A 72,089-nucleotide genomic window follows, 5' to 3' on the forward strand; every position below is an offset into this window, starting at 1 on the left:
CTAAGTGGACCGTATGGACCAAATTGGACCTAATAGACCTAATTGGACCGACTTGGCCATATTGGACCGAATTGGCCATATTGGACCGAATAGGCCTAGGTTGACCGTATGGACCAAATTGGACCGAATAGATCGAAGTGAACTAAATGGACCGAATGGACCAAACAGTACTGAATGGACCAAAGTAGATCAAATGGGCTGAATGGGATGGAATGGACCAAATAGACCGAATTGGACTGAATTGACCAAAGTAGACCGAATGGACCTAATTGAATTGAAGTGTGTTGAAGTAGACCAAATTGGACCAAATTGACCAAAGTGGGCTGAAGTAGATTGAATCGGACCGAAATGATGAACTGGACCGAATGCTAATATGATATTAGCATAGCCAAGATTGTGTTTTGATATAAATTCAAATTCTTACTTCCAAAATAATCAAGTATTAACTCAAACAAATCAAACCAAAACTATAAGAGAGAAAATATGCTACTTTTAATGGGAAATTAAAAAATACAACACCAAAACGTATGAACCTAAAATAGAGTTTTAAAAATCACAATGATTCATCAATATATAGAAGAGTTGTAAGAAAGAATAAAAAAAAATGAAGAGAGAGAGAGAGAGAGAGAGAGAGAGAGAGAGAGAAACCATGTTTCAAGAGAGAATGTGAGAGAATAATAAGAAATTTATAGAAAAAATATGAGAAGAAAAAAAGAAAAAAAATAATAAACACCAAATTATCCAAGTCATGTTATGTTATGTAATAAAATAGCTGTTGTGAAATTTTAAAGTACTCGCAAGTGTACGAACCGTACTGAAATATAGTTTGACAAGAACGAGGTCGAACCCACAGGGACTTGAATGAATGTAGGAAAATTAATCAAATCTTAACCAAATTAAACCTAATCTAGTTTAATAAAAATTGGTTGTTTGCAATTAAATATACTAAGCAAATAATTAAAATTAAGCAAATGGTTAAACTAAGCAAAAGATATAAAGCAATAAAAAGATGTAAACGATCAAGGGAAAGAAATTAAAGTTTTGGAATCCGCCTTGTAAGTCATATCAGCATATATTTATGATCATTAATTTTTTCCAACTCACTGCATGATAATCTAGAAATCAATCTTGCTATCATGGAAAATGTTCTCATTAAAATCCTTATTTAAAAAATCAAAAGCATGTTCTTCTTCGCTTCTTAAGTATAGATCAAATCATCAATTGTATCCGTAGCCAAATAAATCACAAGATATATACAATTCTAAAAATCAAATCATAAATTGTATTCATTGACAGACAAATCACAAGCGATATCCAATTTTATAATCAATAATTAATAAATCAAGCATTCAACTAATTAAGATAAATCCTAAATCATAAGAAAAACATGATTGAACTCATATCTAGAATCTTATCTTAGTCAATTGATATGAAGCAAGAACAATTTAAATCATTAAAGAACAACTATTGTGGGAAAAATTAAATCACATAAATATTACTGATAATGCTTAACAAGGTTTCATCCTCAATCCTAATTATAAATTTAGTTACTCATAGTAATTGAAAGAAAACATAAAAATAAAATACTAAGCATTAAACTAGACAAATAAATAAAACTAACTGTCATGGAAGAAAACCAAAGAGATAGCCATAGCCACAGCTCTCTATATGTTTAGCCCTCAGCTCTCCTCTTAAACAAACTAACCTAAAGCATTATATAAGAGAAATCACTCCAAATACAATTCGGACTAGCCTTCCTTTCTATTGCGTTATTTTGCTCATTTATAATCACATAACAAATGCGGCTGACCTAAGGCTTTTCTTTACAAAGACCAAAACCGAAGTGGCCTAATAGAACTTCCTTGTTTGATTCTTGTATGTCGATGAAGTTATAGGGAATTGTTGGATTGGAGAAAGCCCACAAACATGCAAACTTCTTGTCTTTACTTTTCCTTATCTGAAACTTCACGCCTTCCAGCCTTGCAAATTACAATTCTCTACAAGTTGGCTTCTTGAATCAATTGGCCCCACCTTGTCGTTTCAACGTAGTCAATTACACTTCACTTGCTTTGCTTCTTCCTCATTTTTCTTGTCTTCCACTAATTCTTGTAAACATGCAAAGCTTTTATAACCTATAAAAAAAAGATAGATTATAATTAGTCACTGTTAGGTTCTAAGTACTTAGGAACTAATGTATTAGAACTCTAATGTGTATTATTGGCAAACCATGATCAAAACAGGTGTTTATCTTGTTTTAGACTTGCTCAAAGTATGTCATTTATGTAAAGTTGGATCGAGTTAACTGCAGAAGTTATTGTGCAATTTTACCTGACTCGATTGATCGAGAATTAGACTCGACCGATTGAAAGTCGTGCAGATTATTTTTTCTGCAGAATTTTCAACTCAACCCTAAACTCATATGACGTGTAGGGTTTTATGTTTTGCCCTAGGTATAAAAGGCAAACCCTAGTCACGTTTTTTAGGTTGCTCATATTGCTGTTTGTGTGAATCTCTTGTGAGATCTGAGAGGTGCTTGCCTTCACACAAGCTTAGGATTATCAAGAAGGAGATTTCTTTGAGAGCTTGATGATCATTTAGTTGCTGCCATAAGAGCTTAAAGATACACAAGCGGGAGTGCGTGTACTTGCTGGAGAATTTAAGAAATAAGGAGTTCGTGGTCTCGGAGCTTGCAGGTGGTCGTGTCAGTAAGTTTCTACTGGTGGGTAGTAATAGGATGTTAGTGGTCTAAGTCGCTATTGTGCAAATTTCGATTCTTTCATAATGGATTTGGTTTTACCTTGAGGATAGCTAAGTTAAATCCTCCCTAGGTTTTTTACCGGTTTGGTTTTCCTGGGTCATCATATCTTTGTATTTTTATATTCTGCACTTTACATTGATATGATCATATAATTGTGTTAACCTAGATCTGGAATTTGGACTAAGTAACAACTTGGCTTGTTAACTAGGTTAATCCAATTGTGTTTAAAGGAGTCTAAATAACTCTACAAGTGGTATCAGAGCGGGTAGCTTTTGTGTGTAGATCTTTTGATCTTTGAGCTGATCCTTGACCCTTGTTGTCATGGAACACGGACACTCTCTTGTTATTTCTTCTCACTTTGATGGGAATAATTATGCTTATTGGAATGTTAGGATGAAAGCTTTCCTGAAATCCATCGATGAGAGAGTTTGGAACTCCGTTGAATACAGATGGGAGAAGCCCACTACTCCTGTAAGTGAGTGGCAAACTTCTTAGAAAGAAGCAGCTGCTTTCAATAGCAAAGTTATGAATGCTATCTTTAATGTTGTTTCTATGGAGGAATTTAAGAGAATCTCCAATGTTAAGGTTGCTCACACTGCTTAGAATATCCTCCCAGACTGTGCATGAAGGTACAAAGGTAGTTAAGATCAATAAGTTGCAACAATTAACAACTAAATTTGAAATATGGGTGAAATATGTCAGTTAAGATCAATAAGGCACAAAGGATGTCTGATGATGAATCTTTTGATAAATTCTATGCTAAACTAAATGACATTGTTAATTCTGCATACAACTTGGGTGAAATCTATGATTAACCTAAAATTGTTAGGAAGATTCTTAGATCTTTAACTGAAGATTTTAGACCCAAAATGACTGCCATCACTGAGAGCAAGGATGTGGACTCCATCCCTGTTGATGAACTTGTAGGATCTCTTTAGTCCTATGAGTTGGAACTACCCAAAACTAGCAAATCCAAATCAATAGGTCTTAAGTCTGTTGATGATGTTGATGTTGGTGGATTTGATGATGAGCTCTCTGCTACAGAGATTGCTTACCTTGCCAAGAACTTTAGGAATTTTCTTAGAAATAGTAACAAAAGGGCAAGTGGTAAAAACACTGATGAACCTAGAAATTTTAGGAAGAATGATCCCACTAAGGTTAACAAAATTGAAAAACCTAGAGAAAAAGTAGGTTAATTTTCTAATAATTCTATGGGTCCTCAATGTTTTAGATGTCAAGGGTATGGTCACATGAAATCTGAATGTCCAACATTCTTGAGGTCTAAGGGTAAGGCTATGGTTGTAACCCTTAGTGATGATGAAGTTTCTGATGATGAGTCTGGTTATGACAAGCATGGAAACTTCATTGCTTTCACTGCTACTGCTATAGTCAATGAAAGTATGACTGTTGAAGAGAACCCTTCTGATGGGAAACTCTCTGAGGATGCAGATCTTCAAGAAGTCTACAATAAACTTTTCAAAGTTGCTGCAAAGGATGCCATGAGTGTTGAATTAGGCTTAAAGAAAATTGCATCTCTTGAACTTGATAAGAAAATTTTACTTGTGAATTTGTTTGATGCTACTGAACTTTTGAATAATGTGAAGACTGAGAACATGCTTTTACTTGATAAAGTTAAATCTTTGGAACATGAACTATCTGTTGTTAGAGAATAAACAAATAGGTCTGCTAATTCCAAACTTGATCAGATGTTGAGTGTTCAAAAGTTTCCTTCCGACAAAACTGGTTTAGGTTTTGTAGAGAGCATCAATGTGTCTGCACCTAATTCCACAATCTTTGTTCCTTCATCTTCTTCTGAACGCCTTGTGAGTGAGGTTGTCAAACCCCCTATGCATGAGGTTGTCAAACCCATAGAAGTTTCTCCTCCCAAGAAGATTAGGGTTGATCTGAAAGAGTCTAAACCTAAGATGTCTACCCTTTCAAAGAACAAGTCAAATGATAAGTCTGCATGGGTTTATCATTTTTGTGGAAAGTCTGGGCACATTCATCCAAACTGTTACAAGCTTCAAGTTGCTAAGAGAGCAAACAAACCAAAAGTACATGTGCCGTAAGCACAAGATCCTATGGTACTTATTAGTGAGTTGGAAAAGGCTCTAAACCTTTATTCCAATTTTGGAGTTGGAAATCATTCTAATATGAATAAGAACTCCAATGCTCAAGGTGCATCTAAAAGGCTTTGGATGCAAAAGGCTCAAACTAAGTGAGTCTTTTTGACATGGTCCTTGTGCTTCATTGCTCTACTCTTTGTGACCATTTTTTTTTTGCATTTCTTGTTTTTTTTGTTCTCCTTGTTTTTTTCTAGGATTTGCATTGCATAACATTCATGCATTTCATTCTAGGATGTTTTTTTTTTCATCAAAAATAAAATAAAATAAAATAAAAAAGGAAAAAGAAAAGGGAAGCAAAATGTGTTTTGCATTTATTTTCTTGGTTTTGAAAACAAGGTTGGTCAATTTATTTTAACATAACATGTCTATGTACTTTGTTTAACTTGGATGAGTTTATTTCTTGCACTTTACTAGTTAAAGCTTTGTAGTGCATGTTGTGTGGGAAGATGTTTGTAGTTTTTGATTACTTTGTTGTGATCTTGATTGAATTTGTTACAATGGGCATTTTTTTGTAAAGGGCTTTTCTTTGTAAACTTTGAGTTGTTAGTTGTGTTTTGTCACAGATTACCAAATGGGGAGTTTGTTAGGTTCTAAGTACTTAGGAACTAATGTATTAGAACTCTAATGTGTATTGTTGGCAAACCATGATCAAAACATGTGTTTAGTCTTGTTTTAGACTTGCTCAAAGTATATTATTTATGTAAAGTCGGAATCGAGTTAACTGCAGAAGTTACTGTGCAATTCTGCCTGACTCGATCGATCAAGAATTAGACTCGACCAATCGAAAGTTGTGCAAATTGTTTTTTCTGCAGAATTTCCAACTTAGCCCTAAGCCCATATGATGTGTAGGGCTTTATGTTTTGCCTTAGATATAAAAGGCAAACCCTAGTCACGTTTTTGAGGTTGCTCATATTGCTGTTTGTGTGAATCTCTTGTGAGATCTGAGAGGTGCTTGCCTTTACACAAGCTTAGGATTATCAAGAGGGAGATTTCTTCGAGAGCTTGATGATCATTTAGTTGCTGCCATAAGAGCTTAAAGATACACAAGCGGGAGTGATTGTACTTTCTGGAGAATCCAAGAAAGAAGGAGTCTATGGTCTCGGAGTTTGCACATGGTCGTGTCAATAAGTTTTCTACTGGTGGGTAGCAATAAGATGTTAGTGGTCCAAGTCGCTATTGTACAAACTTCGATTCTTTCATAGTGGATTCGGTTTTACCTTGAAGATAGCTAGGTTAAATCCTCCCCAGGTTTTTTACCGGTTTGGTTTTCCTAGGTCATCATATCTTTGTGTTTTTATATTCCGCACTTTACATTGATATGATCATATGATTGTGTTAACCTAGATCTAAAATTTGGACTAAGTAATAACTTGGCTTGTTAACTAGGTTAATCCAATTGTGTTTTAAGGGGTCTAAATTGATAGACCGAAAACGTATTGACCCCTTGTGATGAATTAAGTTGATTAATTGGTCAAGTTATTAATTAATCAAATTAACATGCAAAGCGCGTGGTAGCACAAACAAATCACCAATTAAACTAAAGTATGCAGCGGAAAATAAATGACACGGTGATTTGTTTACGAATGGGGAAAACCTATACGGCAAAAATCCTACCGGGTGAATTTAAGGTCACCACTTCCGAAATTCCACTATTATCACAACAAACGATTACAAGTAAAGGAATCCCAAGTACCTTACCAACCTACAGTTGAACCCTTACCCCAATACCTAATTGGATTTGTTCTGTAGTGACAATTTCTCCTTTCGATGCACGGCTCCCAAGTACGTGACTAACCAATTGCGCGGATCCCAGTACGCAACTTCAATCACCAACTAGAGAAGATTGTTGGCTGTAAAGTTCTTCAATTCATTCACACGATGAAGATCAAGAAAATGCTTGGTTACAAAACCCTACGGTGCAAAGACACAGCAACTTCTTCACAAGAGAGATGAACTAGGGCAAGAACTTTGTCTCAAGTTACAATTTGCATGAATAAGGATTTCTCAATGCTTGTGCAACTTGCCACACTTTGACAGCCCTTAAAATAATCTTTTTATATGTCTAGGATTAGGAGAAAAGAAGACCCAAAGACACATCCACGGATTAGAATCAAAACAGAACTCAAAATCTATTTTTCTTAAATCTTGACAGCTAAAGGTGTCGAGGTGCTGTCGAGCAGCTGTCGAGCCTTAAGGCCAAAACAGCTTCTTAAAGCTCGATAGATGCAGCTGTCGAGCCAGCTGTCAAGCTTTAATAAAGAGCACTTCTAAGCTTGTTTCTTGGACAGGCTTGATGACTTCAACACTTGATCTTGAAACACAGTTTCTTGAAGTATAAAACTCATCCTAATTCTACCCAATTACAAGTAAAGTGCGTTTTGACAAAGGATTAGCCAATTACATAAATAATGAATGACATATGTTCTAAACAAGTGAAACACATATGTCCTAACATAAATAACTCTATAGTCACAAATTAATCTTAAAAATGAGGTAAAATATGCAATGCGGGTACTTATTATATAAATTTCATGCACATCAAATACCCCCAAACCTACATTTTGCTAGTCCTCGAGCAAAACAAATAAAGAGTAAAACAAAACAAAGAAATAAAAAACAAAGAAAAAGGAAATCCTAACTAATCCACTTTCACTAAAAATTTTGATTGCATTTAGCATATACAAAAAGCCTTTAAATCCCTAGCTTACACTAGTGGACGAGTTATAGTCTCGTGAGGGTTTTGCAGGAAATATACCCACAAAATTTTGAGAATGAATACTAAAAAAAACAAAACAATTTTTTTTTCAATTGCCTTTTGCAAAGAGGATTAGTTCAAGTTCAAAAACACTACAAATGCTAAAGAAAGTTCACATGCCATCAAAACTCAATGTGAGTGAAAAGTGGTAGCCAACCCAAACATACTCTTAGTTTTAGCATAAACTTGACTTAAATCTCTTTTTGAAAGTATGCTTCAACTCAAATCTTTTCGGTGTTATCACTAAACAAATGAAATCACTCTGAAATGGGGTGTAACACTCTTAACAGTATATGTGAGCGGAGTAATGTAAGAAAAATCAAATACCTCACATATAAATCACATGAAAAACACTTAATCAAGAAAGAATAAGTAGTCTCATGAAAGAATGCCAAAAATATTCATACCACACCCTTTTTCTTCTCAGTCATATCAATATTTGAACTATACAATCTTCAAGATCAAATAAGGACTTTATTAGAATGTAATGTAGGATAAAAACAAAGGGAATGAAATAAAAATGGGTGAAGGTAAATAATAAGAAGTGTTTTTAAGATAGTCGGAATGTCAACTCTTTTTGGAATTTCCATTCAACATTTTTTTTCAACTCTTCTTCTTCAAAGCAGTACTCCTTACTTACATTTCATGTCTCAAAATTTGATGAGAACCCTTTTTATTTTCTTCTTTTTGACACTTTCCCCTTTTTTTCTTTTTCTTGAATTCTTTTTTTTTTTCTTCTTTGAATTCTCACACAAACCACCACATTGAAACAAACCAATCGAATTCCATCTTGAAACACTATGGATAAGGGCTTTAAGAAAAAAAGGCTAATTAAAAGGCTTAACGGGGTGACTAGCGATAATGTATCCAGAAAGAAAAAGAAAAACACATATATGGCTCAAAGTAGACAATAATAGCCTAATCTCATCTCTCAAAGACTACTATAGTTCATTCAACATCAATGACTTCAAAAGATTCAAGTATGGCATAAAATTAAAATTTTTTTTTTTGGGCCAAAAGAAAGAACAATGGGACTACAACAAGGGAAATATGTTACACACTTCTAAATGAACTTTAAGATTAGAAAAATAAATAAATAACCCTCCAAAAATAATAATTGGCTCAAAACTCACAAGGGTTACAGTCTCCACATTGTTATCTTCAAGATATTCTAATCACTTTTATCCTTCAACAAGAAGCTGTGTTTGAGTGGCTACGTGCATGTGCAATGAATTGAGGATGAAAGCAATGAAATTCTTTAAGCAAGAGTAGTATAATGAACTTAAAACACAAACGTCAAGCTAGGCAAAAGTTTTTTTTTTTTCAACACAACAAAACAAAACAAAACAAAAAGATAGAAATCTATGTACATCCCCCCCAAAATTTAACCAAACATTGTCCTCAATGTTAAAAATGATACTCTTAAATATATGTTTTGAATGAAAAGAGCGAAAAATTGATATGCAACATGAGAACCAAGTAGAAACAAGTAAGGTAAGGAGAAGGAGGAGACGTACCTTGAAACTGATGGGACTGACGAAGTTGAATACAGACGAGTCCGCCTTCATAGACGAACCTGACCGACCGTCCGCGTTGTTGACGAGAACATTAAGGCCATTCAATGCTGCCAATAATATCCCGGACCGTTACAGGACCAGCTGGACGAACCAGCGGGACGCATTAAAACCCATTACTCCGCCAAAGACGTTACCAGTGGAGACATTAATACCCCAACGGCTATAATCTACAAAGGTATATAAAGTCCTCACAACACCAATACAAGGTAGACACAACATCACAACATATACTAAGTTATTTTTGATATTTTGACTGTTGCCTTCTTTCACACTGACTTTGGCATTGGAGGTGCTGTGGCAGGCACCACACCGGTGACCACTCAATAAGTTCTTGAATCCATAGGTTCGTCAGAGTACAACCAGGAACCGTCTGGACGAATCCCAAAGAAACCGACAAGATTCTGCTTCATCAGTTTGGCGCCGTTTGTGGGAATGATTTTCTCATACAACGAGAACGTGGTTCCTACCAGCTCCAGATGGAATCCAACTAAGACTCAGCGGCCTTGGCACAGCAAGTTCGAAATCTCGCGGCCACCGTCAAGGAACTCACCAGACAAAATCAGGAGATGAGACAGAGGTTACATCAGGAGGAGAACCGGTCAAAAGCTGTCCAAGAGGACGAGGGGGATAGCCACGGAAGAAGTGACCGACGGAGAACTGTTACCCCAGAGGAACAACATTCCGACATCCTCCAAGAGATGAGAAAGGAGATGGATGAATTAAGAAATGCCATCAAAGAGAAGACGGATCGAAGCCTAGATAAAATGGTCAGGGCGACGGACTCCCCTTTTACCATGGCGGTCTTAGAACGACCGGGCACTCGCAAGAAATTTCGCTGCTCCCCGCCGAGCCTTTGATTGTGCTCAAGGATCCCCAAGATCACCTTAATACCTTCAAGACGACCCTAGGCCTTCAACAACCCCCTAATGAGATCATGTGTCGTTCCTTCCCTACTACGCTGAAGGGAGCTGGACGAGAGTGGTTCACGAGATTGCCCACTTCATCCATCGACAACTTTGAGCAGTTAAGTAATGCTTTCCTGTGCCATTTTGTCGGGGGGCAATGCCCCAAGAGACCAGCGGATCACCTACTCACTATTAAGCAAGGAGAGAGGGAGCCCTTGCGGTCGTACGTAAAACGCTTCACTCAAGAGACCCTAGAGGTGGACGACGCGGACGACAAGGTCCAACTGACAACATTTAAAGTAGGGCTTAAGTCTAGAGAATTCATCGTCTCACTAGCAAAAAATCCGCCCCAGACAATGGCGGAGATGCTATTGAAAGCCCAAAAGTACATGAATGCTGAGGACGCGCTGGCGGCCATCATAGACGAGGAAAGGCCGAAGAAGGAAGGAAGGAAGGAAGAGGAACGCAGGGGACAAAAGAGGGAATGCCCTAGCCATCGAGGAGGTGACATTGACAAACGAAGGGACGAGAAAGCTCCACGACCGGTAAAATTCACACCTCTAATTATGCCTGTTGACAAAATTTTGACGTAGATCCAGGATCAACACCACCTAAAATGGCCGAGACCATTGTACTCGTCGCTAGACGTGCGCGACAAAAACAAATACTGCCAGTTCCACAAGGATCACGGCCATTACACGGAGGATTGCCGAGACCTGAAAGGACAAATAGAAGAGTTGATATGAAAAGGAAAGCTTCAGAAATACGTAAAAAAGGGGGACTCCGGCAGGTTTAGGGAGGGTGACAAGAGCCAATGCGAATCCTCGTCCAAAAATGAGATTTGCCCATCTCAACCACAACAGGATGTGATCGGGGAGATAAGCACAATCGCAGGGGGACCCTTCATGGGGGGATCATACAAGTCACTCAAGAAAGCATGCCAGAGGCAAGTAAACAGTGTCTACATGGAACCCCTATTGAAGCAAAGGCGGACGAACCAGGATATATTCTTCAGCGAAGAGGATGCAAGGGGAGTAAGGCAGCCCCACAACGACCCTCTGGTCATAGACCTAGAAACAGTAGAACTCGTCAAGGAGGAAACTGTAAAGGTGACGAGGATAGGAATGACCATGAGCCTCGAGATGAGAAATAAACTCGTCCACTTCCTTAAGGGAAATCTGGACGTATTTGCATGGAGTCACGAGGATATGCCCGGTATACCCCGCCAAGTAATCCAGCACGAGTTGGAAACAGACCCCGAGAAAAAGCCCGTCCAACAGAGATGACGGGTCTTTGCCCCCGAACGGAATCGAGCAATCACAGAAGAAGTTAACAGGTTGTTGCAGGCAGACTTCATCCGAGAGGTTTACTATCCCGAGTGGTTGGCCAATGTCGTGCTGGTGAAAAAAGCAAATGGAAAGTGGAGAATGTGCGTGGACTTTACGGACCTCAACAAGGCCTGCCCGAAGGATAGTTTTCCCCTGCCGAGGATAGATCAATTGGTAGATTCTACGGCTGGACATAAGTTACTAACATTCATGGATGCATTTTCAGGATACAACTAGATAAAAATGGCTGAGGAAGATCAGGAAAAAACTGCTTTTATCACAAGTCAAGGACTTTACTGCTATAAGGTAATGCCCTTCGGACTGAAGAACGCAGGAGCAACATACCAAAGACTGGTAAACAAGATGTTCAGCAAGCAAATTGGTAGAAACATGGAGGTGTATGTAGATGATATGCTCGTCAAGAGCAAAGAGGAATTGACGCACCTGGATGATCTAAGGGAGACGTTTGATACACTCCGAAAATATCAGATGAAGCTGAACCCCAGTAAGTGCGTGTTCGGGGTAGCCTCAGGGAAGTTCCTGGGGTTCATGGTGTCCCAAAGGGGAATAAAAGCAAATCCGGAGAAGGTACAAGCAATACTCAATATGGCGTCACCAAAGACCGTCAAGAAAGTCCAAAAGCTCACAGGGAGGATCGCTGCACTCAATAGGTTCGTCTCTAAAGCAACAGACAAATGCCTACCCTTCTTCAAGGCGTTGAAACAAGCTTTTTCCTGGACTGATGAATGCGAGGTAGCCTTCCAAGAGCTCAAATGTTACCTAGGCAATCCACCCCTCTTAAGTCCCTCGAAGGCAAGGGAAAACCTTTATTTATACCTGGCTGCATCGTCCACGGCCGTCAGTGCGGCATTGATCCGAGAGGAAGATAAGAAGCAGCTTCCAGTTTACTATGTCAGTCAAGCCTTCCAGGGAGCAGAAGCCAGGTATCCCAAGATTGAGAAGATCATTTTCGCCCTAATAGTAGCTTCGCAGAAGCTACGACCATACTTCGAAGCACATCCTATCCATGTAATGACGGACCAACCAATCAGAAAATCCATGAATAAACCTGAGGCGACGGGGAGAATGGTCCAGTGGGCAATCGAACTTAGTCAGTTTGACATCGAATACCACCCCAGAACAGCCATCAAGGCGCAAGCCCTAGCAGACTTTATTGCCGAGTTCACGCTTCCCGAAGATGACGACGGCAGTGACGAGCTAGAACGATGGACGATTCAGACTGACGGTTCTTCAGCCCAAAAGAGAGGGGGGGTAGGGGTCATCATAAACACCCCCGATGGAGAAAAACTCCGATATGGAGTCCAACTTAAGTTCCCAGCGACCAACAACGAGGCCGAGTACAAAGGGATACTGATGGGACTAAGGAATGGAAAAGCCCTTGGGATTAAGAACCTACTTATTCAGAGCGACTACAAATTGGCAATAGGGCAGATCAGGGATGAGTACGAGGCAAAAGAAGAGAGAATGCAAAAGTACCTCAAGATGACAAAATATTTGGCCCGCGAGTTCGATAAGTTGGACTTCACCCGAATCCCAAGAGACCAGAATATGGCGGCTGATGAGGTTGCGAAAATGGCCTCGTCCGAAGAAGAACCGACAAACGGGGAGTTACTCATGGAGATTCAGAAGCACCTCAGCATCGAAGAATTCCCAATATTTTCCATCCGGAGCACGAATAGTTGGATGGCACCGATCGTGTCATTTCTTCAAGATGGGCATCTCCCTCATGACGCCCTAAAAGCCAAGAAGATCAAAACGAGAGCGGCCAGATTTACGATCCTGAATGATACCTTATACAAAAGGGGCTTCTCCCTGCCCTATTTGAAGTGTGTCAACGAGGAGGAAGCCAAGTACATTCTCCGAGAAGTCCACGAGGGGATTTGTGGAGACCACGCTGGGCTTAGATCTCTGGTAAGCAAAATTATTCGAACAGGATATTTCTGGCCGACCATGCAGATGGACGCTACGGAGCTCGTCAGAAGGTGCAATAAGTGCCAGAGGTTCGGGAACGTCCAGAAGCTGCCAGCAGAAAAGATGACGATGATAACCTCCCCGTGGCCATTCGCACAGTGGGGGATTGATATCGTCGGCCCTCTACCTCAGGGAAAAGGACAGGTAAGGTTCTTGCTCGTTGCCATCGACTACTTCACAAAATGGGTCGAAGCAGAAGCAATAGGGACTATTACAGAGGCGAGGATCCGTAATTTCGTGTGGAAGAACATAATTTGCAGGTTCGGGATTCCACGAACGATTATCTCGGATAATGGTCGTCAGTTCAACAGCCAGGGATTTAGAGACTTTTGCTCGGGACTAGGTATCAGGAACCAGTTCTCGTCCCCTGGACATCCACAAGTGAACGGACAAACGGAAGTAACTAATCGAACACTGCTCAGAATCATCAAAGCCCGGCTAGACGAGGCTAAGGGCGCGTGGCCAGAAGAATTGCCCAATGTCTTGTGGGCCTACAGAACAACAGCAAGAACCCCAACGGGAGAAACGCCTTTCAGGCTCACTTATGGCACTGAGGCGGTAATCCCAGTCGAGGTGGGTATGGCCAGCACCAGGCGAGAAGCATTCTGCGAGGAGAACAATGACAACCAACTTCGGATCAATCTGGATTGCTTAGACGAGGCAAGAGACAAGGCCTCGAACATGGCGATGAAGTACCAACAGAAGATGACTGAATACTATAACAAAAGGGTCAAACTCAAGGTGACTACTGCAACTAAAAACCCCGCCCACGGGAAGCTCGATCCCACATAGGAGGGACCTTACAGAGTCGTGCACTACTCTCGGCAAGGTAGCTATCATTTGGAGACCCTAGACGGACAAAAGCTCCCGCGACCCTGGAACATAGAACACTTGAAGAAGTACCACCAACAGATGTAACCCAAGAATGTACTGATTCCTCAAAATTAATGAAATAATGGTTCAAATAATGTGCTCATACAGGTACCGTTAGTAGAAAATCCCGCAGACCCGCTACCGACAAAAAAAAATGCCTAAGTAATAAGATTCCGCATGGACGGATGTACATTACTAACAAAGGCAAAAACAAAAAAATGCCTAAGTAATAAGATTCCGCATGGACGGATGTACATTACTGATGAAGGCAAATGCCTAAGTAATAAGATTCTGCATGGACAGATGTACATTATTGACGAAGGCAAAAACAAAAAAAAATGCCTAAGTAATAAGATTCCGCATGGACGGATGTACATTACTGACGAAGGCAAAACAAAAAAAAAAAAACGCATAAGTAATAAGATTCCGCATGGACGGATGTACATTACTGACAAAGGCAAAAACAAAAAGCGCCTAAGTAAAGGAAAATGCTTAAGTAATAACATTCCGACCAGATGAACGTACATTACTGACGGACACGAAGAAATTGACATACAAAAGAACATGTGTAAGTAGATAAGATATTATAAAAGCCTAAAAACCAAAGGCCATTGTTTATACATCAAAAAACCCATAAACACTGGGCTAAAAATACACATAAAAGTTTTTTAGATGTTCTGGAAATTGAGCCTTAAACATATCAGGCACCTCAAACAAAAAAAAAAAAAAAAGAGGAAAAAAGATAGAGAATTTTGCTGATTGATAACAGGTTCAAACGTCTGGGACGACATCGTCTTCAGCTGGGGCATCAAGAGCAGGAGCCTCGACGACTGGGACATCAACAGCAGGGAGGTCTCCAGGAGCATCATCAGCCGCAGCTTGGGCAGCCTCGTCAGCAGAGATCTCCCTATCCACTTCCTCCATGTCCAGCGTCTCCAGGTCAATCCCAAAAGGGTGCTTGATGCAGTACCTCCTCAAAAGCTTGAACCCTTTAAAATACCAGCTAAAGAGCACAGAGTTGTACTCCTCAGTCTGCTGGAAGCCCTCGATGGCCCTAGAAGCGATGACCTTAATCTTTTCTTTCGCGGCTATGAGCTGCTCGTCCTTTTCTAGAACCAGCTGCTGCTCGATCTTAAGGTCGTCACCCAGCTTTTTGACCTCTTCCCGGGAGTGGTGAACGTCCTCCATCGCGGCTATCAGATCCCTTTTCAGCTTCGAATTCTCCATCTCCAGGACCTTAATCCAAGAAAGCGAGGACTCGACCTTGGCTTCCTGAGCCAGATACTTAGTTGAAAGGTGAACAGCCTCCCCCAACACCTAAAAAAAAAAAAAAAGGGGGAAAAAAGACACGCGAAGGAATTTAATCCTAGCACACCTATGTAAAAAATAAATAAATAAATAAGGCATACATATATACGTCACCTAAAAACAAGCAGGTTACCTGGACGAGCTTATGGAGGTGACGACGCATCAACTCAGTTGGGGTCAAACCCGAGAACACCTTTAGGTCTTTTGCGGTCACGACCCCATGAGCTCGGTCCGTCGCCAGCTTCTTGTCGTCCCAAATGGTAGACGAGCAAGCAGCCTCCTTCCCCTTATCGGATGTACGAGGCCTCTTCGAAGCAGGTGTTGGGATCTCTTCAACCGAGGTGGCCGGAGAAGCCGTCCTCGTCGTCTCCGTGCCGGAAATCACAGGGGTGGCCGAGGCTAGCGGAGTGACAGAAGAAACTTTCCCCTTAACACGGACCACCTTCTTCCCAAGGTTGGACAAAGGTTCGTCCTTCTTTGACCGCATCTTCTTGTACATGCCCTTGTTGAATTTAGTCGTCATCTCTGCGAAAGAGGAAAATATTTATAATAAAAAAAACAAAAAACAAAACAAAACAAAAAGGGAGAAAGTCAAATGAGTACGGCTACAGGAGCGAGTCCGACGAACTCAGATGCTTACTCTTCTTTCCCTCAATATCAAGGCTCCGCAGGACGAAGGAGGACGAATCAAGGCCGAGGTTATAAAAAGCAAGTGTCCGTGGATCTACTAAGTCGTCCCAATTTTCAATGGTCTGGGAATACACGATGGCCGCCTCAACGCGCTCCTTGTACCTGCTTTTCAGCTTTGGCCTCCTTTTAACTGCACAGGAATGAGAAAAGTTAGTGACGGTAACATCAGGCACCCAAGAAAAAAAAAAACAAGAGAGGAGACTGACGCACCTATAGCCGGGGTTCCCCACCGACGAAGCAACCTGGGGATCTCACCCCAGTCCTGGCTAGAGGGGGTCTCAAAATCGTCCTTAGACACAAACACGAATTTGGACTTCCAGTACCTGAAAGACGAGGGTAAGCCCTTGACGATCCTGGTTCTTCTCTCCCAAGGTACTAACTCATAATACCCGTACTCTTTGGACTCTTTTAAATGATATAAATAGACAAGCTCGTTTACCTTGATCATATCCCCGTTAGCAGCCAACCATATTTCCATACAGTTGACCACTATCCTCTTTGAATTGGGCATAAGCTGCCCAGGGGCAATCCCCAAATAGGCTAAGAGCTCCATCACAAACGGATGGACGGGAAGCCTAAGCCCGCAAGTAAAAGCGGCCTCATAGAAGCACACTTCACCTGGAAAAAACTAACAAGCCCTATCCTCGTCAGTAGGCCGACGAACGCGAACCCGCTTTGGAAACTGAAACCTATCTCTAAACCTACCCACGGCGTCAGAATCTAACCCGCACGGCTCCACAAGGGCATGAAAAGCCCTAACCTCTCTAAAAGTCGACATGGCTGTGTCCCCCTCCGTAGGGTCGCCACTAGACGACAACCCAGTCTCGAGGTCACTAGACCTAACTTCAGACATCGACTGTGGCTCCCTCACCAAACCTTCGAACCAATCAACCGACTCTTGGAGCAATGGAAACAAGTCACCTAAAACAACGCCTAAGCTGCTACCCTCAAAGACAAAACCCCCCAAATTGGGAGAAACGCCTAAAGACCCCCCTAAGCGAGCGAAGATAAAGGAAATCAAAGGACAAGCTTCTCTAACCTTTAAATTACTAACCATGGACTTCCAGGCAAACAGGAAAGTACTAAAATCGCCACAAAAAGAAAATAGGAAAACAAAAAAAACACAGAAAAAACCAAGAAACAGAAACCGAAAGGAAATCAAATATTTGCAAAGAGAAAAAGAAAAAGGAAGAAGAAGAAAAAGCTTACCTCAAAGAAGAGAAGTGAGAAGCGCAGCGACCAAACACGCACCAACTCAGAAAGAAGTGAAGAAATAGATGAAGAAGATGCTCAAAGGGATAAACTGAAATTTGGGAGAAAATGAAAGGTAAAGAAGGAAAAGAGGAGTTTAAAAACCAAAAGGAGGAAAAACCGAAAATTGGCAGGAAACCCAAGGGTCACATGGGCATAGGCCTTCTCCAACCACATCGTGCCACGTGGCCACGACCCACGTAACGCCGCCACTATGCATTCAATGCGGCACAAAATCCCAAAGGTCAAAAAAAAAAAAAGGAGGAAAAACTTTTCGTCTCCTACGGCCGTCAGGAAACTCACCGACGACCATGGAACCCGGGGGGCAGCTGATGGGACTGACGAAGTTGAATACAGACGAGTCCGCCTCTATAGACGAACCTGACCGACCGTCCGCGTCGTTGACGAGAACATTAAGGCCATCCAATGCTGCCAATAATATCCCGGACCGTTACAGGACCAGCTGGACGAACCAGCGGGACACATTAAAACCCATTACTCCGCCAAAGACGTTACCAGGGGAGACATTAATACCCCAACGGCTATAATCTACAAAGGTATATAAAGTCCTCACAACACCAATACAAGGTAGACACAGCATCACAACATATACTAAGTTATTTTTGATATTTTGACTGTTGCCTTCTTTCACAGTGACTTTGGCATCGGAGGTGTTGTGGCAGGCACCACACCGGTGACCACTCAATAAGTTCTTGAATCCATAGGTTCGTCAGAGTATAACCAGGAACCGTCTGGACGAATCCCAGAGAAACCGACAAGATTTTGCTTCATCAAAAACTAAACAAGAAAATAGACACAAAGTCTAATCTAGAAGCAAAAAATAAACAAGAGAAAAAGAAAAAAAAATGCAAACCTACTAAACACAACTGGGATCAATCTTGATAAACAAGATCATCCAAGAGGACTTCTTCAACTTCTGGAAAAATGGTTTCAAACATTGGCTATTAACTTTAAACATATCACCATCTTTAGTATTCTCAATCTCAATAGCACCATGGAAATAAACAGTGCAAATTATGAATGGACCAGTCCTTCGAGATCGTAACTTGCCTGGGAAGAGATGCAAACAAGAATTATAAAGAAAAAATTTCTGACTAGGTTCAAATGATTTTCTCAAGATGTTTTTATCATGAACCCTTTTCATTCAATCCTTATATGATTTGGCACAATTTTATGCGTCATTGCGAATTTCCTCTAACTCATTAATTTGGAGTTTCCTTTCAGCACCTGCTTTGTCAAGATCAAAATTGAATTGCTTAATAGCCCAATAAGCTCTATGCTCTAACTCAACAGGAAGGTCACAAGCCTTACCATACACAATTTGATAGGGAGACATTCCAATGGGAGTCTTAAATGCTATACAGTATGCCTACAATGCATCATTGAGTCTTAAAAACTAATCTTTTAGAGTAGGATTAATTGTTTTCTCCAATATTCTCTTGATTTCCCTATTAGATATCTCTACTTGACCACTTGTCTGTGGGTGGTAAAGTGTTGCAACCTTATGAGTGATACCATATTTCTTCATTAGTTGCTCAAAAACTCTATTGCAAAAGTGCTTTCCTCCATCACTAATAATGGCACGTGGTGTACCAAACCATGCAAACACATTCTCTCTCAAAAACTTGACTATAACCTTGTGATCATTAGTTCTACATGCAATGGCCTCAACCCACTTAGAAACATAATCAACAGCAACAAGGATGTATAAGTTACCAAAAGAATTAAGAAAAGGACCCATGAAATACTCATAGGGTTCAATGGCATCATATTTCTCAACAATCAAATACCTCAACAATCAAACATCAAATACCTCAACAATCAAAATAGGGTTCAATGGCATCATATTTCTCTTTCCTATACTCCCCAACTTTTGGCATCTCTCACAGGCAGAACAATATGCATGGGAATCACGAAAAATGGAAGGCCAATAGAATACTCATTGCAAAATCTTAGCAACGGTCTTTCTTGAACTAAAGTGGCCTCCACAAGCATGATCATGACAAAAGGATATAACATTTTGTTGGTCACTCTCAGATATGCATCTCTTAATTATTTGATCATAACAGTACTTAAACAAGTATGGATCATCCCAAAAGAAATGCTTAACCACAGCCAGAAATTTAGACCTGTCTTGTTTAGTCCAATGCGAAGGCATTTGATTAGTGACAAGATAGTTTGCAATATCAGCATACCAAGGTCTCTGGGATACATGCAGCAACTGCTCATCAGGGGAAGATTCAAGAATAGGTAAACTTTCATCAGTGTGCTCAACGATTAACCTAGATAGATGATCATTTACTACATTTTCAGTTTCCTTCTTGTCCTGAATCTCAAGATGAAATTCTTGTAACAATAAAATCCATCGGATAAGTCGAGCTTTAGCATCTTTTTTGGAGAAAAGATACTTCAGTGCAGCATGATTCGAATAAATTAAGACCTTAGGCCCCAACAAATAGGACCTAAATTTATCCAAGGCAAAAACAATTGCAAACAACTCCTTTTCTATTGTAAAGTAGTTCATTTGAGCATCATTTAGAGTCTTACTAGCATAATAAATCACATGGGGAACCTTTCCAACCCACTGTCCTAAAACAGCACCAATTGCATAATCAGAGGCATCACACATAATCTCAAAAGGCACTCTCCAATTAGGTGGTTGAATGATAGGTGCAGAAGTCAATTCAATTTTTAGTCTCTTAAATGCATGGAGACACTCATCATCATATACAAACGGGGCATCTTTGGCAAGTGAGTTGCATAAGGGCCTTGAGATTTTACTAAAATCCTTGATGAACCTTTGATAGAATCCTGCATGACCCACATGATCTGATTTCCTTAACAGATTGAGGAGGTGGAAGGTTAGAAATCAAATCTATTTTGGCCTTATTAACCTCAATACCACTTTCTCATATGACATGCCCAAGAACAATTCCCTTTCTCACCATAAAATGACATTTCTCCCAATTAAGAACAAAATTTTTCTCCTTACACCGCACTAACACCAAAGATAGGTGATGAAAACATTCTTCAAAAGAGGACCCAAATACTGAAAAGTCATCCATAAATACCTTCAAAAATCGTCCCACCATATCAGGAAAAAAAATACTAATCATGCAACTTTGAAATGTACCAAAAGCATTACATAAACCAAATGGCATGCGATGGTAGGCAAATGTCCCAAAGGGGCAGGTGAAGGTAGTCTTTTCTTGATCTTATGGTGCAATGGGAATTTGATTATATCCAGAATATCCATTAAGAAAACAATAATAAGCATGACCAGCTAACCTTTCCAACATTTGGTCTATAAAAGGAAGAGAAAAGTGATCTTTTCTTGTCATGGCATTTAACTTATGATAATCAATGCATACTTTCCATCCCGTTTGCACACGAGTTGGGACTAATGGATCATCCTCATTCTTGACAACTGTTATGCCAGGTTTCTTTGGTACAACTTGAACTAGACTCACCCAATTACTATCAGAAATTGGGTAAATAATACTCACATCCAAAAGCTTCAAAACTTCAGCTCTCACTACCTCTCACATAATAAGGTTTAGACGTCTCTACGGTTCACGTGAAGTTTTAGCATTCTCTTCCAAGTGAATTCTATGCATAACCACAGGTGGACTAATACCTTTGATATCAGCAATTGACCAATTCATAGCTTCCTTATGCTCTTGAAGTACACTTATCAATTGGTGTTCCCTAAGGTCATCCAAATCTGAAGCTATAATGACAGGTAAGGTCTTGGAAGAACCTAAAAAGTCATACTTAAGTGTGTCAAGTAATGGATTCAACTCCAACTTTGGTGGTTCCTCAGCAGATGAGGGTGGGGATGAAGAACGTGGAAGAGGGATCACTTTTGGTTGCCAACTATCAGTACTTAAGAGAGGAACAGAATCTAACAATGCATTGACTTCTTCAATTGAGTGTTCAATATCAAAATTGCAACCAAAAAGATTTAGGCAAGCCTTTAGAGGATCCTCATAACTCGATTGTAGGAAAGTATCATGGACTAGACTCTCAATCATGTCAACCTCATAGATTTCCTCATTGTCTAGCACTTGTTTACTTATGTGGAAGATATTAAGCTCAACGGTCATATTCCCAAAAGAAATCTTCATTACACCACTCCAACAATTGATCAAAGCATTGGATGTGGCTAAGAAAGGGCGACCCAAAATGACATGGATTTGTGTACTGGCATTTAGAGCAGGCTCAGTGTCTAACACAACAAAATCAATAGGAAAATAGAATGCATCCACCTTGATTAGCACATCCTCAACAATACCACTAGGGATTTTCACAGACCTATCAGCTAATTGAAGTGTCATGGTTGTTGGTTTTAACTCCCCCAAATCTAGCTGTAAGTATACTGAATATGGCAATAAGTTCACACTTGCCCTCAAATCTAGCAAAGCTCGCTCAATGAGATGATCGCCAATCTTGCATGAAATTGTAGGCGATCGTGGATCCTTACATTTCACTGGATATTTATTCTAAAAAATTAAACTGACTTGCTCGGTTAAAAATGGCTTTTTAGGGACATTGGTCTTTCTCTTCATTGTCACAAGATCTTTTAGAAACTTGGCATAAGTAGGAACTTGCTGAATTGCATCAAGAAATGGAATGTTTATTTGCACCTACTTAAAAACCACTAAAATGTCTCCAAATTGTGCACTTTTTGAGGACTGATTAACCTTTGAGGAAATGGAGCTTTAGGAACAAACCTCTTATCAAGGGGAGAACTAAGATCCTGAATTGGAATGGTGAGTGGGTTGTCCTTCTTTTATCCATGATCATCATGTGAACTATGAGTTCCTTATTCCTTTAACACAATATTTTCATCATCCTCCACTTCTGGCATTTTCACTTGATTATCAACTTGCTTACTAGACCTAAGGGTAGTAATAGACTGAACATGTTCTTGTCCATGAGTAGAACTAGAAGAACCATCGATGGCATGCTGTCCTTTTAGGTTAGGTATAGGTTGACTAGGAAACTTTTCTTTTTCCTTCTCTCCAACTTGGGTTGCTAAATGACCAACTTGATTTTCCAACTTTGAAATAGCTTGAGTATTCAAACGGGTGGAACTTTTCATCTCTTTAATGGCTTGGCTAGTTGGTTGCATGAAAGTTTTGAGAGACTCCTCCAAAGATGATAGTTGTCTTGGTGGTGCTACAAACTAAGGAGTTGATTGAGGAATGGGAGGATATGCTTGAGTAGGTGGATGAAATTGACTTTGTTGATGCACTTGTTGTCCACCTACATTTGTGGGAGGCTGATTTTGCCTCCATGAGAAATTAGGATGGTTCTTCCAGTTTGGATTGTATGTCTCTGAAAATGGACTAGCAAATGGTTTTCCATAATTATTTAGTGCATTTGCTTGCTCAGTATAAAAATCAGGGTACCCAACTGCGAAATGACACATTTGTGTTGTATGCATAGGACTTGCACAAATAGAGCATGTTTCACTTTGAACTTGATTGACAGAATTCATCCCTCTACCTAAAACTAAAGCTTCAACCTTACGAGTGAGATTGTCCAACCTAGCTTTTATGTCTAAATCTTCACTGACTTCATACAATCCTCCTTTCTTAATTGCAAGGGTAGATCTCTCTTTATGGTTGGAAAAATCCCATTGTTGTGAACTTTCAGAAAAATTCTCAAGAAATTTGTATGCGTCATCATCTACAAGACTCAAAAATCCACCACCATTCATGAACTCAATCATGTTACGATTTTTTTGAGTCAAGCCATTATAAAAAAATTGCACTAGTCTCCATGTTTCAAAACCACGGTGAGGACACTTTAAGATCAAGTCCTTAAATCTCTCCTAACTCTTATAAAATTTCTCTTGTTCATCCTGATAAAAATCTGCAATTTCTCTCCTCAAAGCATTGGTCTTGGCCATTGGGAAAAATTTAGAGAGGAATTTTGTGACCAGCAGTTCCCATGAAGTGATAGGTATAGGTGACAAAGAATTAAGCCATGCTTTTGCCTTATCCTTTAAGGAAAAAGGGAATAAACGCAAGCGAACAGAGTCATCAGTGAAATTCTGGAACTTAAAAGTAGCACAAATCTCAAGAAAATCATTCACATGCATATAAGGATCTTCTCTATCCAATCCATGAAAAGTAGAAAGAAGATGGATTATTTGTGGCTTCAACTCAAAATATGCAATAGTGGTCGCAAGCAATACTATGCAAGATGGAGGGTTGGTGGTTATAGGTGAGAACAACTCCCTAAGAGTTTTTGAATCATCTCCTATTTCTCCCATTGTGGATGAATAATCAAAACTAACAAGATGATTTTCCTTATCACGTATCCAAGTTCTCATACACCAAGCACAAAGAATTTTTTTTCTATTTAAAAATAAATAAATTTTAACTACAACTAGTAGAAGGAAAAATTCAATTAAGACCTAATTTATTTTCCTAACCAAGTCCTCGGTAATGGCACCAAAAACTTGTTGTGAAATTTTAAAGTACTCGCAAATGTATGAACCGTATCGAAGTATAGTTTGACAAAAACGAGGTAGAACCCACAGGGACTTGAATGAACATAGGAAAATTAATCAAATCTTAACCAAATTAATCCTAATCTAGTTTAATAAAAATTGGTTGTTTGCAATTAAATATACTAAGAAAATAATTAAAATTAAGCAAATGGTTGAACTAAGCAAAAGATATAAAGTAATAAAAATATGTAAACAATCAAGGGAAATGAATTAAAGGTTTTGGAATCCGCCTTGTAAGTCATATTAGCATATATTTATGATTATTAATTTTTCCCAACTCACTGCACGATAATCTAGAAATCAATCTTGCTATCATGGAATCAAAAGCATGTTTTTTTTCACTTCTTAAGTATAAAATCAAATCATCAATTGTATCCGTAGCTAAACAAATCACAAGATATATCCAATTCGAAAAATCAAATCATAAATTGTATTCATTGACAAACAAATCACGAGCGATATCCAATTTTATAATCAATAATTAATAAACCAAGTATTCAACTAATTAAGATAAATCCTAAATCATGAGAAAAACATGATTGAACTCATATCTAGAATCTCATCGTGGTTAATTGATATGAAGCAAGAACAATTTAAATCATTAAAGAACAACTATTGTGGGAAAAATCAAATCACATTAATATTACTGATAATCCTTAACAAGGTTTCATCCTTAACCCTAATTAATATAAATTTAGCTACTCATAGTAATTGAAAGAAAACACAAAAATAAAATACTAAACATTAAACTAGACAAATAAATAAAACTAACTGTCATGGAAGAAAACAAAAGAGATAGCCACAGCCGCAAGTCTCTATATGTTCAGCCCTCAGCCCTCCTCTTAAACAAACTAACCTAAAGCATTATATAAGAGAAATCACTCCTAATACAATTCGGACTAGCCTCCCTTTCTGTTGCGTTATTTTGCTCATTTATAATCACATAACACATGCGGCTGACCTAAGGCTTTTCTTTACAAAGACCAAAACCGAAGTGGCCCAATAGAAATTCCTTGTTTGTTTCTTGTATGTCGGTGAAGTTATAGGGAATTGTTGGACTAGAGAAAGTCCACAAACCTGCAAACTTCTTGTCTTTACTTTTCCTTATCTGACAGTTCACGCCTTCCAGCCTTGCAAATTACAATTCTCTACAAGTTGGCTTCTTGAATCAATTGGCCCCACCTTGTTGTTTCAGCATAGTCAATTACACTTCACTTGCTCTGCTTCTTCTTCATTTTTCTTGTCTTCCACTAACTCTTGTAAACAGCAAAGCTTTTATAACCTTTAAAACAAAGATAGATTATAATTAGTCACAAATTAATCTTAAAAATGAGGTAAAATATGCAAATATGCGGGTACTTATTATATAAATTCCATGCACATTAATAACATTATATTCTTGTATACTATCTTTATATATAATGTAATAAGATAATATCTAAGAAATCAAAGAGAAGAAAAAAGATAACAACTTAAAAACATAACTTAATCACATCAACTCAAAGTAGGATTTCAAATAATACAAAAATTATCAATTTAAAGTAGAAATACAAGAAAAATAATAAAAGTCCAAAAAAAATTTGAAAGACAAAAGTAATCTTATGTGTGTGGGAAGGAAAACTATGTATAGAATGAAATTGAGAATTGTAAATTTATAGTAAGAGGGGGAATAAGAAAAGCAAAAAATAAAAGAAGATAAAGGGATTAAAGAAAAGTGATATTAAGATAGATAGCAGTGAAAAGATGAAAAGATAAAAGTGAAGGGAAAAGTTGGTGAAAGTATAGCATTAAGTTGGGAAATTAATAAGAGGAAAAAAAAAAAGAGTTAAAAAGAAGAAGAAGAGAGAGAACGTTGGAAATGGGTGGATAATGTGGTTACTGATGTGGCTCAACAGGAGCATAATAAGAATAAATGCTACACTTTAACTTTTAAATATATATAAATATAGATGGGGTTAGTATTTATTGGGTTAGAACTCGAGTTTATTAAACTCGAGTTCCACACTGTTTATTTATTTATTAATTCACGTCAGACAACTACTAATTGGAACCAAAGTTTGCTAAACTCGATTTTGGGTTGGAACTCGAGTTTAGCAAACTCGAGTTTCGAAAACAGTCTACATAACTAAATAACTTCAAACACATGCTATTCACCTAATTTTTTTTTTTTTTTAAAGATACTATTCAGCAAATTTTGCCGTGGGTGGGGGGTTCCCTTTAACCCAAGGACAAGGGGCACGCTAAAAATTGACTCCGCGGTGGAAAAACTTTGGCTAATCACATCCACCTTAACCAATTACAATATACATTTAACTACTTTAATACCCAAACTCGGTTACAGAAGAGGAAGAAATAAGGAGGCTTCCTCCCTCACCAGTCAACACACAAACAGGAGAGGACCCGGCAGAGAAAGCAAAGCTAAAGAAAGAATTTTGAGGCATCCATTAATCTCCAAGATGACTTGACTTGTGGACTTTTAAATTATGATATTTAACCTCAATTAATCTCTCTTTCTTTCCCACATGTCGGTGCTCTTTGTCTTATGATCCATTTGTCGTCCTTTTCCACAACGCGGTTACTACTTTTTTTTGCTACACATTAGAAAAGAAATGAAAAATAGAATTCTGGTTTTCTCTGCATGAGCACGGGCTTTCCAAGACTATGAAAAATATATATCTTTACAACTTTAATTACAACTGCAATGCATATTCAGAAAAAAAAAAAAAAAAAAAAAATACAACTCTAATCCACATGGAGGTTCGTCGGCAACGTACACATATATATGCATGATTTATTTATCTTGTCAATTTTCTCTGTCTTATTTATTGATTTTTTTTTTTGGCATTCAATTTAATTATTATATATATAATTTTTTTTTGTTAGTTTAACACTTTAATTTATTCTTAAAAATATTTTTGCACATCCTGACTTAAATCTTCCACATCTTATAAGTATTTCCGATTATAAGAATAAAGAGTAAGTATTTGTGAATCACAAGTGTCACTCTTTATTATAAATTTATATTATATATGTGTAAGTGTGTTTAATATTGACTATGTGCATTACTTTTTGTTATAATATTATTTGTGTGAATTATGACATGTGTGGATGTGTATGTATAGTATAAATATAATATAACTTTATATAATTTAGTAATTAGGAAACAGAGAGTGTTTGTTACATGTGTGTATATTGTTATCATATAATAACTTTTTCTTATAAAGTTATTAAAATTCAAGAAAAAATCTGTAAATTTAGTGATTGTTCGAGCATTTGATTGGTTAAGTAGACACGTAGTATATAATTTTATGTATGAATGAGTGTAGTCGTGTGTGTCAATAATTAATACATTTTTTAATAACCCTCTTAAACAAAATTTCTGAAGCCGCCTCTATTTCAGTTATTTTAATTGATAAAATTTATTGTTGTCGAACAATTAAAAGATCTAAATTCCATCTACACCTTGTTTTAGGGTTTGAACTCTACTTAACACCAAAAATTAAATAGTGTATTAACCTGATAATAAATAGTAATCATGATAGAGTGAAAGTAATAGATTGAATTTTTATCATATTTAAAAAAAATTAAAAATACCTTTAGAAAAGTCAACATTAAATCAAAAAATGAATTCAAACCCAAAAAAGAAGGAATGAATATATCACTGTACCACGCCACCATTATTATCTCTATTAATATTTATAATTAGAATATAATTTTTTTTTGTATTTCTTAAAGTAATTAAATTAGCTAATTGAAAATGATTTAACAATAAAATAAATTAATATCATTAATGTAAAAATTGAGAAATTTAAATTTGTCCATCAAATTTGGTCCCACTAACACAACCTCAAAAAATATATATATATATTCTCAACAACAAAAAATTAAAAAGCTTTAACTTGAAAATGTTATTTTCTTTTTATAAAAATAAAAATGACGTGTTTGAAGAAACTAAATATTGTTATTTTTATTATTATAAGAGCATTCTTATCAAGATGGGTAAATCCTATAATTGCTAAAATTTAACATATAAAATGCTATAAATATTAAAAAGCATGCTCCATCAATACTCTCAAATCTTATTTATTTTGCAATCCAGCTACAGTGGACTGCTATGTCTAGCAGCCCACTGTAGCAAGATTGTAAAACAAAAAATCATTTTATATTCTTTCTTTTCTTCTTTCTCCAGACTTTCTTTTCTCTCTCCGTCTCTGCTTCTTGCTCCCATTTCTCTGCTCTCTCGCTCCCTCCGCTTGACGTCTCTGCCTCCCTCTCCGACGAAACCCAGGTCGAAGCATCAAGCCAAGCCGATCTCTATCGAAGTGGTTTTTTTTTTTTTTTTTTTTTTAAAGTTTGTGATTTGATGTTAGATTCAGTAGTGGTTGTGTGGGTTATGGATTTGGCATTTTGGGTTGTGGTCTGATGTGCTCCGGCGATTTTGTGGGTCTGGGTTTGTGGATCTAAATTTGTGGATCATCGATGTGACCGGCGTGGATCGTCGAGTTGACCGGCGTGGATTGTCGACTTGATCGGTCTCATCGGCGTGGGTCATCGAGAGGGAGAGAGGGAGAGACAGCGAGATCGAGAGGGAGAGAGGGAGACTATGAGACCAGAGAAAGAGAGGATGAAGAAAATAAAAACAAAAAAGGAATAAAAAATTATAAAGAAATAATATTTAAATGAAGTTGTAAAAAAAATAGAAGTTTTGATGTTTGGTATATTGTAAAATGAAGTGTTAAAATTGAAAAAGTAGTGTTTTAAGATGGTAAATGCTAAATTTTTTACAATGCTTGATAAGAATGCTCTAACTAGCTTCTAGTTTAAAGTTGATATCACATATGTTTAAAGTTAGTCTTAATGGTGGGTTAGAATTGAATCTCATCAAAGAACCTAGACCATTTCGCATATGTCGAACAGCTAGTCTTGATTGCACGTCTCATAAGCATTGTATATGCATAATGATATATTTGGGTAGCAAAATAGTAGATGGATAGCAGCCACAAAAGGAGAAGGAAACAAATTACTAGGTGTAGCACTAGCGGGGGAACTTCAAATGGTATTAAGAGTATGTTTAGATACTACTTATTTTATTAAAAATTGAAAAAAAAAATAATAATAAAATTATTGTTCACGCATGAATTACTGTTTATTTGCCTATTTACATGCGCATCAGCGCTATCCAAACGCTGCCTAAGTATATGTTTGGATTCAGCATTTGCGTCTACACGTTTCCTCTTTTTTTTTTTTTTGGATGCATGCATTTTAGGAAACATAGAGCACTGTTCAATGGGTCTCATGCACTGTTCATAGGACCCACAAATATTTTATTAAAAAAAATTAAAAATAAGTCCCAAGATATATTTCACATATAAAAATTATTTTTAATTATTTTGTTACAGTTCAGTAAAGGTAAGAAGAGAATGCTCAGCGTCTTGTACAAGTTAATTTCATATATATAACTTCAGCTGGCATGAAAAAGCAAAAGTAGTACATGATTGATTTGAAAGCGAGGTCTTTGTCGTCAATGGACGTAAACAACAAATCTTTATAGATTATAAATGTTACAACAATAATATATGAGAGGTGTTACGTCCACAACATTTTTACAATATTTTTACAACAAATCATAGGTGGTTAGTTGTTATTGGTTCAAATTTGAACCTAACACTAAGATTACTTTTTTGCCCCAACAATAACAACCAGTAACATCCTGTCACTTAAGATTTGTTGTAAAAATGTTGTAAAAATGTTGTGAACATATCATTTCTCATAATATATTATTGCCACTCAACTTTACAAAACCGAGTCCCGGCCCCATTCATTCATTCATTCATTAATTCATCAAAAAAAAAAAAAAAAAAGTACCCATTCATTAGTCTCTTTCTGTCAAAAGAAAAGCTGCACCTTCATCCTCTTCATACAAGTCCTGCACACGTACAATACAAACCTCAAGGAACACCAATTAAGTCTTTGAAGTAGAAGATGCCAAGGCAAGCTCAAAATTCAAGAATCAGTTTGACACTCATTAAGCTCCTTCTTCTTCTATGCATGGTAGTAATCGAAGTCAAAGCACAAGTAGGGTATCTTGCTGGTGATGAATGTAAGAAGACTCTTCTTCTTTCATTTTCTCGTTTCTATAGCAGTAAATTGAGGCTATATATACTGTATTAATATTGACGAAAAGGCATGTCTATATAATGCACTAATGGTCTCAAATTAGTGCAAGTTATTTAAGCGCCGGAGCATGATCAGTTTTTTTTTTTTTTTAAAGATAATTTCAACTTATGACGTCCGCTCTTTATAATATCTCTTTATCATTAGACTAATACACCAACCAAGATTCCATCTGTCAGAAATACTGAATTCAATAGTATTGTATTTCACACAGAAATAATATACTTGAGTGTCTTTATATAGGAGGCATATGAGTGCTGTACAAGTAAATATGAGTGCAGTATAAGTAGTACAATATGTGTTATACAAGTAAGTGACCTAGTTGGGCCAAGCCCACAATACTATACGTTAACAGGCCCCCTCAAACTCAAGGTGGATGTGAGACCAGCTTGAGGTTGTCAACCAAATCACGAAGGCGTCCCTTAGGATGGGACTTGGTGAAGATGTCTGCAAGTTGATCTTTGGAGGAGACGGAGAAGAGCTTGAGAGCACATTGAACAAGATGATAACGGATAAAATGACAATCAATCTCAATATGTTTAGTCCGTTCATAGAAGACATCATTGTGAGCAATGTGAATGACACTCTGATTATCACAATAAAGAGGAGTAGCAGAGGATGTAGACACACCTAAGTCTGTAAGAAGCCATCGTAACCAAAGAAGCTCAGATGTGGTATCAGCAAGAGCACGATATTCTGCTTCAGTACTGGAGCAGGTCACAAAGGTTTGTTTCTTACTTCGCCAAGAAATCAAGGAAGAGCCAAGAAGAAAACAATAGTCAGTGGTGGACCTACGATCAGTGGGATCTCTTGCCCAATCAGCATCAGAGAATGCACGGAGTACAAGAGGAGATTGAACTGAGTAGAAAAGGCCATGGAAGAGAGTGCCCTTCAAGTATCGAAGAATGCGCAGAACAGCAGCATAGTGAGTCGATCGTGGAGCAGACAAATACTGGCTGACCTGATGAACAGCATAGGAAATGACTGGACGAGTAACTGTGAGATAGACTAGGCTGCCAACCAATCATCTATAAAGAGAAGGATTAGACAATGGTTTCCCCCCCGAGGAAGTCAGATGCTCATTAAGCTCAATTGGGGTGTCAACAGTCTTGCTGTCAGTGAGTCCAGCACGAGACAAAAGATCAGAAGCACACTTGGCTTGAGTAATATAAATACCATCTGAGGAACGAGTGATTTCAAGACCCAAGAAATAGCTAAGGTGGCCAAGATCTTTCATCTCAAACTGTTGACTGAGAAAATCCTTGAGTTCTTGTATGCCACTAAGGTCATCACCAGTTATGATCATATCATCCACATAGAGGAGAAGTAGAATGGTGCCTTTATCAGTACGACGAAGAAATAAGGCAGCATCATAAGGACTGGCAGTGTAACCCAAGCGAAAGATAGTAGAGCTAAATTTTGCAAACCAAGCTCGAGGAGCTTGTTTAAGACCATACAATGCTCGTCGAAGGTGGCAAACCTTGTTGGAGTCAATGGAGAGACCTAGAGGAGGTTGCATGTAAACTTATTCACTCAAGTCCCCATTAAGGAATGCATTTTTAACATCCATCTGAAAAAGATCCCATTTTCTAGTAGCAGCAACGGCTAGGAGGGCACGAACAGATGAGATGCGAGCAACTGAAGCAAAGGTCTCTTCATAATCAATCCCATACTCCTGTGTAAAACCTTTTGCAACAAGACGAGCCTTATAGCGCTCAATGGACCCATCTGAGCGAGTCTTAATCTTGTAGATCCACTTGCAACCAACCACAGACTGTCCAGGAGGGAGAGTAACTAAGTCCCAAGTATGGTTTTTGGTTAATGCATCAAGTTCCTCTTTCATTGCAATCTGCCATAAAGGGACAGTGGAGGCCTCACGATAGGTTTGAGGCTCGTGGAGTGTAGCAAGTGCAGTGTAACAATGATAATCAAGTAAATGTGTAGGAATGGATCTTACCCGGGTTGAGTGACGAGGTGGAAGGTCTTGTGGAGGATCTTCAGGCGGAGCAGGAGCGGGGGACCCAGGCTCGAGTTGGGGTAGCTCGTCATCAATCTGCTCATCTTCTACCTGTCCAGAAGAGACATTAAAAGAATCTGGTGTTTGAATAGAGAAGTCCAAAGGGGGATCAAGTGGATTTGGAGAAGGAACATGAGACTCCTCTGGAAAGACATCAAGTACAGATGAGGTAGTGAGGGAAGAACGAAAATGAGAAAGTTCAACAAACAAGTGGTGTTCCCAGGAGACAACATTACGAGAAACACGAAGGCGATGAGAGACAGGATCATAACATCGATACCCCTTTTGTGTTTCGCCATAACCAAGGAAACATCAAAGTCTAGATTGAGGCTCAAGTTTGTTGTGCTCATGAGGCTGAAGAAGAACAAAACAAGCAGATCCAAAAGAGCGAATGTGATGATAGTCAGGGGGTGACCCAAAGAGGCGCTCATACGGAGTTTGATTATGGATGACAGTGCTTGGAATGCGGTTGATGGTGTGAACAGCATGAAGAGCAGCTTCACCCCAGAATGGAGGAGGAATCTTGGCAGAAAGAAGAAGAGTACGAACAATGTCAAGAATATGACGAAATTTTTGTTCAGCTCGACCATTTTGCTGAGAGGTACCTGGACAAGTTAGATGATGTACAGTGCCATAGGAGTGTAACAGAGCGTAACAGAGCTTGAAAAGCATATTGAGTGTATTCAAGAGCATTATCAGAACAAAATATTTTGATTCTTTTGGAGAATTGGGTTTCAACCATTTTTGCAAAGTTACTGTATATTGGAAAAATTTCAGAACGAGATTTCATAGGGAATATCCAACTGTAACAAGAATAATCATCGATGAAAACAACAAAATATCGACATCCACTAATACTAGCAACAGGTTAAGGTCTCCAAACATCAGAATGAATTAACTCAAAAATACTATTAGAAATAGAATCACTATTATTAAAAGGTAAAGCTGGCTGTTTTCCTAACTGGCATGAAGTACAATCAAAATTGTCTTTGGACACAGAACCTAACAGACCCTTAGAAGCTAACTGTTGTACCCGAGAAGAGGGTGCATGACCAAGACGAGAGTGCCAAAGTGAGAGAGAGGGTAAGGAAGACACCGCAGCGGCAGTAGCAGCAACAGACACCGGAGCAACATGTGGAAGATGAAGATTGTCCACTGGAAACATACGCCCAACTCTAGGGCCGGTCCCAAGCTCTTGCCCCGTCCTCGAATCCTGCACAATACACCCAAAATAGTAAAAAATAAGGCGATAACCTAGTTCAGCTAATTGTCCCACAGAACACAAATTATAGGATAGGTCAGGAACATGGTAGACCCTAGGAACAGAAAGGTTGGAGGTTGAAACAAAACCAAGACTATTCCCATGCATGGTGGAACCATCAGCTATGTGAATATTTAGGGGATGTGGAGCAGGGTCAAGTTTGGAGAATAAGGACGAGTGAGGTGTCATGTGATTGCAACAGGCAGAATCAAAAAGCCAAGTTTAAGACTTACTGGGTAAAACTGAGAGAGCAGTGGAAAGAGATGCATTACCAGCCATACGAACAACTTGAGCTATGATCCCCTGTAGTTCAGAAGGTGAAAGGTTGATAGTGGATCCAGAAGACTGTGACTCAGCTGAAATGGGAGGCATTGGCGGAGTAGACTCAGTGTTAGCAACTGCAGCATTAGATTTGTTGCGACGGTAACAAGTCTCAATAGTGTGGCCAGGGCACTTGCAATAGTTGCAGAACTTTTTATTGGTCTGTCTGCGACGATTGCTGGAGCCAAAAGGATCGCCTGAGTGCTGAGGTTGCTCTATGGATGGAGTAGAAGGAGTAAGGGCCAAAACATTAAGCTTATCCTGGGCTCGAAGAGTTGCAAGGCGAGCTTCTTCTCTTACTAACTCATTCACAGCAGTATCAAGAGAGGGAGGAGGACAACGATTAAGAAGCTGACCTCGAATGGGCTCATAGTCCTTGTGGAGTGACATCAGGAACTCATAGAGACGAAATTCATCTCTAATAGCAGCATATTGTTGAGCATCTTTTGAGCATGCCCAAGTTGGATCAGAAACGTCAATTTGGTCCCAAATGAAGCGAAGTTGATCATAGTAGTCATTGATGGACTACCCCGGTTCTTGCCTGAGTTGATGCAATTCAACCACTAACTGATATTTCATGGATCCGTGAGTGGTAGAGTATCTTTTGGCCAACATATCCCATGCTGATTTCGCATCATCAAAGCTACCCAGCAAATTGGAGATAGAGGGAATGGAAGTGTTTCGAATCCATGTGAGGATCATGTGATTGTGACTATCACATTCAATCATGCGATTGAGAAAGGCAGCATCTTCTTCACTTGCCCCCTTCACAGGAATAGTGATTGCACCAGTGCAATAATGCCAGAGTATGTGACCCTTAAGGAAACTGCGCATAGCTTGAGACCAAGATAAGTAATTCCTAGTCTCCTCCAATACAATATTGATGGGGCGAGGAAGAAAAACATCATTTTTATGCATTTAGAGACACAATATGTAAAATCAGACTGCAAAAATGAAATCTACGCGAAAAACTGAGTAAGGAGAACCTGGATTGCAAAAAGTCAACTCCAGAAAAGTCAACGGTCAAAGTCAATGTTCAACAATGACATGGCGGGTGACATCAGCAGCGAGCTGGAAGATGACGTCAGCGATGACGTGGCAAGATGACATGGCAGGATGACGTGGCTTAGGGCTGACATCAGCAGGAGTAGTCTAGCGCGTGAGGCGAGTGGAGGCGCGTGAGCAGTCGGTTCGCCGCATGGCGGCGCGTGGGTGTGTGACTTTCAGTGCAGAAACTTTGGGCGCCGTGTGAGGGCGTATGGAGGCTCCGATTAGTGTGAGATTTTCACGAATAGGTAGATCGGAGCAAAACGATCTTCGTGGTACCCTCAGAAAATTTATCGAAGCAATATTCACGGCGGTGCCGGAAAAGGCAGTGGTCTTTGCAGTGTTCGAACTCCTCAGCGGCGGCTGCTACAGGTCCGGAATCTGAGGACGATGTCTGGAAGACTCGAAGGTTCAACGGCGAAAGGTTGTGGCAGTTGTTGTGACAGCGGAAGCAATATTAAGAATATAGTTACACCAATAAAAACAAGACTGCTAAAAAAAGGTCAGAGCAATGGCTCTAATACCATGTCAGAAATACTGAATTCAATAGTATTGTATTTCACACAGAAATAATATACATGAGTGCCTTTATATAGGAGGCATATGAGTGCTGTATAAGTAAATATGAGTGCAGTACAAGTAGTACAATGTGTGCTATACAAATAAGTGACCTAGTTGGGCCAAGCCCACAGTACTATACGTTAACACCATTAATTACATGTCCATGAATTAACTTATTACTTGTAAAAAAAATAAGATTAAAAAAAGGGTCAAATAATTGAGAACTTTTTCTTCTGTTAAAAATGGCTTGAATTTTTTTTCTTTTTAAATGGCTAATTAGGGAGATAATGTTATCCCTGAGAACTTACAATTAAGTTGTAAAACCCATAGTATGTTCAAGTTAGCTTAATTGGTAAAGTCTTTAATGGTTGAATAACAGATTTGAGGTTCAATCTCCGCCTACGTTTTTCAATCCAAAAATTGAAACTCTCTCTAAAAAAAAAAAAGTTGTAACACTCTAAATAATAAATATTTTCCTTGCATGTGGATATGAGCTAAGTTTCTATACTCCACAATCCCATCCAGGATAGGATATTTCGAGGTAAAAGGAATTTATAAGAGTATCAACATTGGTGGTAGCAAAAATTTAGTACCACAAAAAGTTACTTTATCTATTTTATTACATCACTGTACAAAACACCCAATATCAATGCTTTTATTTTAGCATTCAACACAATAAAATAATATATCCACTACAATCATCATTAAATAATCTAAGCTACAGTGAAGGACCTAATAAAACTTTTTCTTTTTCTTTTTGTTAACATCTAAGCTATAGTACACATGCAAAGATAACTGTGCACTGTAGTTCAACAACAAAAATTTTTGGCTTTTCCTCCACTAATGCAGCCAAAAATCTTGGCTTTTTCCTCTATTGATGTAGCCCACTTTTGTTATATTTGGTTGGTAAATTTAACATTTTAGCAATTTGTCTCTACTAATACTAATGCTCTAAAACATAGTTGAAGAAGCACAGCTGCAGGGATGGACCCAAAGGGGCCCAAGGCAGCCCGGGCACCCTAGCCCAAACAATTAAAAGAAAAAAAAAATTTTGGGCCCCCTTGGCCCAAAGAAATAAATGATAAAAAAATTATGGTTATATATTTTTTATTTCTAGAGTTGTCTCCCTCTCCCAAAAACTTAGACCTCCTCCATTTTAATCAACTTAGCCCAACTAGTAACTACTCAACTAAAACACTTAACAAAAATAAAACTTCAAAAAAAAAAAAAATCAGCCTAGTATTAGAGTACAAGCATCAAATGTTCTAAATGCTAAATATTTAGTATTTAGAACACCAAATACCAAAAATACTACTGTATGAGACATTTCAAATGCTATATTAAAGTAGCAAAAGTAAGTTTTGATATGTGAAAAAAAAAAAAAAAAATTGTGCAACAGTTGATGCTCTTAATAAACAATATTATTGTGCATTTTTTTGTCGTTGTTGGTAGATGATTACATCTTAATGCATTAAGAAATAATAATTTTGTGTATTTATCTTTATTGATATATTTTTTTAATACCATATGAATACTTATTTGTTTTTTTTTTCCTTATACTTCAGTCCCTAGCTTGAAATCCTAGGTCCACCCCTCCCTGAGTGCAGCTAGTCTAATTTCACCCCTTATTTGGTTCTAAAATATCAGACTCATTGCAATCTTGTAAAAGATGAACAATTGATTTCATGTATCCATTACCCTTGGATGAATAAGATAACTTCTCTCCTTTTTATTTTATTTTTATAATTAATATTTAAAATGTGAAGATTGAAATTGCATTTTGAAAGGGATAAAAACTGTACAAATTTAAGTTAAAGCATGCTAAATAATTTTGAATTCTAGAAATGTATGCTTTATAGTTGATACAATACTTTCATGTGTATCTAGAAAAGGAAAAAAAAACAAAAAGTATAAGTTGCTTGTCATATTCATTAGTATTGTATTTTATTAGTTCTTTTGGGGACATTTGAGAATGTGTCCTGTTAGGTCACAATTTGTGCCCAAACCCAAAAGATACAATTGGGATAGGCTCAAAAAGCCCAATACAATGAATTTGTAAAGACTGAGCTTGAAATCTAGGTTCTAATGATTTTTACTAACAAAGATGATGGGCTCGATTATATCATCATACAAATGTGATAGCTTATATAACAAAAATTGTCCTTGGACTCAAGCCGAGGAGGTTGGATTCTATATTTCTCTTCCTTAAGAAAAGGTTACAAGTATTGATCTTAATGTCTGCAGTGTTTTCTTTCTCCTATCTCCGATTCCCCTTTCCTGAATGTATTCTCCTCCTTTTATATCATCTTTCTTTCTCTTTCCATCCTCCACGTGTGGATCAGATTACTAGTTTGGATACTTGTCCTATTAGCTCATCCTTGAGGTCTTTGGAGATAGCTGTAAGGCTGAAACCTGATGTTCAGGCATCACCTCTCCATTAATGCGGCCAGAGGTTTAGTTGCAGAGCATTTAATGCGGTGATAGCAGCTTTATCTTAGATATTTCATAGCCTTTCTTCCTATCCTGTACACCCACCATGCATGTCCTTACTTACAGGATCTCCTAGAATATTACTTTTGGACGTCAGACAAGTCGAGGATGAACTCTTCCTTGGACCAACTTCTGGAATGACCATGATCAGTCTCCGCCTCTTTATCCATCAACACTGCTGCTTGAGTCGACATTCTCACATCCTCGGACTATTTAGTGTCCTTGGATTGGGCCTCTGGCCCGATTCATAATTGTGGGCCCATTGACCCTACATGTCCTATTCTCAAATGTTTCAAATTTCATCCACAACATTATCGATCTACATGAGTTTCAAGGTGTTTTATGGATAGAAAATAGAATATATATTCACACACTACACCCAACTTATCATAAATTATTAAAATTTATAAATTAAAATATTACAACTTTTTTTTGAGAGAGTTCAACCTATGACGTCTATTTCTGATAATGACTCTTTATCATCAGACCAATACTCTAATAAGTTTTTAGTGTAGACGAGGATTGAACTCCAGGTCTTTTATTCAACCATTAGAGACTCTACTAGTTAAGCTTCATACATATGTGATACATTCACTTGACTTATTGTAGCGCAAAAAAACAAGAAAAGAAAAAAATGAAAGAAAAAAAACTCCCTAATAATCATTTATCAGCACTCCAATCTCCGACCATAATGCCAAAGATAATTTTTCTAATGATTAGTACTATATAATCTTAATTAGATAGACAGTAAATTTACATTTATTTTAAAAAGTATAGGTTGATGGTCTGACTCATAGGATTATAGGAGGCAAAATATACATGATACAAGATATGGATATGTTTCATTCAATTAAAGATTTTAAATGGAAACAAAAAGAAGAAGACGATTTATATGTGAATTACAAACTTAAACAATTAAAAGAACTATCTATGTTAAGTTATTTATTTTATTTATTTATATTCCATTTTTTATTTAGAAACATTTATATTCCAACTTAGTAGCTTGTTTATATAATTTGATAAGATATAATCAAAGATCTATTTATTAACTATTTAGTTAAGAGTTTTGTAGTCTAACTAGTTGACACTTCTCAGTATTTAAAAAAAAAAATTCAGAGATTAAATCTTCACTCTCCAACTATCGAGTTATTAAAATAATAATAATATCTCTAAAATGTACATATGTGTAATATATGATATAATATGTGTATTTTAGTATTTAACTAACTTTTTTCAGCCTTTTGATCCCGCTGAAAGTTATATGAAGTAAAAGACAAGTGTAAAAGTATAGCATTTTGAATGTATTGGTCCAATTAGTTTTTTAAATTTGCATTGAGACTTACATTTTGGGAGCAGAGCAAGCAAAATCGAGTAATGGATCTTAGAAAAATGAAATTTTGAATGGTTGGAAGCAACTTGCAATCTACCGATATACGAGAACAAAATGCTATTGGCGGCTTTGCCTATCTATTCTATTATGACTGGCTTGGGAGTGGTTTATTTAGATAATTGACATGTTAACAATATTTTTACAACAAATCTTAAGTGATAAGATGTTATTAGTTTTAATTTGAATCCATCATATAAATTATTATTTTTGTTCACTAGTAATAACCCATCACTTAAGAATTGTTGTAAAAATATTTTGGATATAACATTTTTAATTTATATATCAACTTTATAATCTTAAATTTGTCTTAACAATTATTTTCAAGGAATTTCTTTTTGAAATTCAATACTAAAAATAAATAAAAAGAGTCAGGTTTTTTTTTTTGTTGAAGTGGAGTCAGGTTTGATACTTCAGTAACGAAAAATTTCGAAATTTGATTGTGAGAAACTATTCTCTATCCCTTATTTGTGTTTGTTTCTAAAAAGAAATGAAAGACGTGGCGTTAATGTGACTGGTTTAGATAACTGGGCTGGCTACACCAATAGGCCCAATTAAAAAGCCCAGTGCAGAATACATATAATACTAAGTCCAAAGCGCCAGATTATCCAAAAAAAAAATTTTGGCGTCTGAGCGGTATAAGGACGGCGGTGAGCCCCCTCAATTACAATCGTACTCTTTTTGTTTGATTAAAATTTCAGAGATTCTACACTGCTTGATGACAATTAGTTTAACCTTACGCAGTTAGAGCCCTTAGTGAAATTGCTGATCAATTGGGAAAGAGATTGGAATTTCAGAGTGGACCCGTGCACTAATAATGCTCTCATCTGCAATTGCAACTTCACTGACGATGGTGTATGCCACGTTGTTCAAATGTACGTACTACTACTGCTTTTTTTTTTTTTTTGCTAAAAAAGTAATAAAAACAAACAATTTTGCTGATTAAAGTTCAGCTTTTTAATCCTTAAAGCAATTGGGGACAAGAAAGATGGGATCAAGTAATACAAACTCATGGATACTTGAAAACCGGTTTGCAAGAGATGGGGTGCCTAAGAGCATTTTGGCCAAAACTTTCAAAAATTTTAACATTTACCATTTCAAAAAGTAATTTTATCAATTTTAATAACTCTATTTATAATACATCTATTTTATTTTTACCATCTGGTTAAAATAATAAAAACAACTTATTAAAATAAAATAAAATTTTCAAAAAAATTTTTTTTTTTAAAGGGAAGAAGAAATAGAAAACATTAAAATAGTATTATTTTTTTTTAGAGCTTGCTGTTTTTTTTTAAGAATGCAACATTCGTTGTAGCTTGCCTTTTAGTGTTTTAGATGCTAAAATAACATTATAACATTTATACCACCTTCTATGCAAATGCTCTTGATAACACTCCTACACACACATATAGGTTCTGGTTATAGTATGCATTGGCATTGTGAAGGTGCTCTAGCTAGAGAGCTAGACATTTGTATTTTGTAGTATTCTAATCTATGCACTTTCACCTAGCTCCAAGTTCGTATTTCAAATGTGAATCAAATGTTTCACATTTGGTTGGATTCTGATTTACTATTGAGCTAGCAAACTTTTTCTTTAGGCATAAATACGTGAAGTTGACTCGCGTTCTAGTGGATTTAAGTTTGAAAATTCAGATTGTTTTTAATTTTTCTCCTGTAAAAATCCTTGTCATACAGATTTCTTAGGGTGCAGGGTCTTGCTGGTATACTTCCACCAGCTCTTGCAAAACTACCCCACCTGAAGATTATGTAAGGAGAGTAACTATTATTTGTTTTATTTCATACCTGAAAATCGGATTAAGTTTCTTTGAAATATTTCCTCTTGATTGTAGTGATCTCAATGCTAACTACCTCAGTAGTAATATACCACAAGAATGGGCTTCTATGCAGTTGGAATATCTGTAAGTGACTTCTGAGTTCAAGTTTAAGTTAGCCAATAAGTGCTCATTCTTACTGATTTAAATGAATTCACTACAGGACCATCTCCACGAACAACTTATCAGGACCAATTCCAACCTACTTGGGAAAATTACCTCACTTAAAATATTGTATGCTCTCTTCGTATCTTTCTTTCTCTCAATCATTTAAACAGTAAAATTGTGTCATTTTTTTTTTAATTTGCTCTAGCTATAATATTTAAGATTATATTCAGGAGCATAGAGAGCAATCAGTTTTCTGGAATTGTTCCCCTTGAGCTTGGAAATTTGGTTAACTTGGAGTACCTGTCAGTGTTTCTTTCTTTTCTTTTATTTAATTTTTCAAATCACATTTGATTGGTCATTTTGGTGACTGCAGCGTTCTTAGTGCTAACAATCTCACAGGAGAGTTGCCAAGCACTCTCACTAATCTAAACAAATTAACAGAATTGTAAGTTGGTGGTATTGATTCCATACTCCATAGGTGTTCTAATAGTAATTTTGGTATTTTCATTGAAAGGTAATCTTTGGGGTTTGTATTTTGTTCAATCTTGTTTCCATTTTGGGTCATGTGCAGTAGAATTAGTAGTAACAACTTCACTGGAAGGATGCCTGACTTTTTTCAAACTTGGAATCAACTTCAGAAATTGTACGGGCTTTTCTTCTACATTGTTTTCTAAATCTCTTTTTTAAGTAAAGGTTTCAGGTGTGATTTCAATCTGTTTGAGCTGTTTTGTTAACAGAGAGATCCAAGCTAGTGGTCTTGAGGGGCCCATTCCTCCTAGCATTTCTGCCTTGAGTAATTTAAATGAGCTGTGAGTTCTGCCTTCTAAGTTAACAGTTCTTGAGTTGCTTAATCTCTAAGATACATTCATGTGATTTGAAATTTATAGTATTTATATCTGAAGAGCCTAACAGTTATTGATGATGCAACTTTATTCAGACAAATTAGTGATTTATTTGGAGAAGGTTCAAAATTTCCATCCTTACTTGGCATGACAAACATGAGCAGATTGTATGTCATTATTTTGTTGTAGACGGTATAAATTAGAATAATACACTATACAGATCAGTTTTCCTTACATCAATTCTGTATGAATTTCAGGTTGTTGAGGAGCTGTAATATCTTTGGACCAATCCCTCCTAATATATCAGATTTGAAACAACTTCAGATTTTGTACTTTTCCTGTCCTTTATCTTTTTCCCTTTTTATTTTTCATCTTTTAAAAATGTGTGAAGTGCAAAGTGCAGATCCCTACAATTGGATAGAACCCAGTTATATGACCCTTACTAGAGCATGATATTAAGTTGTGTTGAAAAAAATGAAAGATTAGGGTGAAGAGAGAACAAAGAGGAGGAAAAAAAAAAAATAAAGAGAGAGAGAGAGTGCAAAGGATTAGGGTTTAATCAATCAGTCCCTAGAATTGAAAAACATAAAAAAAATTCAACCAAAAAAAAGGGGAAAATCACCAAAATAATCAGGGGCTGACAATCAAACTCTGTGGTCATCGAAGTTTGGTGACTGTACCTGTGCTGGTGTCAGTGTTGATGTCATCAACGGATGCTGAAGTCAGCACACTTCTATCATTTGATGATGATCTATAAATGATGCGCGCTTTTACCCATTGCACCAGCTACCATAAGATACCTATGAATGATGCCCACTTTGGTCACTTGTCTGTTTGTGTGGAATTATCTTCACTAGATAAAGATAAGTAATGGAAAAATTCTAATTAAAGTTGTTAATAAAACCTGTTACGATATGCATCTACAATGTTTAATGAACATATTTGGAGTATCTCTAATTAGTTGTTAAAATATTTTATATTTTTTCAAAAAAAAAAAAATTATTCATGCTTTTTTTACTTGTGCATATTTGGTGTTCAGCAGAACAGTCATTTTGTAAACCTTCTTCTCTGCTATGATGACATCTACAATGTTACCTTCTTGCAGAGATCTCAACTTCAACAGATTGGAGGGAAATGTTCCAGATTTAGGTGGTCTAGCAAAGTTGGAGCTCGTGTAAGCTTCACAACCAAACCCTTAATTAGGTTCAATTATAGAGTAAATTCAAACTAACAATTAATAAGGAGCTAAAATATTAACAGATTACAGATACGTAACACAGCTTTGCTTTTGGCCGATGTCCATGGGTTAATGTGCAAGGTCACTACGTATTATTAGCATTTATCTCTATCACAACCCCTAATCACCAAATAAACCTAAGACTAGAATCCTCTCCATCTGCTACATCCTTTTATGTAAACCTAAAAGGACCCTTATATAACCAGGACGTTACAACAGAAAGTAGAGTATGACCTTTTAATATCGTAATGCTATAATAGTTAGCGCTGGCTGCTTCCTTTTATAGTAGTGGATAGCTTGACTTTTTGGTAGTCTAGGCTGTTAAGCCTATTGTGTTCACATTGTACAATTCTTTGTTTTTACTAATATAAATTCTTATTTTGATTCATCCAAAAAATATATATATATATATATATATCTTTATGCTTTAGGTGCTTTACTAATGATATTGTCTTGTTTGCTATATAGGTTTTTGACAAGCAACTTGCTCACTGGGAGTGTTCCAAAGTGGATCAAGAGTAGTACCTAGTATCGGTTTTCCTCCGTAATTCTTGATGAATTTTGCGTAGTGTGGAGAACATAGTTTTTAAAATTGTTTTAACATGATGTTATATACATTACTTTGGACACTGATTTTGAGCTGGCCAGAGAAGCTCGGAGGAAAGAGCTAGAATTGACGCTGGATTAAAATTGACAAACCAGTTGTGTTGTTTTAGGAATAATGCAATATGGAAGATAGCTTAGAATGCTGATTCAGACTACATGTTTCATGCATTCAATCATACCACTAGCAAAGAAAGACTTGAACAATGGCATTGAATGACAGTAAATTAATCAAATTGTAAAAAGGCTATGTTTTCAATGTTGTTGTTTCCAGAATTTTGAAATGATTTCTTTTAACAATTCTTTGTTCATAATAAATTGTCTCTAGTATAAAAAAAATTGATCAAAATGCTCTTAAAAATTACATTTTGTACTTGTTCAAATTTATGTTGAGCTATAATAATTATGTTTTGCTTACAGCAAAATAGATATTTCTTACAATAATTTTTCAGAGAGTTCTGCTCCTGCATCACTTTGACAAGATGATTTGTAAGTATCTGCCTTCTTGAGTGTTATACACTTGCTATCTTTATAACCTTTCCAGTTTTCCAAAACTAACTGTTTTTTTTTTTTTCTAATGCATCAGAAATTTGTTCAAAAGCTCTTCTGGTAGAGACAACTTGTAAGCTTCAAACCTATGAAATTTTAGGGAGAAAGTTTTATTTTATTTATTTCCTTTATCACTTTGATTTTGGATAACTGACACAATTTATCTACTGCACTAATTAAGAGAACTTCTTGAGTGCTTGGGTGAATCTCCATGTTCACAAGGTAATTATTTATATATTCAAATCAAATTATGAGGTACATGCTCCACTTATCTTGTTGGGGCCTCCTCTTTTGGTACTTTATTTCTAAAATGAAAAAAAAGAATTTGGTTAGATAATTCATTTTGCCCAAGACAGCTACATAAATGAATTTTAAAAGACAATGGAAATTTTATTTTTGTTCTATTGTGTTTGCCTGGATTTGATTGTCATTAATGTGGTGCTACTTCTATGTAGATTGGTATTCATTGCATATAAATTGTGGCGGGAAAGAAACCACAGTTGGACACATAAAATATGATGGGGATGAAGACGCAGCTGGTCCAACTAAATATTTTCATATGAAACCTAATTGGGGATTCAGTAACACTAGTCATTTTTGGGATATTAAAATTACCCCAAATGACTATTTAGCAAATAATGTATCCACACTTACAATGGAAAATTCCCAACTATACACAAGTGCACAACCATCTTTCAATCACGTATTATGCCCGCTGCTTAGCGAATGGAAATTATACTGTGAAACTTCACTTTGCAGAGATAGTATTCAGAAGCACTATATCTTCTTACAGTCTTGGGAGGCGGATATTTGATGTGTATATCCAGGTAATCCGTCACATTATTTTTTCTTTATAGGTTATAGTAGAGGATTTGATTGAATTAATTTGCTGCAGGAAAAACTGGCATTGAAAGATTTTAATATTGAAAATGAAGCAACAGGGCTTGATAAAGCAGTCATTAAGAATTTTGCAATTGTTGTTACAAATAAAGTTCTGATGATTCGGTTTCATTGGGCTGGGAAAGGGACAACAGCTACCCCAAACAGAGGGATCTATGGTCCACTTGTGTCAGCTATCTCTGTGGAATCTGGTAAATGAATTGGGGTTTTATAATCTTATTGTTGTCCAGCTTCTTTCATGCTTGGATTTGATTGACATACAATGTAATCATAGCAATTTGGTGGAAGCAGAGCCACATATTTATCTACAGTTAAAATTTAAAAAGATAGACTAAAAACGAGCTTATAGTGCATTTAGATTAAAGACATACAAAGATTTTATCGTCTTCTTTTTATCACCATTCCCCACTAGTTTGTCTTGGAACCATATATTGCAATCTTGCCTTTTATTTTCTGTATTGTGCTACATATATTTCAGAATGCAGAATTTTAATCACTGTTCTTAGCTATTTTTCTTTTTCTGTAGATTTTAGTCCCCCTGTTGATGGCAAGATTGTGGTTGGAGTTGTAGTTTCGGTGCTACTCCTCATTTTTATGATTTTAGGCATTCTTTGGTGGAAGGGCTGTATGGGAGGGAGGATATCAAGGGAAAAAGGTAATCAATTGTGAAATCTTGATATATAAATTATAAAGGACAGTATTCATTTTCTCCAACTATGGTGGGAAATTGGAACAATGTGAAGGAAAATTTTCCAAGATATATTGTTGCAGTTCAATATTTTATTTTATTTTTCTATCTACTTCCATAGATGGATCAGCATTCCAAAGTGCACCATGCAAAGTAATTGAATGATTCCTGGATTATAAGCATATGACTTATCTTGGGATGATGCATGATGATTGGAGTGATTTAGTTCTAATAATGGTAATAATTGAGCTTATGCAACCATGCAAAAAACTCATATCGTTACTATTTTGTAAAATCTGCATAAAATGGATGGCTTGAGCTAACTATAGTTGAGTGAATGTCTAATTATCTGTAAAATATCTTGGCTATTTATTTAGTTTTTCATTCCTAATAAACTTTTTGTGAAGAAATATGAAAAGAAACAATAGAAAATAAGTTGTAACAACTTGGGTTTGAGTTCCATTTCATATATTTGAACACCCTCTCTCTCTCTCTCTCTCTTAAAGCTTCTGTGTGATCAACTGCATAGTGCCTTCTAAAGGCTTTTGCTTGTCTTCTCATTCTTTAAGAAGATACCTAACTACTCAAGAGGCATGCATCTATTTGGTTAAAAATTTGTCTTGTTATACTGTAAAATGTAGCCTAACGTCTAGCCTGATGCCTTTGACAGAGTTAAGAGGATTAGAGCTGCAAACTGGTTTTTTTTCATATAGACAAATAAAAGCTGCCACTAATAACTTCAATGCTGCAAATAAGATCGGGGAAGGTGGTTTTGGATCAGTTTACAAGGTATCTGACAGCTATTTATCTATTATAGAATGTGTGTGTGTGTGTTTCATCTTTTGCCTTGTATTCTCCTCCTGATCCTTGAGATTTTGAGACATATATTATGAAATACATACCTGAAAATATATATTTCTCAATTCCCAATGCAGGGTATTCTATTAGATGGTGCTACAATTGTAGTTAAGCAACTTTCTTCAAAATCAATGCAAGGAAGTCGTGAATTTGTGACTGAAATAGGCATGGTATCTGGTTTACAACATCTGAATATTGTTAGATTGTTTGGATGTTGTATTGAAAGAGAACAATTATTGTTGGTGTATGAGTATATGGAAAACAATAACCTTGCACGTGCCTTGTTTGGTAAGCTAATGTTTTATACCGACAATGCATTTTATGTTCATAATAGAAGAATGATGAGAAAATGCTTTTGATGAATTTTATTGATTGGGTTCTGAACGTCAATTTCAGGTCCTGCAGGTGGACGATTAAAATTGGACTGGCCTGCAAGGCATAAAATATGTGCTGGCATAGCCAGAGGTTTGGCTTTCTTACATGAGGAATCAACACTGAAAATTGTTCATAGAGACATAAAATCTACTAATATATTACTTGATGGTGACCTTAACCCTAAGATCTCTGACTTTGGTTTGGTCAAGCTTTATGAAGAGGAGAATACCCACATCAGCACCTGAATTGCTGGAACCATGTGAGCTACCTTCCTTTATTTTGCTCTCTATTTATTATCATTTGTGTTTTTTTTCCTATTCTTTTCTGTTTCATCACCTCTGCAGATCTTGATTATGGGTTCATGTGAATAGATATATATTGATCTTATGCTCTCTAGTGCTGTGCTGCTGCACAGAATATGGTAGTAATTTTTTCAATGAAGTCTTCGCACATAGACAAGTATGTGAAGTACTATGAGATAAGTATTGGCCAGAGTACATTTGACACTTAATTTGTATGTGTTTGGTATCTACATGTGATACATAACCATGCTCATAGAAACTCTTTGCAGCATGGTTTCACATTGATCAGATAGGGTTCACGCTTTTTTATCTATAAGACAAAGTGACACCCTTTAATTTATAGTGTTGAATATTTTTTATACCACATTACTCATGCAATATAAATTCGTGTCAAGTTTCTTGTAGAAGAGAAAATTTTTGCAATGAAGCATGAAGAAAATATATAAAGTTACCCCTAAACGTTGCTCCTGCTCTGCCTCCATATGCAAGAAAAACTGTTTTACAACATTTCCTTTTTTTTTTTTTTTTAACGTGCTGGCCTAGTTACAACATTCCTTGAGTAAGCTCAAATCTTAACAAAGTACATTTTTTTGGGGAATCTTCCCAATTATCAAAGAACAAATTGTATCAACATAATAAATGATTGGGAAAAGTCTTGATTTTTTTTCTAAATTAGTCTATTTATTGTATACTCTTTTCTAGAAATCATTTTCCACAATGGGGAGTAAGACTCCCTATCAACCATCTCTCCCAAACCTTACAAAAGTGGGAACCTTGTGCACCAGATACAACCTTTCTATTGCGTACTCAAATATAAGATCTTTGTTGTTTGCTCAATTGCATGGCTCCTAGTCCATGTAACTCATGCACTTTGATCTGCTTTACCAAGTTTACAGAGCATAATTTTTCTATTTTAATTTACTTGTTATTATTGCTTTTACAGACTTGTCATAATTTGTAGTACAATGAAGTTAAACTCATTTATGGTGGCTTTGTTAATTGCATGCATAACCATAAATTGGATAAACTGGTGCTTGGAAACTTGACAGATATTGCACTTGATGATTTAGAAGTTCATAGGATCATACTAGCAAACCAATTATCATAGCTTAAATTGACGTATGTTTTGCAAAAGCTATATGGCACCAGAATATGCATTATGGGGGATTTTAACCTATAAAGCAGATGTTTACAGTTTTGGAGTTGTTGCATTGGAAATTATTACTGGAAAGAACAGCATGAAATATAGACCTAACGAGAACTGTGTGTGTCTTCTAGATTGGGCAAATTACATCCTTCTTATGTTCTTTTGAAACTTGTGGCTAAAGCATATTATAGGTAAAGTTTGCTTCTTTTGGAACTTCTCCATTTGACTAGGTCAACCTACTTTATGTCACTTTAGGCTCAAGCCTCATGAAAACATATTTCAGTTGAAAATTGTTTGACTATAGGAGGCAAGAGTTTGGCCAAATAAGAAGTATATCTTTGCTTGCATGTTAAATGTTCAAGTTGCATAACTAATATGTCTTCATTGAAATTAAAGTGATATGCGGATGATATCTTATTATCTTGTTAAAATGATTTTCACCACTGGAAAAGAATTACTTTTGGTAAATATGTGAAAAAGATGAAACTGCCGAAAATGTTGTTAACGAATTGCATTATCAATATTTCAATTTTTTTTAAAGAATTCTTTTATTATTTTTTTTTTCGTCATTTAAATTGGTAGCGTACTGTATGCTCAGTGCTCACTTGAGAAACATCATTAATATACTAAAGGGAATTTTTTTTTTCTTCTTTTTGGTTCTCATTCACTTCTAAAACTCATATTTTTTCACTACAGGCCATGGCTTTACAACAAAAACGGAATTTGATGGAGTTGGTGGATCCAGAATTGGGGACTGAGTTCGGTAAAGAAGAGGCAACTATAATTATTAAAGTAGCTTTATTATGCATTAGGCCCACCATGACTGCCGTAGTGAGCATGCTTGAAGGACGAACAGTTGTTCAAGAATTTACCATGGAAGTAAGTATTTATGCTAATGACGTGAGGTTTGAATCCTTTAGAGGCCAATGTCAGACCCTACGAGCAAGCTCAAGTGATAGTCAGAGCCTCCTTCATTCATCAAATGCAACATGGATTGGCTCCTCTTCTGCATCTGCCCATGATTTCTATTCGATTAATCTCGACTCTCCGTAATATGAAGAGAATGCTACCTATCTCCAGCTATGGTTAATGATAAAATTTAAAAGAATGAGCAGTGTGATTTTAATTCCATCATGACAACTTCTCCCTATTTTGTTACTTCCCTTCCTATAATGAGTTACTAGATTTATGATTTAAATATCTCCAGATTTCATGTATGTAAAGAAATGGATAGTGTCATAATTGTTCAGATTCGTGATATCTTTCATAGTTTCATTTCCTTGGATCATAAAAATGACAATAACCAGTGGGGCCTTGGGAAATTGTTGATCTGCCTACTTGGAATTAAAACCAAATAAAAGAATGAAAATGAACCCAATTTGTGATTACAAATATTCGTTTGTATCCATTACATTTCTTTTTTAATATTCAATTTTTTACAATAAACACCAACTGCCTTTTAGGCAGATTGGTGCCTCCCATGGATACAAGTTCTTCTGGGATACAGGGAGAAGAGGGGCTTGGATAGTAATATTAGGATTTCTAACCAATAAAAAAATTGTTACGATAAACCGGGGGTGGGGATGGGGGCGGGAGGACCGTGGTTTTTGTCGCATATTAGGAAATGCCACTAATCAATGCTTAGGTTCTTCTATTAACGCATACTTAGGGTGATATATCCAAATCGTATCACCAAAAATTTAAGAAGAGACGGTCTACAATATCATGAAAAATCAGGAATGGAACTACCTTTAGGTTTGGGGGGCCATGCCCCCCCACCCAACTTTTGAAAAAAAATTCCCTATAATATATATTAGTATAAAAAAAATATACTTTTGGCTCTAAAATTAATATACTTGGCTCCCCTCTCGCAAACCATTTACAAGCTGACCCATGAAACAAAAATGAAAAAAAAAAAATAGATCAAATCATCCCTTCTCTAGTTGTCCCTAGAATATCAAGAAAAGCATTTAACTAAACATTTGGACAATTTACAAATCCGGACAATAAGAAAAATCTACAATACAATTCACATATTTAGATAATAAAAAAAATTTTAAAAAATCTTTGGTCATGGTCTAATTTAAAAAATATATATATATAACAAATCAATTATAAATCCTAGCAAAATAAATCACAAAAACTCAATAACCTCTACTCAATTTCTACCTCTCATTTGAGAGTTTTTTGTCCCTCTCAACTAACTTCCCCCCATGGTTACAGAAACAACTCCTATGCTACTAATCACTCCATCCACGCACCAATTAGTGTCACCAGCAACTTGTATAAGTTGGTGTCTTTAACTCAATCCATGAAAATTTTTTATTTTTTTAAAGATCTATTGCTCACTTGGATTAGTTGGTGTCTTTTAAAAATTTACTTTAATGATGCATTATTAGCATTAATTTATTCTTGATTATAATATCTATTATTTATTTTAAAAAAATACAATAAAAAATTAAAAAATTAATGCTAATAATGCATCGTTGTCAACCTTTAGTATTAATATTCTAACTTTTTAAAATTCTTGAACAAAGAACTTTGCCCCCCCTAAGTTTGAATCTTGGTTCCATCACTGTGAAAAATTGCAATGTATGTACATAGATATGCATAAAGTGGCTCATGAATTTTGTCAAGCAATCTTTTCTTCCTAATTCATTCTTGCTTTAAGTGTTGTGGATGGCTTAATTTAATTCACAACGTTGTTAGTTTTGAAGTTGTCTTCTCTTGGGAACAAATACTGAAGATTTATGTAAATATCTCAAAAAACTTCAAAACTTTGAATTGATACCTCAACTTGCAATCATTTGAAATGATGATTTCATACTATCTGATTTTTAAAAAATTGATCCATTAACGTATAATCATTTTATCAGGATGACCTAGTGTTAGTTAATTATTCTTTTCTAACTATTAAGTTTTACTACAGAATTACTATTCAAGACTACATATTCTTAACATAATGTTCAAATCTAATTCTCTATATGAAATTAATATTAATTTTGTTAATACTTTGCTATTAATCCGTCAAAAATAATATTGGTTTCATTAGTAATAAATAAATGTATTTAATTAATATTGAAATATAAAAGACTCCACTAAAATTTATCAATTTAAACCTCATACTATATTGAGTTGGCCTTGTTTATAGACTCCCCAACACATTACAAAAGGAATATATCATTCATTTTCATCACATTTCAGTTTTGTTAAGGACTCCAAAACCTTGTATAAAAGTCTATCAATAGGCCCATAACTGTAATGGTGAGCCTATAATCCCATTAACCAACCATTTTAAATAGTTAGTTTGATTACCACTAGGCCCAATACAAAAGCCCAATTGAGAAGTCATTCGTGTAATAGGATCACAATTGGGAAAGAAAGGCTAGAGTTTCAATATGGACCCATGCAGTAGCAATGACCTAAAGCTGGGCAATGCCAAAATATTAGTTTTGACTGAGGCCACTATACAAAAATTGCTCTCATTATCATGGCTAAAATTCAAGACCCATTAGGAATAAGTTGAATTTATTTTCTTTTATAGCTTTTGGATTTCGATGCTCAGAAGTTTAAAAATAATTTATTTTCTAATAAGTTGAATTTATTTTCTCATTATCATGCTCTTAACCTCTCATATATATAATTATAAACCGATCCAATTCACTAATTTAAAAAAAGTTTTAAAAGAAAAAAGAAAAAGGGAATCAAGGGCAAACAAACAAAACTACAAAACCATACAGAAAAAAGAATGAAAGAAACGTGTAGAGGGAGAAGGAAAGAGGTTCAATAGAAAATCTATAAATTTGATAAGGCTAGTGATGCTAAAGATACTACAAATTTTACTATAGGCTTACAAATTGATATGTCACTGATAAAAAAAATTAATTTAAACATTCATTAATTAGTTTGTTGAAGTTCATTAATCATAGCCATTATCGCATCATATTGTGAATATTTTATAGAATATGTGGCACATTTTTCCTTTTCATTTCTATCAAGACATCTAAAATATGAGACTAATTGAAACCCTAAAAATTCTGTAAAAAAAAATTGTTGCAAATGTATTAAATTATCAATTATAGATTAATCTCCTTTAATAGTTTGAGACTTTAATTTTCGTAAACCGATATCCTACAAAACCATATACCAAATAATATCCATCTCTCTCTCTCTCTCTCTCTCTCTCTCTCTCTCTCTCTCTCTTAAAAATAAGATATAACATTAAAAATTAAATTACAACTTTACTTAACTATGCATCGTCATATATAAAAAATAAAGTATCTTTTTAATTATAATATATTTTTATTTCATTTTATTAAAATTTATGGTTTAACTATGATATTCAATTATCTATATGAAATTAATATTAGTTCAGTTAGTATTATTCATCAAAATATGTATTTAATGTATCAAATTAATCTAGATTTAATTAGTATTAAATAATTTTATTTAATTAATATTTGCATTTATAATTTAAAAGATTAATCTCTATTCGATTAATCTCGACTCTCAGTAATATAAGGAGAATGCTACTTCACTCCAACTATGGTTAATGATAAAATTTAAAAGAAAGAGCAGTGTGATTTTAATTCCAACATGTGAAAACTTTGCTTGGGATTTGGTTAGTAGTGAGATATGGCTATGCCAAGGGTGCACTCAATTGTTTAGAAGCTCATTGTCAACTTGTGGACAAAATTTTGCTCTAAGATGAAGCTAAAAGATACTTTGCATTAGAAGATATTGTCTACATCTGTTATTGTATAAATAAATAAATAAAAGTCTAGAGCTTCTAAAATTGTTTCATTGATATTTATGCCAAAACAAATATACCATTAATTTTCTCAATTAACAAAAAATGCAATTAATTGAGCTACCCTTTGATCTGACCATCCAGAGTCCTAAGAGTGCTTCAACCAAGTTTTGAGGGAAGCCGAAGATTTATGGTTTGTTTAGATTGAGAGGGAGTAGAGTTGGTCAAAAATTAGCATATTTTCAGTTAATTTTACTTTATTCTACTTTACTCACATTTCCTTCCCTCCTCTCTCAATCCAAACAAGCACTTAATGTTAGATATCTCTATTAGGTAATCTTAGATCTTCCCATCAATTGTTTTACCCTTTTCAATTATTCAACAAAACTATAATAACGTTAATCTTAGTCCAGCGTCACTGGTCACATCAACCATGCATATATACCTAATCGAAAATAAGATAGAAAATGAATGGACCTACTCTCTCTTGTGGCCTGCGGACTCAAATAAGCTGTACATTAACCTCAATATCAATGTAGACGACTAAATTTCTTAGTTCGAAATAAATCAAACAAGTAAAATAGTTTCACAAATACGAATTTGTATTGATAAATGTGTGGTACAATTCTCTGTAATTACAAAAGAGTGATCCTCTGATTCGATCTCCTTGAAAGATTTTTGATTGGAATTGTGGTAATGTGATTTTGATTTGAACATAAGATATTCTTCAATTTGGCTGAGGAATGGATCGAAGATCTTTGAAACGGAATTACAATGAATCTCTGGCTATGAGCTTGTTAGAAATTCTTTGTTCTTCGTGTTCTTCGTGTGTTCTTCGTGTTCTTCGTGTTTGAAGGTTTGTGATGGAAGTTCTTCGGTGCTTTAGAGGCTTGATTCCGTAGAGCTTCGTTGATTTATGGTTTGTTGAGGTTTCTGGAGGCTTTTGAGCTTGATTCCAGTGAACTTTGAGATCTGGACAAGTAGTTTGGATGATTTTGCTTCGAATGTTGTTTGTATTCGAGGTTGAAGTTCTTGAATTTCTTGGAGGCTTTGAGGTTTGATCCTGGCAGAGCTTCTGGGTTTCTGAACTCAAGATATCTTCTTCCTTCTCTCTGTTCTGTGTCCTCCTAAATGTCTTAGGAAGGCTTCTATTTATAGGAGTTTAGGGGTAGGTGAGTGACACGTGGCGGAGTTTGATTGGTGACACTTGTCACAGCTTGATTGGTCCGCTTATGTCATTGCTTACACGTGCTGAGTGCTTGTGTCACTGCTTACACGTGCGAGGCTGCCTGTGTCATCGCTTACATGTGCGGAGCTGCTTGTGTCATTGCTTACACCTGCTGATGCAGTTTCATGCCTTTATTTCAATGACACTTGGCAAACTTCTATTGGTTTCTGAATAGCGATGGCAAAACCTAGCAGCAGTACGTGGCGCTTTGTAATTGGTTGTATTTTGTGGACTTTGGTAGTATGATGTGTCAGCTTGTGATAGGTCGGGAATTTTCCCTCTCTACAAATGCCCCCTCGAGACTCGTTCATGCACACAGTTTTTTTTTTTTTAGAGTGTGGTGAATGAATGAGTCTTGAAAGAAAGTGGATTCCTTTTTATACTTGACTCTTCTAGTGAAATAGCTGAAGGTGGTGGAGCTTTTAGCAGGATGAAGTAATTGCAGAAGAGTAGTCCCACCCATATGAAAGGTTTTGATGAGACTGAGAAGGGGTCTGCCCGTATTTGAATATACTCGTGTGACCGAGCTTTTTGAGCAAAGGTTAAGTCAAAGTAATTTCAGAAGAGTATTCAATGATACTTGGAGTGGGTTGGTGGGGCTGAAAGTTATTTGCAAGAAGTTGGATGTACTTGCAAGATTGAAACATTTCGGTAGATGTTAAGCTGAGGTAATTTCGGAAGAGTATTTTGGATGGTTGGTGGCGATCACAGGGTGTTGAAGATGGAGAAGAGGTGAGAATGTTGGCATACAGCATGCAGAGCTCTTGGAGCTAGCCTCTTATTTTTAAGGACTTCTGGTGAAGTTATAGCTGAAGGGTATACTTCGGATCACAGAGAGAACATGTGGGAGTGTGGTTGAATGCGCATGTGTTATTGCATCACTCAGGTTAAGTTGAGGTAATTTCAGAAGAGTATTTTGGGATTGTTGTTGTTGATGGTGAAAAAGATGGTGATGAAGCCAAGTGGATGGGTGGGATATATGACATCATGGCTCTGACCCTACATGTTAGGGACTCTCTGGCGTAGATGCCTCTGGGAAGTACACCTTCGGATGTGGGACTGGCTGCATGCTGAATGAGGTCCGTCAGCAAGTCGTTGAATGTGCCTGTGTAACTGGACCATACTGACGGACATTAAGTTGAAGTAATTTCAGAAGTATATTTTCTGAAATTCTTCAAGCTGATCTTAAGTTGGAGTAATTCCAAAAAGTGTGTTTTGTGGTACCAGCAATGATGACCTTTGGACCCCATGCTGGTGGAAACATGGAATGAGGCTTTGGGGACCCTTCACCGACACCAAAGGCTAATTTCTGATGAGCTGGTACCTTGGAGGTCATCACAAGTGTTGGATGGGAGACAATTTGTAGGATACCCCAACACTTCTTACCATCTTCACTTGATGCAACTTTATTGGGAAAGCATAACAAATGAAAGATGGAGCTAACTTGTGATCCTGGTTTTAGAAACCAGCCAAGTTGCTGTTTGTTCCGAACCACCGCTTCTATTGGGAGACCAAACAGTTGAAGAGAGACTATGGAAGCTCTGGTCTCAAGAACGGGTGTCTCTGCTGGACTTGGATTTCCTGGTGAACCAAATCCAAGAAAGCATGGAACAACGATGCCGACCTTGTTATGAATAACTCTATGAACAAACGTGGTCATTATGTGAGGAAACACAATTTGTTTGAATCCTAAAACAGTGATGATGTTGTGAGAAGGGTTGCTACTGAACCATGAAGGGGTTGATTTCAAACTGATCATGAAGTGATCTTGGTTGCTCGGTATTGAGAATGACGAGACCATAGTGAGAACTGGCTGTGAGAAGGAGGATTTGAAGATTTGAAAGAAGCAAATCTTCATTTCATGACTCGGTGTATGTGTTTTTTTTTTTTTCTTGATGGATTTAACAGATCCGGCCCTCCTATTTATAGTGAAGAGATGAAGAATGGTAGCTGGGTGGTTTAAGAATGGCGGATGAGACTTCTCGGTGGAAATGGTGGACGAGAATGGTAGGCGCCGAATGGGAACGGTGGATGAGAATGGTAGGCACCGACGGAAATAATTGGCTGAAGTAGTGACCCAATGTAATTTCAATTTTGAGACATACTTGTGAGAGTTCGTCTGTTTTTTGAAAGGGGAGCCTTGATCAAGTCTGGGGGATAATTTTGAGGGAATCCAGACCAAATGGATGGATCTCAAATTTTGATCTTGAGAGCTTAAATTTTGGACACCGCTAGTACTTTGGAGAAGCGGGTGTAGTTTTTAAGTCCAAAACAAATACCTGGATTTCAAAATCAAAATCTTTGCGAAAACCTGATAGGACAAGTTTTGCTTGAATATCTTGATCTTCGGTCAAAGTTTACACCAAAGCCAATAGTTGTAGACTCACACTATTTTGAGCAATTTTGGATTCTAAAATGAATAAATAGACCCCAAAATTGGAAAGTACGCGAAAAATTGAGCAAGACAGGTCAATCTTAAAAATTTTGACTTTTGGTCAAAATTTGTGCAAAAGTCAATTTTTTTAGAAATTGGACTGTTGTGCAATTTTCGAGCCTCGATTTAAGAAACAGACCCCAAAATTGGAAAGTACGCGAAAAATTGAGTGGGACAGGTCCGTTTTGAAAATTTTGACTTTTTGGTCAAAGTCAAAGTCTTAATTTGTCAAAGTTTTTTTTTTTTTTTTTTTTTTTTTCGCCGGGTCCTGGCCCGTCCGGGTCGGGTTTTCGTTGGGTTGAACCGGGTCGGGTATGATGACGCTGCAACCCGGGCGCGTGTCACGCGTGGCGCGTGGGAGCGCGTGTGATCATCTAGCGGCGCGTGGGAGCGCGTGCAACTGACGCTGAGCTTGCTGGACCTTCTGGCGGCGCGTGGATCATCGTTTGGGCTTGAAATTTTCACATATTGCAGTTATAAGGCCGTAGAAGACTGCTATATGGTCGGTTTTGTGAAATTGTGCATAGATTTGCACAGTTTTGAATGAGAAACCCGCGGTCACCGAGAACTCAGGGCGGCGCGTGGTGGCGCGTGGTCGGTATCCGGGCCGCAACCTTCGGTGTTTGCCGAATCGAAGGCCGTAGAAGACTTCGTGGTGTCGCATTTGTGAAATAAGGTCCGGATTTTCACAAACTTGGACGAGAAAGTCGCGGTCTTGTTGGACTTATGGCTTTCTTTTTTTCTCCGGTCTAATTTTGTGGTGCCCCCGACAGATGCAAATTTCGTGGCGGCCCACGATGTGATGAAGACATTATGGTGGCCGCTGAATGTTGATTCTTTGGGTCATCTTTGTCAGAGAACTTTGAAAATTTGGAAGAGAAGCAACATTGTTGGACTCCTCCTCTTTTTTTTGTCTGTTTATCCCAGAAATTTTTCTATATAAAGCCATACGGGCATACATACATTTATTCAAAGTGTAATCTTCTGAATAAAAGTGTAGAGATCCTTCTTTTTTTTTTTTTTTTTTTTTTTTTTTTGGGAATGATGTTGGTTTTTTTAAAGGATTGGTAGATTGGGCAAGAACTACCTTCATTTTCTTCTCCAAATTTTTAAGATTTTTTTTTTTTTTTTATCCTTTGTTTAGCCGTGCAATGAGATTTTCTTCTGACTTTGCTTTTTTGTTGTTGCTTGTTTTTGTTTTGCAGGTCAGTTTCCTTGATCTTTGGGTTTTGATATCAAACTTCACGCTGACGTTCTCATAGAAGTGTTTGCCTTCATTTGGTGACTTTGTATTTCATTGATAGCAACGTTGCAAGAGCGTATGCCTTCATGTTGTTACATTCTTTTCTTGCATCAACAATCTTTTAGTGATATTCGCCTTTGCAACGACGTTTCCATGAGGATATTCAGCTAGACAATAATGCTATCGCCCATAAAGCTACGTCAACACTTCATTTGCACAGAAGCCACGCCAACATTCATCTTTGCCATGAAGCTACGTCAACACTTCATTTGCATCGAAGCTGGGCCAATAGTTCATCTATATTGAAGTCGTGCCGACATCCATTTTTGTCATGCAGTCGTGTCAACACTCCATTTGCACAGAAGCCATATCAACATTCATTTTTGCCATGAAACTACGTCAACACTTCATTTGCACAGAAGCTATGCCAACATTCATTTTTGCCATGAAGCTACGTCAACACTTCATTTGCACAGAAGCTATGCCAACATTCATTTTTGCCATGAAGCTACGTCAACACTTCATTTGCACAGAAGCTATGCCAACATTCATCTTTGCCATGAAGCTACGTCAACACTTCATTTTGCACATAAGCTATGTCAACGTTCATTTTTGCCATAAAGCTACGTTAATATTTCATTCAAAGAAGCTATGCCAACATTCATTTTTGCCATGAAGCTACGTCAACACTTCATTTGCACAGAAGCTATGCCAACATTCATCTTTGCCATGAAGCTACGTCAACACTTCATTTGCACAGAAGCTATGCCAACATTCATCTTTGCCATGAAGCCACGTCAACAGTTCATCTGCACCGAAGCCGTGCCGACATCCATTTTTGCCATGAAGCTATGTCAACACTTCATTCGCATCGAAGTTGCACTAATATTGGCTTTTGTAACGAAGCTTGAAGTTTCAAGAAGCTCCCATCAAGACTTTGAGGATGCAAAGAGATGCCAATAAAACCTTGAAGATGTGAGAAGAATGCCGCCATGATTTTGACATTGCACGAACATGCCCTTAGAGGAGAGATGATGCAACATCAACTTCAGATGTTGGAGGAATGTGACATTGTCCATATTTTAGAGACTTGATGTGAAACAACACCACCCAGAAGGGAGACGATGTGGTTCAAATTTCAGAGTTGTGAAGTGGCACAACCTAGAAGAGAGATGATGTAGCTTAGACTTGCAAGGTACAAGAAAGATGCCCCTGTGGAGATAAGTGATGCAAAGCATACTTCAAAGATATGGGAATATGTCCACAAAAGATGAGCAATGTCATGCGTACCCATTCCTTGCAACAGAGGTTGAAGATTTTATTTTACTCCACAACCGAGAATCAAGTTATCATTATTTCAAGGAAAGCTACGTAACACCAATTCTTTGCAGCTATCAATTTCTACCACAATGATCTTTGAACATCATATAGTGAGCAATTGATTGATCTTAAGCGACGCCTTGCCAATCAAAGGGTTCTTGAAAGCATGTTGACGACCTTTGGACAAACTCTTCAAGCTAGACTGACAATCCTTCTTCTTTTTATGTGACTGAACTTAGTGAAAAGTACTAAGCTGCCTACGTACCCTGGAGAGGGATCAAGTCATTTACGTAGTTCAACCAAATTTTTTTTTTTAATTTTTTTTTTAATTTTTCTTTTGCTTTGTTTTTGATGATTTTTTTTTCTTTTGTTTTGTTTTTTTTCTTTTGCTTTGTTTTTTTTTCTTTTGTTTTTTTTTTGTTTTTTTTTTTTTTTTTGTTTTTTTTTTTTTTGTTTTTTTTTTTTGTTTCTTTTTTTTTTGTTTCTTTTTTTTTTTACAAAAAGGGAAGGCTCACGTGTGTAATCCTTGCCCTACACCCCACGGCATTTCATGGGTACCAATTGTGCAATAGTGGGTATCATCTCTAATCGAACCCGAGACCTTGGCCTCAAGGGTGACATGGACATCCAACCACTACGCCACACTCACAAGTGGTGACATAGAGTGGGATTAATTTCTCCTTATTTGTGCACTTTCAAAGGTAATGGGAAAACATCATGTACCCTTGTAGTGCTGCAGTGGGTAGTTTAAACTCTTACCGAGGAGCAATTCTCGATTTTCAAGCAGAGAAGTGTTTGAGGAACTTCCCATTGATGGGGCCGATCCTTACGCCATCATTGTCAATCAATTTGTAAGCCTTATTGGTGTTTGCCCCCTGCTTGAGAGTTGGCGGTACATCACAAGCAACGGTCACATAGTTTGACCCAACAACTTCATCAAGGTCTAGATCAATTTTGTTTTCTTTGGCTAGCTTCATGATTTGTTCTTTGAAGACGAAGCATTTTTGAATTGGATGGCCAATGATGCGATGATATTTGCAGTAGTTAGGGTCATCAACTTTCCCTATGTCTTCTGGTCGCTTGCATTCTGGCAATTCAACCAGCTCCAATTGCAATAGTTGTTCTAAGATGTTTGGCACATCTTCATCGGGGAACGGATATGCTTTTTGCTCACGTTCTTTAAAGGTCAGACGACGCACTTCGTTCTTTTGCCATCCTTCAAGTTGTTTTTCATTTGCCTTTGCTTCTCTCCTTGAAGCCTTAATTATGGCAGTGTTACCGCTTTATCGGGTCTTTGAGATTGCCTTTTGCATTCCCGTCATTCATCTTTACTTCCTTTCTCGCTTTCCTCGTGCATGGGAGGTTTCATATTTTCATGGCAAGAAATACTCAATTCCATGTCGTGCGCACGAGTTGCCAATTCTTCTCGAATGTTCGGGGTTTTACCCTCGTAGGATGTACAGAAGTCCCCAATGCATGCCTTGGATGCACATTTCTACAAGCATATATTTCGTATAGTCTATCCTTACAATCTAAACTCAAAGAACGCCACCGATCGATGTAGTCAACAACGGGTTCATCTTTCCATCGTTTAGTATTGGTAAGCTCCATCATGCTTACCGTGCGTGCGCGTGCCGTAAAACCGTTAAGGAACTCTCTTTCCAACTGATCCCAACTATCAATCGACTCAGTTCCAAGTCCGTATACCAATCAAAGGCGTTTCCTTTCAAATAACGAACAACCGCTTTACAAAGAGGCCTCTCCTTGAGTCCCCTCGCGTTCTCGGTGTTTCTACAAAGTGAGCAATGTGTTGCTTAGTGGTTTCCCTTGCCATCGAATTGCAAGAACTTGGGGGGGTTGATACCCATTTGGCATTCTCATATTGTCAATGCGTTCGTATAAGGTTTTGAATACATGAGAGAATGTGTGGAAGAACCTCCATATTGTGCTCGTATGGTGTTCGTTATCATGTCCCGCGCTTGTTGGACGATATCGAGGCCATCGAGGTGGATTTTTCTTGTCGGGAGTGTTTTCAATTTCTTTCCCTTCATCATCCTTTGCATGCGAATTTATGACCATGGCTTGATTCACCAAGATCTTGTACTTCGAGTTTGTTCATTAAAGTTGCAATTTGGAGGTCCTTATCTTCAAGTGCTTTTGTGAGAAGGACAACCCTTTGTTCCATTTCAGCCATCTTTTCTTCCATGGTAGAGGTGTTAGTCATCATGCGGATCGACACAACTTCCACAAACGTATGATGGAGAAGGAAGTGAATTGAAGTGAGCACGTGAAATCTCATCTTTTGGGTTCCCTTGATGAGAGAGAAATCGTGCGACCACTTCTTGTGGAGGAAGAAGGGGATTTGCCCCCATACTTAAGGTGTTCCAAGATGGAGATGTCCTTGCTGATGACCTTGTTTCTTTTAAGAGGGTCTAAGGAGATGATTGTCCTGACCTTGGCTTCCTTGGTTGATTGAGATTGAAGCTTATTGTGAGCTTTAGGTTGGCTACAATTGATTGCTCCAATGCAACCGTTGGTGGTAGCCGTACCAAGTTTAATTGAAGTAGCTATTGTTGAAGCTTGAATGTTCTTGCTGTGAGGCCATCAAGTTGGTAGCGAGATGATGAAGATTTTTTTTCTTTGAAGGCGAATGAGACGAGAGGCAGAGAGGTCCCACGGGCGTGCGCGAATTTGTAGACGACTAAATTTCTTAGTTCGAAATAAATCAAACAAGTAAAATAGTTTCACAAATACGAATTTGTATTGATAAATGTGTGGTACAATTCTCTCGTAATTACAAAAGAGTGATCCTCTCGATTCGATCTCCTTGAAAGATTTTTGATTGGAATCGTGGTAATGTGATTTTGATTTGAACATAAGATATTCTTCAATTTGGTCGAGGAATGGATCGAAGATCTTTTTGAAACGGAATTACAATGAATCTCTCGGCTAGCGAGCTTGTTAGAAATTCTTTGTTCTTCGTGTTCTTCGTGTGTTCTTCGTGTTCTTCGTGTTTGGTTATTTGTGATGGAAGTTCTTCTGCTTTAGAGGCTTGATTCCGTAGAGCTTCGTTGATTTATGGTTTGTTGAGGTTTCTGGAGGCTTTTGAGCTTGATTCCAGTGAACTTTGAGATCTGGACAAGTAGTTTGGATGATTTTGCTTCGAATGTTGTTTGTATTCGAGGTTGAAGTTCTTGAATTTCTTGGAGGCTTTGAGGTTTGATCCCGCAGCTTCCGGGTTTCGAACTCAAGATATCTTCTTCCTTCTGTCTCCGTCCTGTGTCCTCCTAAATGTCTTAGGAAGGCTTCTATTTATAGGAGTTTAGGGGTAGGTGAGTGACACGTGGCGGAGTTTGATTGGTGACACTTGTCACAGCTTGATTGGTCCGCTTATGTCATTGCTTACACGTGCTGAGTGCTTGTGTCACTGCTTACACGTGCGAGGCTGCCTGTGTCATCGCTTACATGTGCGGAGCTGCTTGTGTCATTGCTTACACCTGCTGATGCAGTTTCATGCCTTTATTTCAATGACACTTGGCAAACTTCTATTGGTTTCTGAATAGCGATGGCAAAACCTAGCAGCAGTACGTGGCGCTTTGTAATTGGTTGTATTTTGTGGACTTTGGTAGTATGATGTGTCAGCTTGTGATAGGTCGGGAATTTTCCCTCTCTACAATCAACCTCACACTCACAGGCCTCTTTCACAAATAGTTTAGTGTTTCACACAGCCTTGATAAGTCCTCCATTATCCCTAACAGCTTTGAAAGGTAAGATAATCACACCCATTTCTACCATTAGGATAAAATAAATAAATAAATAAAAACCTCGCTCATAGCAAGTGCCATTTTTCACCTCAAAGGGTTTTCGAGGAAAACCTAGAGAGAAAATTGGGCTAAACGGTTGCTATTTTTTACTTCTATGGTCCACTTTGAATTTGACGGTATGTTTGACCCTCCAATTATGACTAAAGCTTCCCCATAGTAACAGTTGTTGAACAGATGTTGCATTGTTAGAATTTTCTTGTTGGTATGTGTAGTTTGGACCAGTGTGTAAGCTTGTTCTTGTATGTTCGTCCAATACTGATACTAGAAAAAGGGGGTGACAGTGACACCAAACTAATTCTATATGACAAAAGAGGGATGATTTACCTTGTTTTTTCTTTTAGATACGTAAGAGATATATTAGACTAATATAATATGTCTAAGCCTAATTTTGCTTTGTGTGCAAAATAAGTCTCCTTCTTGCACTACAAGTATGTTAACCATAGTTAATGTATGGTTAATTTAGGGTTTTGCTTACTATATATACCTATGTTATAGTTCTTTATTCACATTACACTCTCATATAATAAATATATAGACCTTAAAAGTTTCCTCTATTAATGTATGTTGTTAGACTGAACCACGTAACTCTTATATTTCCGTATTCCTATTTTATGCTCTCACTTCCACATCTATTCTAGTATATTTAACATTGTATATCAAAACTAAAAATCAAAACTAAAGTAAATCTAAAGATATACAAATATCACCATACAAAGGAATCCATCAAAGAGATAAGAGTTTAATAAAAGAAATCTATTTTCTAAAAAGCAAGGCTAGTTTTTTGAAACACACTTTCTACTTTATTCATTTTAGCTGACTAGCTTATATAGTGCTTAGAATAGCCCTATAAGTAAAGTAGAAGGAAATTACAATTTAAATCCTTACATTTTCAAGGATAAAGTCATGATAGAATCATAGAAACTAGAATTAATAGAAAGGATATGTCTGTCTATGATAACTGAAACATAAAGGCTAAATATTTCTTAGGATATCCAAAATAAATGCCTTTTGACTTTCGGATAAAAGGACTCATCAATCTTCAAATTTTTCTTAATTGGCGGGAATTTTTTTTCAAAATAATATTCCTTATTTGCTAGGGTTGAAAATCAACTTGAATGGGCTTTTGAATAAGATTGGATTGGGCTACAGGCATTTTTGGACACCCCACTTTCCACCATGCTTGTGGCTGTATTTTAATCAAAGTTACCAGCATTCTAAACAAAATTTTATTCAATATTATTGTCTTAAATCACAATATGAAATGTCTTGAAAATATGCATGTGTGTGTCTATATTTATATTATATATAAGAGGATTTCTCTCTTTTAACTGGATTTTTATGTGGTTTAAAAATACCTATAAACCTTATATTTAACTGGGAAAAAACTTAAGGAATTCGGTAAAAATATATTTCCAACTCTATTTAAAATGCCTACTTTCAATTTTCAAATACTCATTCATTTCTATAAAAAATATTCAAATACACACAATAAAATTTTTTATACCTCACAATGCATTCCAACTAAATGTTTGTATTCCATTTAAGTTCAAATACTAGGCCTTGACCTACTTCTCCTAAAAAAAAAACTCTTATCCTTATTCTTATCTCAAACTTTTCTCTATATAAAATAGATTCCTACGATCCAACACACATGTTAATCACCTTTTCATTGAATTCAAGTTTTTAATCCCTCATATAAACAAAAAAGAGGAATTTTCAAAAAAAAAAAAAAAAAAAACTTAAACAAAGACACACGTTATAATAATAATAATAATAATAATAATAATAATAATAATAATAATAATAATAATAATAATAATAATAATAATAAACAGCTCCCTAACTTCTTTTAAAAAAAATAAACTTTCTCTTAGACTCCGTTGGGATAGAACTTATTGCTGAAAACTGAAAACTAAAACACTGTAGCAAAATAATTTTTAAATGTGTGAATAGTACTGCGAGACCCATTTTTAATAAAAAATTGCTAAAAAAGTACATGAACAGTGCGCACACAGTACACGCACTGCGCACTTTGTCCCCCAATAGCAGAAACGATAAAAAAAAAAAGAAAAAAAAAAGGAGAAAACGCAAGTTCAGAAAACACAGCCCCAATAATCTCTATCCAAACACATTCTTAATCTCCTAATTTTTAAACTTACTCACCACCGAAAATCCACCCACTTTTTACCTATGTACAACATTAAATGCCCCAGTATCTAGCATACATACATTTGATCACCTATTTTATTTGAATTCAAATTTCATACTCCCCCCATCTAATCCCAAAAAAAAAAAAAAGCTATCAGCCAGGGACGGAGCCAGACTTCCAACCTAGTGGGGGCAAACTTAATGCAAGCTTATCAATTTTTTTTTTTTTTTTTTTTCTGGTTTTAAGGTTTTGTCTTAAGGTTTTTCAATTATTCTTGGGGCAATTGGGCAAAAAGGAAGGTCAGTCGATTTTTTTTTTTTTTTTTTGGATGTTTCATGTGGTAATTTGTAAATATTTTGGAGAGGGGCTAAGTGTATATACTTTGGAATCAAATATTAAACTTGTGTCTATATATATATATATATATATATATATATATATATATATATATATATCAAATTTTCAAAAAAGTTGGGGGGGCCATTGCCCCCCAATGCCAAAGCATAGCTCCGTCCCTGCTATCAGCTACTATGCACTTTAAATACCTTACTCCATTCGTAAATATTTCACGTTTCAACTTTTACTTTCTTTGCACAAAGACTTGATTTCCTCAATTTCTTTTTCTAATTCATCACCATCTATTCTTTGAGTAAGGTACATTTGCTTTGATATTGCTTTAATTATACTCTGTATTTTTCATTGTATTTTTCTTTTCGTTGAACTAATTTCATATTTGATTTAATCTCCTATTATTTATTGCTTTTTCATAGCTTTTATCTCTCTTTTCCTTGTTCTTCCTACAACTCCACTGATTTGCTCTAATTTTATTTTACTTTACACCATCTCTTTTCTAGGAAAATATTTTTTTATTAACTTTTTAAATATTCACCACGCCTCTAGAATTTTGGTGAAAAGTTTTGTCCTACAAAAAAAAAGAGAGTCTTTGAGCACACGCAACGGGCGTGCTTAAAGGCTAATATATATATTATGTTTATTTTTAGTAGTTATGATTTTTTTTTTCAAAATATACAAGATTTATATTTATATATATAAATTTTTATTTTCATTCTCTCAAATCAATTAGAATAAGTTTTCAACAAAGAAATTTAACAAACATAAGTAAGTTTTTATTTATTTAAAAAATTTTATGTTATATTAACATTGCTATTAGTATTTTTATTTTCATAATAATAATAATAATAACAATAATAATAACAACAATAATGGAACATTTGGATTGTTTGGGTTCAAATAGAACTTCAGGATTATTTGAATTTTGAACAAATCCAAAGGAAACGTGAGTCTTTTTTTTTTTTATATAAAAAGAAAAAAAAACGTGGGGTTGTGATTAGTGGTAAGAAAACGTTTAAGAGTGTTTTTTTTTATAAAGAAAAGATAATGATATGTCTACATTTTATTTTTTTGATAATGATATCTACATTTTAAAAAGAAAACCCTAAAATTTTGCTAAAAGAAAAAATTAGTTCCGGTATCATATTCCATTTCACGTTAAGAGTGGGATAGTTTTTTACCCCCTTTTATTTTTTTTTAGGAAGGTGGGGGTAGTTTTTGTTTTCTTGATAAAATGTGTCGGTAATGGGAAGTTATAAACGTTGGTAGGTTGGCTATCTAATGGGGATTGGGGAGTTGATAATAGGTAGGTTTTTAATTTTAATTTTTTTTCCATTTACTGTTTTAACCTTTTTTAATTTTATTTTTTAAGAATAAGTTAATTAAATTAGAGGCATTTTTAGAAGTGAAAAAGATAATAACTAATTTTCTGAATCATCTTAACTAAGTAATTACAATCATTGAGTATAAATCTCACAAGCAGTTTCTTTCTCCGCTCATCTTCTCTTGTTATGGCCCAACACCCCACATTGACTGCATCTAATCTACATATTGGATCCTTATTGCTATGAGGCCACAAGTTACTACCACAAATAGGATACACACAGCACCCATGCAGTAGCTAAGGATTCGGTTTTGTACTAGCAGTGCACATAATTCTCAATCTGCTCATCCTTAGATCCTAGTGCCTCTATAGAATGAATACAAGGAATCCCAAACACATATCTATCATGTGTTTTTCTCACCTCAAACTAAGAGAACTTTTCATCCCCACACCAGACTGCAACCCATAGCCTACCATTGTGCTCTCCCTGAGATTATATTGATAAGTGGTGATTATGTTTATACCAAGAAAAATTAAACTTAATTTTGTACAATATAGGTTTTTTAGAGTCTCATTATAATTAGTTGTGAAATTTACTTTTTGAGATTAAGATGATATAATCCGCATTGTCACAAATTGTCAACTTGATTTTTTATAATTTGGCATTTAAAAAATTTGGACTTTTGTTACATAATTGACTCAATTGAATATTAGTTAGCAATTTAGCTACATATAAGTAGGTCTAAAATAGTTTGTGTTTATTTTACTTTATAACTACTAAAAAGTGTATTAAACATAATTGGAAAAATTAATCTTCCCATACTATTCAATAATAATAATAATAATAATAATAATAATAATAATAATGTTATAGTTATAATCTTTAGAATTATTAACATAACATAAATAAAGTAACATAACTATTATCATAAAAATAAACATAAACATATAGACACACACCAGGTTGGAGATTGTTAGTATCATGTATCGAGAGATAGGATTGGAATGAGGTGGTGAGTAGAGCTCAATAGTTGATTGAAGCTGTGGAGGGTTGGTAGTGTATGTGAATCATTTGAGCCTATAAGTTACTAAGTACCCGTTTGGATACAGCGTTTGATCTCAACGTCTGCATCAGACGTTTGCACTCTGTGGGACCCACAGCTATAGTAGAATCCATTTAAACGCCCAAACGTAGCTTTTTTTTTCCTCAACACACCGTTTCAATAATCCTCCATGCGTGTACTGTTCTCATGACCCACATCTAAACGCACCGCATTAACCCATCATCACCCACGAAAAACACAGAAGCAGAGGATCACAACAACACGGTGCAAGTGTTTATTCTCGTCTCCAACAGCTAATTTCTCAGTTCTACGTAATTCTAATTTTGAAAAGACTGACGTGCTAGAGATGGAATCAATGCACATGAATGATCCGTCCTCTTCTAAAATGAATTGTACCTACCCACCATACTCCAAAAAACCATCAAAACAGAGGTAACACGGTAAGCGGAACAAATGAACCCACCCACTGTTCTTCCTTTGCTCAAGCCCACCTTCTCTCCGCTTGGGACATTGTTGCCACCACTGTGGGTCCCTGCATTTATCTGAAAGTTGTGTTTGCATTTAAGGATCACTTGTGTTCAACATTTGTGTGTGGTTTTTGTGTTTTCCATGAAATTAATCTGTGGGTTTCTCTCTCCTTCGTGTAATTTTGTGTGTTTCTCTTCCTACCTATGCTGTATTTGGACTATGTGAGTTTAATTTGTATTTTTCATGTGGGCATGTGCAACCGATTATGATATGCAAACGAACTCTTGGTCAAAATGCCTCAATGAGTATAGAATTCCGTTGTAGCAAAAATAGGTAAGGGAAAATCGAAGGACGCTGGTAATGATGTGAGAACTGGGTGGAAAGATCCAACGGAACTAAAATCTTTTTGTGATTTGTGTGCTGCTCAAGTCCTAGACGGCAAGAGGAATGGAGGATATTTGAGAAAGGAAAGGGTTGATGCAGCGATTAAGCAGTAGGGTGAAATGGAAAAAGTGGTGACTCACATGCAGTTTAAAAACAAATGGGATCATCTGAAAAAATAGTGGAAGACTTGGAAGGAGGTTTTTTGAGCGTGAGACTGGGTTGGGTTATGATCCTATAACTGGAATGATTCAAGCCACTGATGAGTGGTGGACCCAAAAGCTTGAGGTTAGTTCACTTTACGTAATTGTGAAAAACTCAACTGTCTACAACTATAGTACGCTGTAACTATTGGTTGTACACATGTAGGCATGTCCCAAGGCATCAACCATTCACCACAAAGGTTTGTCGAATGTTGAGTCCATGGAAATCATGTTTGAAGGCATGGTTGCAATAGGGAAACATGCATGGACCCCAAGTGGTGAAATACCAAAGGAATGCACTAAAGGGTCTAGGGACTCCACTGATAACAAAGAATTTGTTGACCCCCAATGCCAACCTTCTGCAAATGTTGACCCAATGGAGGTTGAAGGCCCATCATTGTCGAGGGCAGAACCGACAGTGAATAAGGGGAAAGGCTTGCCAAGCAATGTCCACCTTTTCAGGAGAATTCACAAGAAACCAAGAAAAAAAATTCAATTGTGTAAGAGATGTCCAACTCTTTAAAGAACATCTCAGATGTTATTGTTGAAAGTAGAAGTGTAAGTACTTATACACCATTTACTTCCACAACAGCTGCTGAGGTTCAAGCAGTTATGGACATGGTGTTGAGTCTTCCTGGGGTGCAATTGGGTGATTGCCTCCATCTGATCAACTCCTGCTTCTTCATGGGAAACCAAGAGGCTAGGAACATGTTTGCAACACATGGTCGGCAAAAGGAGGTCCAGCTAAAGTGGCTAGAGATATAGTATAAACTGCACCCCGAGTTTCATTTCTGAAGGAAAGGGGATTGTTTCGATAAGGGTTGCTTACGCTATTTTCTGTAGTAATCAGATTCTCTTTATGTACCTATTGCTTTCTTTTTTTTCTTTTTTTTTATTGGCAAAAACAATGCTTACCATGGGTGTTTATGTAACTGTTCGGTACTCTTTCTATTGTAGTAGTAATTAACAATGAGCATTCATCCTCTTTCGTTTTGCTCTCTAGTTATTAACCTATTCACATAAGCACATATTCAGTTTCTCTGTGGCATGTTACATATTTAGATGTTAAAAAACATCATATGAATATATGATTTTTGATGAATAAACTTTGTTCCATGTGGTGGTACTAGATCTGAGTACTGGTAATACTCCCAATTGGTACACAACACAACAATGGAAGAGAATAACCAAAGTTTCCACAAAAGGTTTCTACATTGTTCTGAGACCACTAGGTTATTGTTCTAAGCCAATTAAATCTTGGCAATGTTTTAGAAAGTATTAAAAATTCTAAATTGAAGACCTCATTTTATGGGCCTTATCTTTCTAGTTGAAGATTACATGATTATTAGATTTTTCCTCATTGAAGTTCACAGAAAAAGGGTACTGTTGTTTAAAAATGTTCTAATTTTATTGTCTTTAATGTTTTATTTTGTATTATATTTTTTTTTTTTTTTTGGTTTGCAAATTTGAAATTTCCTTTTTTTACCCCACAGTGTTGGTATGAGATTTTCATTGCATATCTACCAGATGATCCATTTGAACATGTTGCCTCCATACTTGTAAACATATCAAAGCAAGAAGCAGCAAGGAAACTTTTACTGGACCTTAAGCGAGGGATTCTGAAGCAGATTATTAGACAGTTTGATTCAAGTAGTCCATTAAGAAAGAAAAGGGTATGCTCCATAGAAAGGACTAAATTTTACCTAGAAAACTTTTGAAATGGATTTTTTTTTTTTTTTAGCATGCATATTAGGAAGTATATATTCTCCTTTTGATTAGGTAAAATTAACAATGGAAGAAGCAGGAACTAGAAAATGAATATCCTCACTTTTTGCAAAGTGTCAAGTAGCATTAATTTCTCTAAGCATATAATAGTTACAACAAATCATGACCACCTGAAACTCTTGAATTCTATATAAGCAAACATGTCTTTTTTTAATAATCTTGTAGTTTGAAGTTGTGCATGATCCCACAGATGCTACACTTTGGTGGCTGTCTTCTTCTGTAATGGTAAAGCCTTTGTCTACCAAGTGCAATTGTGGGTTTCAGTATCATCAAAAAATGATGAAGTGCAAGATTGTATTCAAACCACCTCAAGGGTTAGGACCCCACCTAGGTGACCAGGATTGATTCATGATCTTGAGTTAAATATTCTTGAAGACTTTGAAGTGGGGGATGGCCAAATGAACCTGGCTATTTTTGATCAACTTTCGCTTGGCTTGTTAAGAGGTTTTCTCCACCTTTTAAAAAGGCCAAGCTTAAGCTCTGCTTAGCTTTTACATACAATTTGACAGCAAACTCCTTTGCGATAGTATTTCCAAGAAAATAATAATTGGCAAATATACTTAGAACTAGTAAGTTATGAGAGGGCATTTACCTTCTGATGGATCATAGATTAGGTGAATAGTGAACTTGGTTCAGCTTGTGGAACTTGAGCAAGTGTGTGTAACAAAGCTTTCTGTGGCCACATTTGAGCAGCCAACATCAATGCCTATTCAACCAAATTAAGCTTTAATAATCCTCTGCTAAGCAGCTTATGTGAAG

General features: G+C 36.5%; 2 protein-coding genes and 1 pseudogene across 2 annotated transcripts; 1 reads left to right on the forward strand and 2 right to left on the reverse strand.

Annotated features, from left to right (window-relative positions):
* Positions 1-16,940: 16,940 nt before the first annotated feature.
* LOC142635342 (uncharacterized) lies at positions 16,941-21,921 on the reverse strand. Its single transcript, XM_075809522.1, has 9 exons — positions 21,155-21,921; positions 20,873-21,061; positions 20,132-20,421; positions 19,574-19,930; positions 19,050-19,282; positions 18,812-18,953; positions 18,452-18,634; positions 17,522-17,615; positions 16,941-17,394 (listed from the first exon to the last, which is right to left on the reverse strand). Exons 1-9 carry the CDS (start codon positions 21,919-21,921, stop codon positions 16,941-16,943), a joined length of 2,709 nt encoding a protein of 902 aa, XP_075665637.1.
* A 1,502-nt stretch (positions 21,922-23,423) lies between these two features.
* Positions 23,424-23,867, reverse strand: LOC142635343 (uncharacterized). The gene has a single exon (XM_075809523.1). It carries the CDS (start codon positions 23,865-23,867, stop codon positions 23,424-23,426), a length of 444 nt encoding a protein of 147 aa, XP_075665638.1.
* Positions 23,868-34,927: 11,060 nt separating this feature from the next.
* On the forward strand, positions 34,928-49,640 carry LOC142635344 (putative leucine-rich repeat receptor-like serine/threonine-protein kinase At3g14840; annotated as a pseudogene).
* Positions 49,641-72,089: the final 22,449 nt, after the last annotated feature.

The sequence above is a fragment of the Castanea sativa genome, chromosome 5 (assembly GCF_040712315.1).
Source record: "Castanea sativa cultivar Marrone di Chiusa Pesio chromosome 5, ASM4071231v1".
Classification (NCBI taxonomy): Eukaryota; Viridiplantae; Streptophyta; class Magnoliopsida; order Fagales; family Fagaceae; genus Castanea; species Castanea sativa.

Excerpts from the sequence above, each read along its gene's own strand:
- LOC142635343 (XM_075809523.1), bottom strand. The coding sequence starts at position 23,867 with ATGGGAGAAATAGGAGATGATTCAAAAACTCTTAGGGAGTTGTTCTCA.
- LOC142635342 (XM_075809522.1), bottom strand. The coding sequence starts at position 21,921 with ATGACACTTCAATTAGCTGATAGGTCTGTGAAAATCCCTAGTGGTATT. Across the intron at positions 21,062-21,154 it reads GCTAAAACTTCACGTGAACC|TAATTGGGTGAGTCTAGTTC; the intron begins GTAGAGACGTCT and ends AATTTCTGATAG. Across the intron at positions 17,616-18,451 it reads GTTTATCAAGATTGATCCCA|TTTATCCCTTTGAGCATCTT; the intron begins GTTGTGTTTAGT and ends CCCAAATTTCAG.